This window comes from Dreissena polymorpha, chromosome 3 (assembly GCF_020536995.1).
Source record: "Dreissena polymorpha isolate Duluth1 chromosome 3, UMN_Dpol_1.0, whole genome shotgun sequence".
In the NCBI taxonomy this organism is placed as follows: domain Eukaryota; kingdom Metazoa; phylum Mollusca; class Bivalvia; order Myida; family Dreissenidae; genus Dreissena; species Dreissena polymorpha.
This window is the reverse complement of record NC_068357.1, coordinates 62,627,221-62,692,220: the sequence shown is the minus strand read 5'-3', so window position 1 is coordinate 62,692,220 and position 65,000 is coordinate 62,627,221. Positions and strand designations below refer to the sequence as shown.

The following is a 65,000-nucleotide window of genomic DNA, read 5'->3' as shown; positions in this document are numbered from 1 at the left end:
AAAATAAAAATTCAAAATACACACTTTTGATATGTTTTGAACACAACAAAAGTTCATGTCATGAGGTTAAAATCTTTCTTTTTACAAGATAATAACAGATCTTCAGGTTTATATGTAATTTTGGAGTGGTTCACAAGATTATTGGCAGAAAACATACTGCAGAAATTTAGCTAAATTCATTATAGGTTGCTGTCCTTTATGGATGGTTGATATGATAATGTATTCACATTATCATATAAATATTCATGTGAAAGGCCAGCTTATACATATTAAGACATTGGGTGGTTACACTGTCATTTAATAATGATATTGCACGGACAACTGTTCTAACCCAGTGCTGGCTTTCTCTACACATAACATTACAAACTATTACATGCATGGAAGCACTAAGCAACCAGTCTTGTTGCAACATGCTAGATTTTCATTTCAGATTTTTACCAGATTAAGTCTGACAAACCAACTTTGAAAACTTGTTGATCAATCAGTTCACCATTGCATGTGTTTCAAGTAATGTTTCTGTGCAGGTTTTGTTTAACCACCAGTAAAGCATATTGTCACCTGTTTTGTATCCATTTTGAATTCCTTTACAATTCAATTCTGCTTATTCATGTATTGTATAATTATGCAGCATGAACTGCAATTCCATTGCTCTGCTTACTTAAATTGTATATGGAGCAAGAACTGCTATTTAATTTGTCTTCATTTTTAAATTTTAAATGCAACATGAACTGCAATTCAATTTGTCTGCTCTCTTAAATTGTATATTCTGCAAGAACTGCAATTTAATTTGTCTGCTCACTTAAATTGTATATTCTGCAAGAACTGCAATTCAATTTGTCTGCTCACTTAAATTGTATTTTCTGCAAGAACTGCAATTTAATTTGTCTGCTCACTTAAATTGTATTTTCTGCAAGAACTGCAATTTAATTTGTGTGCTCACTTAAATTGTATATTCTGCAAGAACTGCAATTTAATTTGTCTGCTCACTTAAATTATATACATGTACTGTATATGCAGCAAGAACTGCAATTTAATTAATCTGCTTTATACTTTAATTGTTTATGCAGCAAGAACTTCAATTCAATTTGTCTGCTTATTTAAATTGTGTATGCATCATGAATGATTTCAATGGGATAAAGTGAAATGTCAAACTAAAAGCACAATTGTTTGACAGTGAGGAAATTAGCATTGGTGGTCTTGTATGAAAGTTATTTAAGCCAATACTTTGAATGAGCCAATGCGCCAATTTCTGTATTTGATATTAAAGGTGAGCCAGTTATTCAAAAGCATATGATTTCTCAAGTATTAAACGAGAGAATACATAAATAACATTAGTGTAGAAATCAGGAACAGCTGAGTTTTTCAGCCATGATCATGCTTTGTGTTTGTTTGAAATGCTGGGCACATTTGCATATGGCAAATGACCTGGAAGAACACATTGTTATTTTCAAAAAGTATATAACTGTTTCCTTAAAGCTTTCAAATTATACTTATTTTTTCATTTGTTTATATAGTGAGTGGATTGTATATTAATATATTACAAACAAATGGGGATATATAAAAATAACACATACATAATTTTTGTTTTCTTTATATATAACAAACCCGAGGTTTACTTCTATTTCTGAAAGTTACCAACAGTAAAATAAAAATTTCAAACACATATAATCTAAGATCACAAGGTATTAATGCATAAACAGTTCTTCATAAATGTATTAACAAAACTCTTGTTTAATTTTTTTTCTTCAATGATTTTCACCAAATGTTAGTAACAAACTCTGATATTAGCATTAATATTTCAGATACAGTAACTGCAAAACATGTTTATATATTAAAATCGCACCATCAGTTAGTTAGTTAGTAAGTTTGCTAGGTTAGTCAGTCAGTCCATCCGGATTAGTTTCTGTCAATAAGTCAAGCAATTGTCATTCGATCTTTACCAAACTTGGTCAGAAGTTGCATCTAGACATTATCTAGGTCAAGTTCGAATATGGGTCATGCCGGGTCAAAAGCTAGGTCACGGGGTCATTTAGTGCATTTCAATAACTTCTATCAAAGCGCTTATAGGGGGCATTTGTCATCCTATGATGACAGCACTTGTTTTTTTTATCTTTCCGTTTTTTTTTTTAATTTTGGAAAGATCATCTAATAAATGACACCACCCCACATTATACCCCCCTCTCAACCCAACCCTACCCCCCCCCACCAATTTTTTATTTTTTTTTATATTTATTTTTATTTTTGAAAGATCGTCTAATAAATGACCACACGACACATTATACCCCCCTCTCAGCCCCCCTAAAAAAAAAACATTTTTTGTTTCATTTTTTTATTTTTGAAAGATTGTCTTATAAATTTTTGAATATGAACAATTTACCCATGATGGCTTACGTTATACTGTCAAGCACTCGAATAGTCGAGCGCGTTGTCCTCTGACAGCTCTTGTTTAAGAGTTAAGTTCCCTTTTTATACTTAGAAAATTGAAAATTTGGTTAAGTTTTTTGTTTAGGTTCACTTTATTCCTAAAGTAGCAAAGCTATTGCTTTCATACTTGCAACACTTACTATCATAAGTATTATGTAACTCTAACTGGCATTTTGAAAGAATTATGGCCCCTTTTTATACTTAAGTATGATAATCGAACATTTGGTTAAGTTTTGTGTTTTGGTCCATTTTACTCCTAAAGCTATTGCTTTCAGACTTGGAAAACTCGCTAACTATAGTCAGGGTCTGTACAAGGCAAGTTGCATAATTATGGTTTGCTTTTTAACGGAATTATGGCCCTTTTTAACTTTGAATAACATGCCTTTGAATGACTCTCAAGGTCAAATTGCTTTAATTGCCAAAACTTCAGATTTATTCATACTTTGACAAAACAACACTTGCCTGACATACCACAATGGACTCCACACAAACCATTATATACGTGTATATACAAACATCACAGTGTGCAACTCATGGGGATTAACTGTTAAATTAATGAGATATAAATGTTAAAGATAAATAAATGTTTCCAACAACACTCTACAGAAGCCTCATTAGCTCAGTTGGTAGAGCACCGGTCTGTAGAAGCTCCACTGCTCAGTTGGTAGAGCACACTCATTCACTTACAAGCACTGTCACACAGGCACTGTCACACAGGCATGGTCAAACAACCACGGTCATACAGGCATGGTCACACAGGCATGGTCAAACAGGCACAGTCACACAGGCATGGTCAAACAACCACGGTGACACGGGCATGATCAAACAACCATGATCTCAAAGACACAGTCACACAGGTACAGAAACACAACCACAGTCACACATGCACTGTCAGACAACCACGGTCACACAGCAACGGTAACACAGACACGGTTGCACAGACACAGAATCACAACCACGGTCACACAGGCACGTTTACAGAGCCTCCGTGTCACCACCACGGTCACACAGGCAGGTTTACACAGCCACAGCATCACAACCATCGGTCACACACGCACTGTTACACAGACACAGCATCACGACCACGGTTACACAGGCAGGGTCACACAGCCACGCTTACACAGTCACAGCATCACAACCACGGTCACACAGGCACGGTTACACAGACACAGCATCACAACCACGGTTACTCAGGCAGGGTCACACAGTTACAGCATCACAACCACGGTCACAACCATGGGTCACACAGGCACTGTTACACAGAGACAGCATCACAACCACAGTCACACAGGCATGGTAACACAGACACAGCATCACAACCACGTTCACACAGGCAGGGTCACACAGGCAAGGTTACACAGACACAGCATCACAACCATGGTCACACAAGCATGGTTACACAGACATCACAATCACAGTCACAACACCATGGTCACACACGCACACACACACAACCACGGTTACACAGTCACAGTCACACAACCACGGTTCCACAGGCATTCTCACACAACCATGAAGGCACACAGACACAGTCACACAGGCACCGAACAGAGTCACACAATCACCATTACACAGGCAGAGTCACACAACCACCGTCACACAGGCACTGCCACACAGGCAGTCAAACAACCACTGTCACACAACCACACACAGGCATACTCACACAACCATGAAGGCACAGTCGCACAGACACAGAGGCAGTCTCACAGGCACAGTCACACAACCACTGTCACACAGTCACACAACCACTGTCACACAGGCACTGTCACACAGGCACAGTCACACAACCATGGACACACAGGCACCGTCACACAATCATGGTCACACAGTCACACAGGCACTTTCACACAACCACACACAGGCATACTCACACAACCATGAAGGCACAGTCACAGAGGCAGTCACACAGGCACAGTCACACAACCACTGTCACACAGGCACTGTCGCACAGTCACACTACCATGGACACACAGGCACTGTCACACAATCATGGTCACACAGTCACACAACCACAGTTGCACACAGGGTGCTGTGATGTTTGTTGTTAAGAATAAAATGGAACACAAAATATATTTTTGGGGGCATGGGGGATGGTTTAACAGCTACATTTCTTTTTTATATAACAAATACAACAGAATCATCAAAAACATATTAAAATTCTAATCATTAAACATTTCTCATATTTAATCTATAATTGGCGAAAATTAGCTTAAAATGGTGAGAACTTACTTTGCTGTGAGAAGTAACTTTATAAAAACATTTATATCTGATGTGTTAAGTTTCTTACTAATTACATTACAGGTACAATTATTTGCATACACAACATTTTTTCTGATGTTTACATGAATATATTTTATACAAGTGATATTTTGATATGCAAATAGTAAAATTACTGTATAGCTAATGTGCCATACAAGTAATTAGTCAAAATGATCTTTTAATAACATAGCAAGCATTTATATAAAAAGAGTTACATTAATGAACAGTAATAGTGTAACATATTCAATTATTACTTTAAATTTAACTTTCAAATTAATTTACATAACTCTTAAATTGCCAAATAGAAAAGTAATCATTTAACCTCAAAAGAATAGTAAAAATGTGATTATATCTCAAACAAAAATACGATTAAATAAAATGTCTTACCTGAAGAGGAAACGAACACAGCAGTTGTCACAATTTATTTTAACAGCTACATTTCTTTTGCTGCTAAGTGACCTTGCATGTGCTTAAATACCAAATTTCCTCCATGTGTCTAGACCACAATGAAGGGCTTTACATTTATTTAGCAATCAAGAACAATCAAGAATATCAATTTAAGAATATAAAAGTGACAATTTAGATTTAGGATGTTTGGGTATTATCATTATATTATGTAACATAAGCTGTTTGTTGTTTGCTTAAAGCTAATGGCCTAAAGTTAAGATGACTGGGTATGATTTAACAATATTATGTAAAATTTGGCTTCATTTATCTTTACTAACACACAACAAATTATAACTTTATTACTTTTAAATTAAAACTAAATAACATTTTAAATTTATATAAAAAAATATTACTAAATAATATTTCAACTTTCATAAAATTATTAAAAAATCATAATTAATATGGGATGCATAACAATAATATTAAGTTCTATAATATTGCAAATTTAAGTTACTTGTGCACAATCTTGTTCAAAAATGGGCTTTTTATGTCCCCCACTATAGTAGTTGGGGACATATTGTTTTTGCCCTGTCTGTTGGTCTGTTGGTTGGTCTGTTGGTTGGTTTGCGCCAACTTTAACATTTGCAATAACTTTTGCAATATTGAAGATAGCAACTTGATATTTGGCATGCATATGTATCTCATGGAGCTGCACATTTTGAGTGGTGAAAGGTCAAGGTCATCCTTCAAGGTCAAAGGTCAAATATATGGGTCAAAATCGCTCATTTAATGTACACTTTTGAATATATTTCAATATTCAAGATAGCAACTTGATATTTGGCATGCTCATGGAGCTGCACATTTTGAGTGGTGAAAGGTCAAGGTCAAGGTCATCCTTCCAGGTCAAAGGTCAAATATATGGGTCAAAATCGCTCATTTAATGTACACTTTTGCAATATTTCAATATTCAAGATAGCAACTTGATATTTGGCATGCATGTGTATCTCATGGAGCTGCACATTTTGAGTGGTGAAAGGTAAAGGTCAAGATCATCCTTCAAGGTCAGAGGTCAAATATATGTGGCCAAAATCGCTCATTTGATGAGTACTTTTGCAATATTCAAGATAGCAACTTTATATTTGGCATGCATGTGTACCTCATGGAGCTGCACATTTTGAGTGGTGAAAGGTCAAGGTCATCCTTCAAGGTCAAATATATGGGTCAAAATTGCTCATGTAATGTCACTTCTGCAATATTGAAGCTAGCAATTTAAGATTTGACATGCATGTGTATCTCATGGAGCTGCACATTTTGAGTGGTGAAGGGTCAAGGTCAAGGTCATCCTCCAAGGTAAAACGTCATAAACGGGGACATAGTGTTTCACAAACACATCTTGTTTCACATGCTATGGATTTAAAAAATTATTTTCTTTAATTTTTTTGATACAACAATGAATGCTATGACTAACATTATTTTATAGGGATAATACACGTTTTCGAGGGCATGATCATCTGCGGGCGCTCGAAAAATCCGTTCCTGCCCGAGTGCGCAGGATTTTGAGAGCGCCCGCAGATGATCATGTCCGAGAAATTGTGTATTTTCGCTATTATTGCATAAACAAATCACACATACCAAAATAAATTAAAATAACATTGAAAAAACACGTTAATTCAAACCTAAACAAACAAGATTGCGGATACAGGCGAATTTAGCGGAGAGAAGGTAAGAACAAATGCAAATACATCAGTTACAGACGGAAACTGAGTTTCAAGGCTACGTTTTCTCTAAATCTAAGTATCTATCTTCCATATGCTAATAATGTTTAGCGAAAGCTAAATATAGATATAATTTGCATAACTGCGACGCTGCAATGATTTACACCTATTGCAGGTATTTATGATCATTTATATATTTCAAAACTGAATTTTACCAGGTTTTCTATGTCAACCTCCATAAAAAATATATTTCAATGAATTTACGTAAAGTTTATTTCTCGCTATACGATTTATATCCAAAACCACAGGTGGAAGTAACGTACCTTGGACAGTATTTTTTTTTAGGAGCCCAATATATTCAAATAAATATATAAAATCATGTTTAATGAGAAAAAAATTGACAAAGAGCCATGAAAAAAACACACACCCTCTGATATTGGAATCATAACAAGGTCATTAACTAGACTTTATTATAGACCTGTCTTCGCGGGCCGCAAAAATGTCAAAAATAGCTTCAATCCAAAGCATCCCTTGATCCTCCTATGGGCAATTGGACAACCTTTCCAAAAAAGTTATGATTCCAATATCAGAGGGTGGGTATTTTTTCATGGCTCTTTGTCAATTTTTTTCTCATTAAACATGATTTAATATCTTTATTTGAATATATTGGGCTCCTAAAAAAAATACTATCCAAGGTACGTTACTTCCACCTGTGTCCAAAACAAGGATCTATTCTGCTAACTGGGACTTTAAGACTAATTAATTTTTTACAAGACAAACAACTCAACAATGAACGAATATGTATTTGTTTATTAAACAACAAAAGTTGAATATTAAGAATCAAAAAACACCATAAATGAGTGAAATCGCTCGCTATCGATATCACATACTTAGTCGCATGGCCGATACAGTAATAGTTCAATCAATCAATATTATCAAATCTCGGGCACCTGTTTATTTTGCGCTTTTAAACCGCATATCATGAGGTTGCTCATCCCTTTGTTTGTATAGGTCTTTGTTCAAGTTATGTTATTTTTAGCTCACCTGAGCGCAATGTGCTCATGGTGAGCTTTTGTTTTGCCTTTAGTCCGTCATGTGTCGTGCCTTGTGCAGCGTCAACATTTGCCTTGTTAACACTCTAGAGGTCTTTTCAATAGATAATTTGAGGGTACAAGAAGACAGCACACTTAGAATAGACATCCATTTTAGTTTTTTTATCAATTGAATATACAAAGAAGAAATAATTTTGTTTAAATATAATGAATACAAACGACTGTATTTTGTGCAGGGTGTGGTTTTTCAAATAGATATGACATAATACTCTGTACATGTAAGTATAATTGTGTACTAGAATTTGTCCGACAAATTGAATTCCTTCTCAAAATAAAATGCACTTTTAACAAAATACGCGTGTATTTTTTCTTCCTTTTTATTGAAAAGTGTATTTTTTCTGCACTTTTTTTCATATTTAAGTGCACTAAAGTGCATTTTTTCTGTATTTTCATTATCTTTAAGTGTATTTTACTGTACTTTTAGTGTATCTTCTGTATACAAAGTGCATCTTTTTATGCAATAAGTGCATTTTTTAATGAAGTGCATTTTTTGTGCATATTTAAATTTTTAGGTATAATTGAGCAACATTAAAGAGGCCTTTTCACAGATTTTGGCATATTTTGAAGTTTGTCATTAAATGCTTTATATTGATAAATGTAAACATTGGATCTTAAAAGCTCCAGTAAAAAAATCAAGAATAAAATTAAAACAAGGAAAAAAAAAGAAGCCGGTAGCAGGGCTCGAACCAGTGACCCCGGAGTCCTGGAGTTAGTCTGAAGTTAAAACGCATTAGCCCTCTCGGCTATTCCGCCGAGTACACGCAGCACTAGTATTTTATACCTAATATAAGCAATCTTCGTAGTTTCGTAAATTTAAACAACAACAGAACTCTCCAAATTATTCAATTGTTTCGCGTTGCAACGCTTTATTATTTTTAAGTTTCTGAAATCGTCAAAATATACATATAATGGCTATATTGGACTATGGTAAATGTTCAGTAATACTGTTTCCTCACAAATATCATAACTAAATCGAAAATTTGGGAATCTGAAACAACTTTTTTCAATTTTGTCATTTTACCAAACCGTGAAAAGATCCCTTTAATGCGCTTTAAAAAATTTACTTTGACCATGAAGTGTATTATTTGTATGTCTTAAAATACACTCACGCGTATAATTGTGCTTAAAAATAAATGAAAGCGCACTTATTATCATAATAAACACACGTGTAATATTTCATGGAATAAAATACACTTATATGTATAAACACACTAGTAAAAAGTTTTTTTTTACAGAATAAAATGCACTTGTTAAGCAAAAAATACGGCGCCAATAACATGCGCATTTAATGCGCATTAAATGTGCATTTAATGCGCATTAAATGTGCATTAAATGCGCATTTAGTGCACTTTTTCGAGAAGATATGTGACAAATGTTTGCAAGATATCAAGGGAATATAACTGTTTGCTGCTCATCACTATATTTAGAATTTTTTTATCTTTGCTGCCCCTTATAAAGCATAATACACTTACATTTGATGCTCCTATTTGTTACCAAAAACATAATTTCCTTGAAAATACACCTTTTTCAGGTTTAACATTACATTTAAGGGAACAAACTCTTAAAGTTTTCAGTCGTTTTATAATCCATCATTTACCTCCCTGGTACACACAACACATGCTCTCATTAATATTAATTTTTATGCCCCCAATGGAGGGCATATATAGTGATCGCACTGTCTATCTGTCCGTCACATTTTGCTTTAAGTTTCGAAAAATGCTCATAACTTGTATGTCGCTTCAGATGTAACATTCACATTTGGTATCCATGTGTATATGGACAAGGCCTTTCCATATGCACACAAATTTTGACCCCCTTGACCTTAGGGTCCGCGTTTAGGTTTCGAAAAATGCGTTTAAGTTTCGAAAAATGCTCATAATTTCTATCGAAGCGCTTATTGGGGGCATATGTCATCCTATGGAGACAGCTATTGTTTACTTCAGTTTGGATAAGGCAATCTTGAACTGCATTATGCACTAGTTATATAAATTTGTAAAATACAGAAATGGTAGAATTTTAAATAGTTAATGTCATGTGTTTATAATTTTACATTTAGTATTTATTATAGTTAAATTATTAAATGATATTTTTTTCATGTTCAAGGGATTTGCTTTTTATTCAAGTTGCTGAAATATTCACACATACATGTTCCTTTCAACCAAAATGTCAGATAGGTCATCAGTGCTGACATTTATTAATATTTTAAGGTATATGCTTAAATGACGTCTGCGAAACCACTAAACCAATGCTCTTGAAACTTACAGTAATTTTTTTGAGGTCAACTGCCAGATATTCTCAGTGCCTGTGGTTACAGTCAATAACAATGTTGTTACCAGTCGAGTGATAGAGGCCACCATGGGCATCTTGGTTCCCAGTGGATTTTAATTAAGTGGAATGTGTGATCAATTCTTACTGATGTACAATTAAGAACAACACAATAATGCTATCATCACTGTCACAGTGTGGCAGAGTTGTCTTTACTTACATGATAATCAAAACATAATATCGACCCCTGGATGCAAACAGGTACCATGTGACATTGAAATTAGAAGGCACATGGTTGCTCTTTGCACAAACGGGGCAATATTATATTGCAATAGAATCATCTCTTTTTGCCGTGCAGGGACTAACCGTGTAAGTAAAAATTATTAGTTACAAGCTTCATAGGATCTGTGTTTGAATTGGAGGCTAAATTTCAAAATAGGCACTTTTTATAATTTATGTTTTGAACACAACAAAAGTCCATGTCATAAGGAGGTTAAAACCTTCTTTATAACAAGATAATAACATATTGCCTTGACAGTTCTTCATGTTTATATGAAAGTTGGAGTGGTTCACAAGATTCTGGGCAGAAAACATACTCAAGAAATTTAGCTTAATTTCTTCTAGGTTGCTGTCGTTAATGGATGGTTAATATGATATTTACATAATCAAATAAATATTCCTGTGAAAGGCTCAGCTAATACATATTAGGACATTGGCTTGTTACACTGTCATTTAATTATGATATTGCACGGACAAAAGTTCTAGGCCAGTGCTGGTTTTCTCTGCAGAACAAATTAAAAACTATTACATGCATGAAAGCACTTAGCAACCAGTCTTGTTGCAACATGCTAAATTTTTGTTTCAGTTTTTGCCAGATTAAGTATGACAAACCAACTTTGAAAACTTGTTGATCAATCAGTTCACCATTGCATGGGTTTCAAGTAATGTTTCTGTGCAGGTTTTGTTAAACCTCAAGTAAACCATATTGTCACCTTTGCATCCTTTGAATTCCTTTAAAATTCAATTCGTCTGCTTATTCATATTGTATATGCAGCATGAACTGCAATTAAATTTGTCTGCTTACTTTAACTGTATATGCAGCAAGAACTGCAATTTACTTTGTCTGCCTGCTTAAATTTTAAATGCAGCTAGAACTGCTATTCAATTTGTCTGCGCACTTAAATTGTATATTCTGCAAGAACAACCATCTGCTAACTTTAACTGTATATGCAGAAAGAACTGCAATTCAATTTGTCTGCTTACTTTAACTGTATATGCAGCAAGAACTGCAATTTACTTTGTCTGCCTGCTTAAATTTTAAATGCAGCAAGAACTGCTATTCAATTTGTCTGCGCGCTTAAATTGTATATTCTGCAAGAACTGCACTTCAATTTATCTGCTAACTTTAACTGTATATGCAGAAAGAACTGCAATTCAATTTGTCTGCTAACTTTAACTGTATATGCAGAAAGAACTGCAATTCAATTTGTCTGCTCTCTTAAATTGAATATACAGCAAAAACTCCAATTCAATTCGTCTGCCCACTTAAATTCTATATGCATCGAGAACTGCAATTTAATTAATCTGCTTACTTTAATTGTTTATGCAGCAAGAACTGCAATTCAATTTGTCTTCTTATTTTAATTGTATATGCATCAAGACTTATTTCAATTGGATAAAGTGAAGTGTCAAACTAAAAGCACAATTGTTTAGCAGTGAGAAAATAAGCATTGGTGAGCTCGTTACATTTTCATGCGTATTATTGTATGAAAGTTATCTTCGCGACTACTTTGAATGAGCCAATGCGCCAGTTACTGTATTTGATATTAAAGGTGAGCCAGTTATTCAAGAGCATATGGTTTTTCAAGTATTAAATGAGAGATTAAATAAACAAGGGCTGTTTGTAAAACATGCATGCCCCCCATATAGGCTGTCCATTGTAGTGGCAGCCATTGTCTAAATACGATTTTTGTCACTGTGACCTTGACCTTTGACCTAGTGACCTGAAAATCAATAGGGGTCATCTGCGGGTCACGATCAATGTACCTATGAAGTTTCATGTTCCTAGGCAAAAGCGTTCTTGAGTAATCATCCGAAAATCATTTTACTATTTCGGGTCACCGTGACCTTTGACCTTGTGACCTCAAAATCAAAAGGGGTCATCTGCAAGTCATGATCAATCTACCTATGAAGTTTCATGATCCTAGGCGTATGCGTTCTTGAGTTATCATCCGAAAACCATTTTACTATTTCGGGTCACCGTGACCTTGACCTTGTGACCTTAAAATCAATAGGGGTCATCTGCGAGTCATGATCAATCTACCCATGAAGTTTCATGATCCTAGGCGTATGCGTTATTGACTTACCATCCGGAAACCATTTTACTATTTCGGGGCACCGTGACCTTGACCTTTGACCTAGTGACCTCAAAATCAATAGGGGTCATCTGCAAGTCATGATCAATCTACCCATGAAGTTTCATGATCCTAGGCGTATGTGTTCTTGATTTATCATTCAAAAACCATTTTACTATTTCTGGTCACCGTGACCTTGACCTTTGACCTCAAAATCAATAGGGGTCATCTGCGAGTCATGATCAATGTACCTTTGAAGTTTCATGATCCTAGGCCCAAGCGTACTTGAGTTATCGTCTGACAACCACCTGGTGGACGGACCGACAGACTGACAGACATGAGCAAAGCAATTTACCCCCTCTTCTTCGAAGGGGGGCATAACATTAGTGTAGAAATCAGGAGCAGTTCGAGTGTTTGAGCCATGATCATGCTTTGTGTTTGTTTGAAATGCTGGGCACATTTGCATACGGCCAATGACCTGAAAGAGGACATTTTTTTCATTTTCCATAAGTATATAACCGTTTCCTTAAAGCTGTCAAATTATTAGGGATGGCAAAATTATTCGAATAATCGAATATTCGATTGAATGGTCAGCATTCGAATAATAAAAATGATATTCGCATATTCGCATTTTTTTCCAAACGTAATTTCACCAATATTTAATGAACTGTGAACCGCTTACTAAAAAGCAACCGAAATCACTTGGGAGTAACATGTTTAATGTGACGTTCTTCGTGTCAAACTGATAACGCGGCCCGTATCAGTGTTGATTGCGCAATGCAATATACACACTCTAAGAAAGGCCCCGACTATTGTTTGCCAATGGGGTGCCAATTCACGGTTTCAATTGACTGGCGAATAATAATTAAGTTTTGTGATCACAGTATGTACAGCCATTAAAATGTGTGAATTACTCAAATCGCGCAATGCAATATACTTACTGTAAGAAAGGGCCCGAACTGTTGTTTGTCAATAAGGTACCAATTAAGGGCTTCAATTTACTTGCGAATAATAATTTAGTTTTTGTGATCACAGTTTGAACAGACATTAAAATATGTGAATTACTCAAAAGTAACACATGATATAAATTAAACAATCATCAAGGAATCATAATTCAAATCTGAAAATGCCACCAGCCCCTTCTGCAGTATGGAATACTTTACACGGTCTGTGGATAAGAAGACCGCAACGTGTAATGTGTGTTAACTTAGTTTAGCATATGCGCGGTCTGCTACAAATCTGTGGAATCATTAAAAAATAAAATTCTATGACACGATGTTTTTCATTCTATTTGTGCCCGATCACAGTATCGGTCATAGTATTAGTCGACAGCGTTACAATTATTCGAAAGCAACGTTAATAAACAGCCTCGTATTTAGCAAACGGATATAACTTACAAACCAATGGAAATTACTACATAACAAGGTAAAATCAATCCAGCCGTTTTATGCGAATATTCGAATATTCGATTGAATGAATTTGCGAACATTCGAATATCGATATTGGTATTTGATGCCATCCCTACAAATTATACTTATTCTTTAGTTTGTTTATATAGTTAGTGGATGGTATATAAATCTATTACAAACAAATAGGGATATATAAAAATAACACATACATAATTTTTGTTTTCTTTATATATATAACAAACCCGAGGTATACTTCTATTTCTGAAAGTTACCAACAGTAAAATAAACATTTCAAACACATATAATCTAAGATCACAAGTTATTAACGCATAAACAGTTCTTCACTAATGTATTAACAAAACTCTTTTTTAATTTTTTTTCTTCAATGATTTTCACCAAATGTTAGTAACAAACTCGGATATTAGCATCATTAATATTTCAGATACAGTAACTGCAAAACATGTTTATTTCCTTTGTATTTCGGAACGTTTGGAACAATAGGAGCAACTAGTAACTATCAAACATAACAATGTTAATAATTAAATCAGTAACAAACTGCATCAAAATTTGTTCACAGTAATCGTTGACAATATCAACTGACTAACTGACTGCCAGTCTAGTACAACAACAAATTAAGTAGAATTACTTGTGACCAATACTACCATAGCTATTATGAGTGCTTTGTTGTTTACAAGTTTCTAAAACAGTTAAACAAATGGTTACATATTTTATTCAACAGTTATCTTGCCCTATGAAATCCCACACATCTAAGTACTGTTTGAAAACATGCAAAAACAGTATGACAAACAGCGAGTTAAGATCCTGCAGTAACTCAATTAGATGGCAGAACAGCTTTGGCGTCCAAAAAGTCAACATTATTAACAATATCGTAAAATATGAATTGATTGATTCCAGGGGCAGTCTGCATAACAAATTACTTCAAGCTAAAAAATGACAAAATTTCATACAAATTTAATTCAACAAAGTGGCAAGATAATCTGTTTGAATAAATAACATGCTGCCCACACATTTATAAAGGGGTTTGAAGTCCCAAGTTTCTGTTTTTGTTCTGAATGTAATCAAGTATTTGAATTATAATTCTTCAATCGTATTCATTAAATCGCTTTTTTTATACATAAAACGTAATACAAGCAATGTACACTTTACACTTTATGATTAAGTTCAAATAAGCACACACCCCAACAATGGATACATTTTGGAGGTTGCTATAGTCTAACATCGCTCATTTATAACAAATTGAACAAAATTATGCTCTGTTGTACAGAAATACAAATTACTGCTGTAAATGAAAATCAAGCTAGCATGGCAAGTCTGTATAACCAAGAAGTAACTCAAGCGTAACAACAAAATAAATAGTTATACCTCGTATGTTTGATTTATATTAAGTCTCATAATAATTTAAGACAGTTTTTGAAAGAGGAAAACAACATGTAATGTTCTCCTCACAAGGTCCGTCTCAAATTGCTATGGGTTGGATGCTAGCAATTGTTACCCTGATCAATTAGCATTTCTTATGCATTCATTTATGATCTCTTTACAATACATCGTGAAGGGAACATGTCAATTAACAACAAGAGAGCAAAAGGTCCTTAGTCGCTCATCTGAGAACCAAAGGAACTAAACTGTTCTAAGCAGCTTTTGAGATGTTTGTATAATAAATGTGGGTTCTGTTGTTGCTTTTCTATTCCAACAATTCCTCAATTTCTGAACCTTCTACTTAGATACATATTTTGACAAGTTTGTAGTCTCTTAGAAAGTAAGATTTAAGACCTTTCTTACTAGATTCAAGTTTTAAAGGCTTCATTTCCAACCCCAAGATGAGCAGCAAACAGCATAAAACCTGAACAGACAGCCATTTTCACTTTGTCTCCAAGTGGGAAAGGGCTAACCGTGTTTTTAAGAACCATTTTCAAGGTCAGCTGAGATATAATTACATGCTTTGGAAATTTCATGAAGGTTGGACAAAATATTAGGCTTTTAGAGTTTTCACTAGGATTCACTTTAGTCACATCAGGAAAACTGCCCCACCCCTTGCAGCCATGTTTTCCAACGGACCAGAACCATTCTGGAACTCATCTGAGGAATCAATAGAACTTAAGTTCGGAAAAAGAAAACTTTCCGCCATCAGAATATTTTACAACTGCCCAGAAGCCAAGATATTATTAAAACAAAGAGTCAAGATATCAGCGGCCTCTTGAATGGTCACAGGGTAAATGTTGATACAAGACGATGGACAAAAGATGATCAGGACGGCTAACTTTGAGCACATTACGTAAAGTTGGACTTAATAGTCCATTAATGACATGTATTACCATTCCCCTTGTATTTTAATAAGAAACCATATGCATGATAAGAAAGTGATCTCCAAAAGTAAGGAACATTTATTTGTTAATTGGTACAATATTACTCCTTCATAATGAATTAATTAACCAATTGAACAATGCTAGAGCATCCGATCTCTAGCTAAAACTTTGCCGTTCTAACTCCAAGCACAATCTCTGATGGAATTACATAAGCTTAAAAAAACTCTACATGATGGTACACAATACTTTTCTTTGTAAGCAAACCCTACAGCAAATAAAGGCAAAAATAACAAAAATACACCAACAAAATAAATTCATCAGACATAAATAAAACATTTTCTCTTGCTTGTTATATTCTTGATTAATTTATTGATTTTGGATGTATAACACTCCAACAACAAACGTTTGGAGTAAATATTCGAGTCATTGATTAAAATAAACAACAAGCAATACCACACAAATAAACAGACCTGTTCACTATGTTTCAAGTTATAATGTCAAGTTCACACAGACGGACAGACAAACATACACAACTTCACATCTCTGACATGCTTTCGAGCAGGGATACAAACTGGTCAAGCAATAATTACATTTATGGCTATCACAAATTCTCTGTTCTTGACATGAATGGGTGGATGACTGGGGGAGATCTGGAATGCAGGGTAAAATGGGACAGGAATGGCTGTAATGTAAATATATTTACGCAACCACGGAATCCATGAATAACCATATCTAAAAAAAAACACAAAATATTTTAATTTATGTACCTTACTTTGCTTGTTAATATGCACATGAAATAATATCCAATGAAAGTGTTGACTTGACTGACAATTATAATGTGTAATTAAATATGACAAAATTACCGCTTTTTTCTTAGAACATTTCAAAGGAGTTGTAAGTTATGATGAATGGGTGTTAATTGAACATAATGTGTTGTTTATTTTGGTTTTTATGTCAAAGAAAAGTATGCATGCAAAATTTGATGGTGTGCTAACCTGATTTATTGACAAACAGTCCAACAATAGTTGCTCTTGATCACTGCTTTTTTTTTAAACATCGAACCTATGTTCAAATATGCAACATGATAATAAAACGCAATAAGTTCATAAACATGATATCTGAGAAATAATCTGAAGACCAAAGTTAAAAATGAGTCCTTAATCCTTCTTCATTTATACACATTCTGACAATATGAATACCGCAAAACTAACTTCATAAAGGAACACAAAAATCAAGAAGGTAAATTAAGTTTAGTTATAATCCTATTAATTTAGCTCAATTGAAATTCTTTCGAGTCCGTTTCCTGGGACTAAGAACCAGTACTTGATGTCTTTGGGGAAGATTAAAAGAATGCTCCCATGATGGGGATCGAACCGGTGACATCCCAGTCCCTAGGCAGACACCATATCCACTATACCACTGAGACTTTTGTAAATGAAGTAGTCACATTGTTTAGAAATAAAGAGAATAACAGATTGCTGCCTTGTACTTATAAAACATATCCAATGATTCTTAGAATAAAATAACATTTAGAGCTTGCAGAGCCAATTTTTATTTCGGCTGAGCTTTATATATTACAAAACTATATACCGGACAACTTTGAATCAGAACAATATCAGTGAAAAGGTATGATACGTAATATATTACTGAACACAAACATCTCAGGTCTGATATTTATCGGCATAAACAACATGATTGGAATATCAAGTTAGAAAAGCTTTCCCAAACTTGTGTCCTAGGTAAAAGACATAATGTTTACTTCAAATGAAAAAAGCCACTTATGATACTCAAACACAAAAATTATCAAGCAAACAGTATTTTTGGTCTGGTTTCAATTACAATTTATGTATACAATTTATCAAAAACATTTCTTATTCACAAAAATATAAATTAAATTTTTTGTCATCAAGCATGCATCCCCAAGAAAAAATACAACACTTCATATAAATATATTTTCATTTATATAGGTCAATTACTGTACAGATAAAGCATGTATTTCAGATATCAAAATTGGCCCCAAAGGATATTTTCGTGAATCATTGAGTATTTCTTTTTCACCATTAAAATATAGCATCAAGAAAACCTTTATTCTACTACCTTTGAAAACTTGTTAATTTTTCATAACAACAACAAGGTGAGAGCAACATACTGTTACTGTTTTTCATTTTTTGCTCGCTAAGTATTAGCTATCAATGATTTATATATTTCTCTTTTTCCGAGGCCATTCCTCTGCCTCATGTTCAAAAGTCGTGTGTAATCAATCCATAAAGGTATCTTACCATGACTGTTTCAAATGAATAAAAACTGTTAGGGTAAATAGAAGCTTTTGGACTGAAATCATGACTGTAATAAATTGGGGACAATTTGTCACTGAATTTCTAAGAAAATATGTAGGTAATTAAGCTGATAAAACTTATCTGAAAAGATATATATTAGACCAATATATATTTCTCACACAAAAAGACACATTTATCACAAAATATATATCATGTGTAATAATTTGATAACAATTTTCTGGACAAAAACAAAAATTTTAACACAAAAAATAATAAATGCTTTTAAAAACAGACTTAACACAAAATCTTAAACTATGATATATAACAAGTGCTTATTTCTTCTGAGCAAAAATTAGTAAAATATGGATAAGTAGCACATTTAAATCGTATGAAAAATTGGAGACAAGTGGAATAAAATTATTGCCTCCCTTAAGATGTAAAGGTGTGAACAGAAACAACACTTTCCTTTTCCACTTATTATTGTTTTTGTGGGTGGCTTAATCTTAACTTTATTTGTTCATTCGAAACGACCAAACATTTTACCAATGGTCTGCTGTTGATATGTTGGAATATACCATTTGTAGAATATACCACTTCTACTGAACATTTATTGTTATACACCAAAACAATAAATATAGAAATAAACATTAACCATGATTACACAATATTTTGCTGAGTCAAACCCATTTTGCTGCTGTGCTCTTTCAGTGTGTACAATTTCACTTTTTCTGTGCACTTTCTGTATAACCTATTTGAACTTTTTGCACTAGTTTTGGAAAAGACTAGGTTAAATGATAACTGAACAACAAGGCTGTGTTTCAAAAAGGGTCACTCCTGTCCCCTATAACTAAATCTGTCAAACAAGCAGATTGTAAGAAACTATTGGAAAATAAGGAAACACCTTTCATGCCACTTACAGGGAAAACGGTAACTATAATAATAAAAAGCACTTGAAATTCATCACATGGCTAAGTACTGCATACATTTGATGGTAATAATATATATATGTGTAGAATGGGATTCTTGCAAGAAACACAATGAACAGTATCATAAAATAAACAAAATTGATCGTTTTGGTGCAGTAAACATGATCCATTTACATGTGTAATGCTTTACATGTATTTACGTAAAACATGTTTTGTTTTAATATCGGGTAATAAAGTAAATTCTGTTAGTTAAAAGATACATTCTAAAAAAAATGATTGCTGATCTTCTCTGTGAAACAAACCGCTGATCTTTTAAACTATAAATTGGAACATTTTATCAACATATGTCTTCAATCTCATTTGGTACAATATGTAATTGTGAAGTACGAACATGAATTGTGTTCCATACAGGTAATGACAATTTTCAATGATAAAAAAGGCTAACAAAATTAAACATTTTGGCCAATGATAAAACAAGATATGTGTTTGTCAGAAACTCTATGCCCCCTTTTGCGCCGCTTTGAAGCTATATATTTGACCTTTGACCTTGAAGGATGACCTTGACCTTTCACCACTCAAAATGTGCAGCTCCATGAGATACACATGCATGCCATATATCAAGTTGCTTTTGCAATATTGAAGTTGGAGCAAACAAACACACAAACAAACCAACAGACAGGGCAAAAACAATATGTCCCCCACTATAGTGGTGGGGGACATACAAATTCATAATGAAGGCAAATTATTGTAACAGTGATTACTTATCATACCCTATAAATTGGGAAAACTGTTGAGAACTGACCATGAACAGTTCTGTGTTCATTTATAACAGGTTTATAAAACGTTCGAAATCAATTGCAAACTTTAACAGAAATTAATTCTGAACTCTAAACATCAACACAGGGGTGTGATCTAAACATGTCAGAAACTGACCTATGCATGCATCATGCTCATAAAACAATTTGCCTATCTAAATTCAACAAAAGTTAACGTTTCTTAAATGGACACTATGTACTGTGATAATTCCAAACTCGTATATACATCTAAACCATAACTACAGTATTTAAATACAATAACTTGCTTGAACATGTAGGAGAAATGGAACATATGTACAGTGCCAATAAATTATAGCTGATCTTGAACTATGTAAACAATCTGATACTAGTATATACAATGACTCTACAACACACAGGTGTTTTAACACCCATTAACTAGGCAATATTTTATAACCCTATTGATTATCAAGTACTTTTTACAATATAAATACCTTTTTTAAAATATCTCTTTGAAGTTGTTTAACTAATTCATGTAATTTCTCTAAAAATTGAAATGTAGAATATTAATATTTAGATACTGATATTATTTGACCTGAATAACTTTTTGATATTTTTTGTCTTTTACATTTTTTGTTTCAAATACTGGTGCTCCTGAGGCTAGATAAATTTTATATTTAAATACTTTTCTAGGTAATTGTGTGATATATCAAGGCAAGAGACCTAAGGAATAGCATAGTGCATGCAAGACAAATGCTTTCACTAGGGTCTGAGAAGTTTCCGATGTCATGGAACACATTATTTCTAAGACAGGAATGAATAACGGAAGTGATCTATTTATGTTTAACAGTGTTAACACATACTAAATCCTAATGACTAAATTCTTTACATGTACAATACAGAAAACATCAAGGACAAGACCACTTCCAATGCAAACTTTAAGTAAAATTGACATCCCCAAATTGATGAAATTCACAATATGAAAATCACATTGGTCAATGGCTATTTTATAGAAAGTAACATTAAAAGTTATAAGGATGTACAAGCATGCGTTTTTGTACAATGATGATGGGCAATACAAATCACAAAACAAAGACATATATATCACACAATTTTCTTGGATAAGGGAATGAACTTTATTAACAAGATACAAATGACTATGCCTGCCTTTTGTCCTTTTTTGTATTTTTTACATTTTTTTCTCACAATTATTTACGATAACAAATTTGTAGCAAATATAAATAATATTTTTGTTTGCATTTTTTAAATCTTTTTTTTTTTTTTTTTTTTTTTTTTTTTTTTTTTTTTTTTCTTCTTTTTTTTTAAGATTTTTTTTTTTTTTTGTATTTTATGTTATGTTATTATTTTTTTGGTATTTTTGTATTTTCTTTCTTTATTTTTTTAAATATTTTTTTCTATTTTGTATATATTTTTTTGTTGGCTGCCATTAACTGTGAATACGGCATACACTATAAATTCAGATATATTGTTCTCATAATCAGCTAAGAGAAAATAAAATGGTTTAGTTTTATGTATTAAAAGAGTAAACTATGAAAAAGGTACATTTACTAGTAAAATAATTCCAAATACAGTATTCACACTTATTGGAACCTTTTACATTTTTTTTATTTTTTTTTTTCTTGTGGCACAAAATGTCATTATTTTTTTTTTTTTTTTTTTATTAACATTAAATTAACACTTTGTTCCACTCGTAAGTACGGTACATATATATATTATGTACAGGTTTTAATTTTGATACCAGCATGCGTTCGTCTCCCACTTGCCAATAAACCCTAAATATATACATTCATGCATTAATGAGACATTTACAATTTCAGGTAATTTTTTTGTGTGGACAAGGCATAACAATACATATAACACGTTCATAAAGGTAATCAGTTTCCCATACAATTGTATACAGACTACAGTAGAGGAATAGAAGTATTCATGAACATCCCCTTCATAAAAGACACCCTGAGAGCAGGCGCCAGGGTTAACTGCCGATACATGTCAAATACTTGTATGAAGAGCACAATTGTTTTGATAATTCGATACGGATATATTGGAATCAAAAGCTGAGCACACTTGTATTTATTTAACAACACACACCAGAATTGTTTGCTAACATTTGGTCTAGGATTAACTTCGTTACAATTCAATTACTACCATATGCATATATCACATCTTTTTAAGTTTTTCTTCATTTGTTTTTGCTTCAAGGAAATTGAAATTATTAAAAATAATCACAATTATTCTAGGAAAATAACAAATCATAAATGCAGTGACCATTGATACAAATTTCGAAGGTGTACACAAAGCTATAAACACACAAAAGACGACTGAGAAATGGACGAGAACACATGATATGGCTGTGTAATGACAATGTCAAATATCACACTAGGCTAATCAACAGGTCACAAAGACTATATATGAGAATATCACACTATTCTAATCGTATTAACTACATTTCCTTACTACATATGTAATACAAATGGATGATAAATATAGAAACGCATGTCCACGAGGCTAGCTGTTCAATGGATACACGCTATCAAACCTATTTTATACAAAACAGTAGCTATGATGACGATATCTCACCCGGACCCTCTAGTCCAGTCACACGCACTTGTTCATAAGTGTCCGCCATGATCTGATCTGAGCGCCGCGGCGACATGAGGTGATGTGATGTGCTGAGATCCTTGGAAGAAATGCGTGATCTCCATGAAAACGGGGCTTGCCTGTCCTGCGAAGACGGTATACAAGCCCCAGCGTCTGTGATGACTTAGTGATGAATATTGAGCAACTCCTGTGACGAAACGGGGCCCAACCGCTCCTGGTTCTTTCTTTGTCTATATCGCGAGGCTAAAATCTTTGGCGCTGAAGAACAGTTACTGTCATGAAAAATCACTTGTTCCTATTTATAAACCTTTGGGTCAAAGCTATTTTATAATTGTAGTCTATTGCTTTACAAATATTGATACCCCCCATTCTGCAATATTGACAGTTGTATATAAACGGCAGTAATATTTAAAAGGTTTCTGTTATGATCGTCAGAACCTTATTCCCACTGTAAAGAGAAATAAATTTATAATTTCTTAAGATTATGTATTCATAAATATATAGAAAACCATTCAGTAGCCCTTAACTCTACTGTCCAGCAACCTGGCAGCACCAGTAATGCCATTGAGACAAACAGGTGGACACCATTGTTTCACAGCAGTACTCCTTGTTGCCTTGATTAGCTCCTAATGAATGAAATATTCCTGCTAAATGTGAAGCCATTATCAGCTGTCGGCCTCCAACATTTCAAGAAACAGTTTGTGCATCATGATCTTGCCGCTCTTTTTCACGTCGAACCAGTACTGCTTGGCCAGCAGCTTTAAGTGGGTCATCGCGGGCAGCAACAGGTAGAGCTGGCCGACGCGTTTCAACCCCCCATTGCTGCGGGACTTCACGTACTCTGTCAGGGACTCATGAAGCTTCTCCTGGATAGACTTGCCAGCATCACTGCGCTCTGTTACCACATCTGAAGTTTATTGTGATAAAATAAGCCTCATTCTGAAAATACTGGGCTAAGTGTATGTGGGTAGTGTTGTTCAAGATTAGCCCGTGAATTCCACACAGGCTTATCAGGAATGACAATGTCCACCTAGACTGTATTTTCCTTAAGAAGATTTTCTTTTAACTAAAAAATCCATAAAAGCAGAGTGTCCTCCTTGATTAGCCTGTGTTGACTGCACAGGCTAATCTTAGACAACACTTCACTGCCCGTTTTGCCCACAGACACACATATTTCCAACTAGCAAGCATTGTAGATTATTAGAATGGCGATTGAAAAGCTAAACAGCAGTTACAGTGGTTTTTCTGACTAATTTTAAACAGTTACAAGGTATTTTTTAAAGAATAAAACATCTATATTAAATTTCTCAATTTCAATTTTACACGGATGAAAGGATGTGGTAACTTTCTTTCATTATTATCACTTTTTATGAAATAGATATTTCAAACATTTTTTGCACTGTGAAGTGTAAAAGTACAATTGGTGAAGCGAGAAAGTACAATTATTACAAACATTTAAATTAGCTCAACGTGAAATGGAAATAGCATTTTATATCAGGCATATATTTCTACTTGAATGCTCATCAATAAGTAAATCAAAGTCAATGATGCCTTAACTCATAGATTGCAAGTTGGATTCCCACCCTACCCTAATCTACTAACTCATCTTTTGAATGAGATGTTGAACCAAGCTGGAGAGAACAAGGTGCTTCAGAACGAATACTTAAAGACCCCCCCACTCTTTCTCAGGTTTTCTGGCATTTTCACCTGTAACCTAAGTAACAAGTTTGTGTTCTAAGGGCATTTGCTAAATTGAAATCCCAATTAACTCGATAAAAATGAATTACACACACACTTACCGATGTTGAAGAGGAGGTACTCTTCTGTTACATGCACACTTACCAATGTTGAAGAGTATGAAGCTCTTCAAGAAGAGGTACTCTTCTCTAACATGCATACTTACCAATGTTGAAGAGGAGGTACTCTTCTCTTACATGCATAATTACCAATGTTGAAGAGAATGATGCTCTTCAAGAGGAGGTACTCTTCTCTAACATGCACACTTACCAATGTTGAAGAGGAGGTACTCTTCTCTTACATGCACACTTACCAATGTTGAAGAGGAGGTACTCTTCTCTTACATGCACACTTACCAATGTTGAAGGGTATGATGCTCTTCAAGAGGAGGTACTCTTCTGTTACATGCACACTTACCAATGTTGAAGAGGAGGTACTCTTCTCTTACATGCACACTTACCAATGTTGTAGAGGAGGTACTCTTCTCTTACATGCACAGTTACCAATGTTGAAGGGTATGATGCTCTTAAAGAGGAGGTACTCTTCTGTTACATGCACACTTACCAATGTTGAAGAGGAGGTACTCTTCTCTTACATGCACACTTACCAATGTTGAAGAGTATGATGCTCTTCAAGAGGAGGTACTCTTCTCTTACATGCACACTTACCAATGTTGAAGGGTATGATGCTCTTCAAGAGGAGGTACTCTTCTCTTACATGCACACTTACCAATGTTGAAGAGGAGGAAATCTTCTGTTACATGCACACTTACCAATGTTGAAGAGGAGGTACTCTTCTCTTACATGCACACTTACCAATGTTGAAGGGTATGATGCTCTTCAAGAGGAGGTACTCTTCTGTTACATGCACACTTACCAATGTTGAAGAGGAGGTACTCTTCTCCTACATGCACACTTACCAATGTTGAAGGGTATGATGCTCTTCAAGAGGAGGTACTCTTCTGTTACATGCACACTTACCAATGTTGAAGAGGAGGTACTCTTCTCTTACATGCACACTTACCAATGTTGAAGAGTATGATGCTCTTCAAGAGGAGGTACTCTTCTCTTACATGTACACTTACCAATGTTGAAGGGTATGATGCTCTTCAAGAGGAGGTACTCTTCTCTTACATGCACACTTACCAATGTTGAAGAGTATGATGCTCTTCAAGAGGAGGTACTCTTCTCTCGTAATGTTGAGGCTTGTGAATTTCTTGCACATTTTTCTGGTCAATGTGTCAAGCTCTTTCGAGCAGCCAAATTTTTCCGCCTGCTCGGCTGTAAGTTTGTAGTCTTCTGCAATCTGAAACAAATGTCAAAACTGAAGAAATAAAAGATTTTATACTATTGTTCAATATTAAAAGCCACTTTTAATTTCTTAAATAAACAACAAACTAGCTATTTTGTCTATGTTGGTTTTAAATGATAATATCTGAACAATAACAATAAGCAAGTAAATCAAAGGAAAAATACAGTGTATAAGCTTTACAAGCGTTGTAGCTCAACAAAGTAATATATTTTTTTTATTTAATACCACAAAAGAACAACACAAACTGTTTCTAGTCTGTTTATACACACAGTTTTGTTTTTAAAATGTTACAATTCTTCTACAACAAAATAAAACGTACCTATGCGCTCATTGTTGCCAAAATAGTAAGCTTAATAAATTTTTGAGAAAATAAAATGCATATAAATATTAGATAAAAAATTATACGTAAATGTTGAAATACTGGGGACAAGAATTATTTAATTATCCATGGTTTTAACTCTTTATCTTATTCCAAGGATTCAGTGCAAGAGTTGTTTCTCTTGTCCTGTTGCCCAGTGCATCCAACTTGACATTTACATTTAGAACAGGTTTTACGTAACACAGAAAATTAGCAACCAGATTAACACCATTAAAGACAGGCATGCATTACATCAGAACTGCATTCTATGCATACATTGGTAAAAAAAACAAAACAATTTAGGACATTCGTTTGGGAGGGAAACCCCCTTGCATTTATTTCCTGATGTTTTTGTAAAATAGGCAAAGCAATCATCAAAACATATTATTGTGGTATGTTTTGTGGTATGTATGAAAAACTCTCTTTACCACTCTCTACAATCTGCATTATAGATGATTGTTTACAGAATATATTAATCAACTGCAGTGTAATTTTATAATAATTTATAATGCCAACAAAATTGCGAAATATGTCACATATATATAGCTAGAGCTCAAAAAGCATACACACATTTCTATGATAAAAAAATTTCTCTATGAAGATTTCTGAGTTAAGGAATGGCTTTGCATTTTAGAACTTGATAATGCTCAGTTAAGTGTTAACAGATTTGTATGTGAAAGTTCAAAAATAGAAATACTGAAAAATCTTGATTGTAGGTTTTCTAAAATACAAGCTTCATTCAGTTTACCATAGTTCATGTAGGAATAAAACTTCAAAATACAAAAATCCTGAAATCATATATAATTACAACTATGCTAACTTCATTTCCCTATATTCACTAAATGTGTCCAGAAGTAGCCAAACAGTCAGAAAAGACAATTTAAAGAAATCTTATTAGTATTCAAACTCTTCTCACTGGGTATCTGCTTCAAATCCCTGGAAGAGTGGCCACATCCCCTTAATCTGTCACCCCACCCTCTGACAGTCTTGTCCCATGAAATCTAGCCCAAACCCCTGTCAGTCTAACCCCACCAACTGGCATTCTTGTCAACCTTTGTGCAGTGCAATCCCACCCCCTTAAAGTCTAGCTCAATTTCCTGTCAGTCTAGAATCACCAACGGTCATTCTTGCCCCTACCCCTGGCAGTCTAGCTCCAGGCAATTGGTGGCCCTACTTCCTACTTACCCTGAGCACTCCGTGGTACGGGGAAGACCGGTAGACCAGGTTAAGGAGGTTGATTTCAAGCCATGAGTGCTGGAGAAGATTCATTTGATCAGACAGGCTCAGACCAGCAAACCCTGAATTCAAAGAGAAAACTTCATTTAAGATGGTTGTAGCCAAGAGCCATTTTGGAATTTTGGAATGGCCAAGTATGCAATAAAAATATGGGCCTTGGTCATTGTAAGTGGCTGAATTGAAAACAACAGCAACCACTGCACACATGACACTCCAAACAGCCAAAATCTTGACATATTTGGGGCCTGTAAGGCCCAGGTGACTTTATTAAACACAGCAATTGAAAAATCCCAGAACTATGTACTGGTTCTTGCAAGGAAATTAACTCTAGTGTCTCAATAAGCCTAAGGCTTGTGATGCGTTCAAGCTATAGTAACAGATTTAACACTTTTCCGCACAAAGCAAAGTGAAAATGGCTATATGCGAACAGCAAAAAAACAGAACAACCTGTCAGTAACTCAGATTCTGTTCAGGTTTTATGCAGTTTGCTGCTCATCATTACCTTTGCGTTGGAAATGATGCCGTTAAAACTCGAGTCTTTTAATAATATAAGATGGTGGTGTAATGGATATGGTGTCCGCCTAGCGACCGGGAGTTCACGGGTTCGATCCCCACCGTGGGAGCATTCTTTAGATCTCCCCAAAGACACCAAGTACTGGTTCTAGGCCCAGGAAACGGACTCGAGAGCGTTTATATAAGCCTTAGGCTTCCGATGCAATCGAGCTAAAATAAATAGGTTTAAACTAATATAAGATAAGGGGCTACAAATGGGTCAAAATGCATATGCTGCGTTAAGTGTCCCAGATTAGCCTGTGCAGTGGAAACAGGCTTATCAGGGATGCAACTTTCCCCCATAGCTGGATTTTTGCTCCAGTTTAATAACTCAATGTACCTGGGACCTGTTTAGCCCAGCTGATGGTGATCACCAGTTCCCGGTCGGCCAGGTCTGAGAGCACTGAGAGGAACTTGCACTCATCGTCCTTCACGGTGGGGTCAGCATGCGCGTACAGTTTATCCAGCTGGTGCTCGATGCTGATCAGCTGCTGCAGAGTCTTGTTATCCGAGACTGAAACGTAACGTTTCGCTGTAACATAATGAAAAACATGCCCGTGTTGGATGATAATGGATGAGTGAGAAGCAAGCAAAACAAAGCACAAGAAAATGGTGGTTAACCCTTTGCATGCTGGGAAATTTGTTGTCTGCTAAAATGCTGTCGGCTTTTGAATTTTTTTCAAAGAATATGTGGGAAAACATGTTTACGACTTTAACCCTTTGCATGCTGGGAAATTTGTCGTCTGCTTAAATGTCGTCTGCTGAATTTCTAAAATTAGCGTTTTCTTCGATTTTTCTTCGAATAGCAAACAGTTTGGATCCTGATGAGACGCCAAGTTCTGTGGTGTCTTATCTGGATCCAAACTGTTTGCAAAGGCCTTCAAAATTTGGTTCAAGCACTGAAAGAGTTAAGTGGTGGTTGTTGGCTTATCCAGACCCTGCCGGCTGAGGTAGATCTTCACACAGCAAAATAAAATGAACCCTTTCCTCCATAAGAAGCAATGTGAAAATGGCTTTTGCAACCAGCATAAAAACAAGAACAGCCTTTAAATAACTCAGTCTGTTCAGGTATTATGTTGTTTGCTGCTCATTAGTAACTCGGGGTTGGAAATGTAGTCTTTAAAATTTAAAGTTAATTTTACACAGCCTTATATCGCACAATTGGTGCAAAAGGTACTATGTGCCTTCTAATTTCAATGTCACATGGTACCTGTTTGCACCAATGGGGCCATATCTTGCTCAGTTTAATTAAAATCTCATGTTATGCAATAATTAAAACCAGTCATCAATGATTAATTTAAATGCTTTTGTTCACTCATTAGTCAGATGACTCTTAGCAAGTCAATGCACTGCTTTGGTCTGAAAGCAAAGTGGGTTAAATTTCTCATTTTCTGTCACACAGTAAGCACAAGTCACATTTCCAATCCAGCAATTTAGGCTTATATGTATGCAGTGAGTGTAATGAGATTTCAGCAAGCATGCAACCTTTTCAATAATATCTTGAGTGCATGTAATATGATTAGAATAAATTAAAGCTGAGAAAAATACGCAGTTTTAATTACTATACTGGCTTTAAGCAGTTACAACATTTCATTTGAATCACAAGTGTACACAAATTTTAATTATACATATATTTTTGTCAATATTTTCTTTGATGCAACAAAGCAAAAACTGATATAATTTGCATTATTGGAAATTTAAATCTAAATTAGCAGACCAATTGTCTGAGCTGTAATCTCCATGAAATATGAAATTTAAAATGTAAGAAATTAAGAGGTTTAGTTTATTAAGTTCAACAGTGAGATTACTGGACAGGCCATAAATTTAATACCAAGCCGTCAGCAATGTATATTCATATTTGAATTAGTTCTCATTTAAGTACCAACAAATCTGTAGAAATCAATCAATTAATGACTTATTTAAACTATGGAAGCAAGTTTAAAAATTGTAACGTTTATGATCAAATATACGTGTCCAAAATCTATGTCATACAAGCTTATACAACCAATAATATTATCAGCTATTTTGTACACCACCCGAAGTTACCTACAGGTAAAAGGGGAACTTGAACTTTTTCTAGTAAAATACTGCAAGGAACGAAAATAGGCTACATACCACTATATGAATGATTGTTGATAGAGGTATCGAGACATTGTTTCTTGACAATGGGAAATATTTGCTGCACATATGGATAAGAATCTGAGGACCGCTTGTACTTCTGTCGACCCCCTCGTACTCTGTCCAGTCGAACACCTGTAACACATTAAAACAAATGAAAATTACGAGCATTTACATGGTAAGGTGCAAAGTAATGTGTGCAAGTAAAGCAATAAGTTCTGGTTCTACATTGAGTTTCATTCTGGTAATATTATCGGTTTTTCTGCAGCCAAACTGCGAAAGTCATTAACATTTATTTGTTGGCTCTAAGTCAAGGTATTTTACTGGAAAAAATACCACCAATTACTTGGTACGCGCGCACCTGAGACAGGCATTAAGAGCAATAAGTTCACTGACATTTGCATACTACCAGAGCTCAAGGCTTCTGGAAAAACGTTTTATGCAGAGATACCGATTTTCCATCATAAACTCATATACACAATGCAACACTAAATTACGAAACAGACCCATTCATACAACAAAACATTGGAAGAAGTTTAGTCTCTTATCTATTCTCCCGCAAAAGAATAGATGATCAAAAGCATTGCCATGTGATCGACGCTAACAAAGACCAAAAGCCGAGTCTTCCAGAAATAAAAGGCTGGAGCACCAGATGTCATAAAACACACTATATATGCTGCTGCCGAACATTGGCCAGAGATTACCTTCGTTGCCTTGCACTGTCAAATAAGTAGCATTCACTGATAACATAATCATAACAATCGCTTACGTATAAGAAAAATTATTCATCTGGTAACCATGAGGCAGCTTACGGCATTTTTCTTGTATTTTCAGGAATTTCAGAGATTTCTAGGCAGTTGTCGGTTGTCAAGTAATTAACTATTGTGAAACCAATGAATTGCTCAGCTGTTCAGAAAAAATGCCAAATGGGTAATGGACAAATGCATTAGACATACAGGAAACATTGTACAGGAAACATTTGCATAGTTCCGGAAGCTAAGTGTAAATGGTAATACTGCCTTCACACAGAGAATACATTTGTTGTGATAGTCAGATGACGTCAAGTCAAGGAGGAAATGTGAATAACTTATAGAATATAATCAATTCTGACACAAAAATAACAACTTTAGAGCAATTATGACGTAACTTAATACGTTCACAACAGAATGTTACAAAACACCCATAAACACTATCATAAAATGTCATGTCAAAAGGTTTCAGTAAGAGTGAGTCTTTGGCTTAATGTGTTCCATCTGCACACTAATACATATACAAGTGGCAAACTATACATGCATCACAAGTTTCCACTCCACAATCAACAACAGCTGCCATTATAAAACCTATCTTTAGATAAATACAATATGTCTCAGGAATTGCGTCAAAGTCTCTTGTTTTTTAAGAGCCCAATTTACTGCACACAAATTGCCCCCATTGGGAGAAAGCTAGAGCAAAGGGAGGTTACCCAAGAAGCCAAATTAAATCGTTCTCATGTTTCTGACTTCTGTTGGGCTTTGGGCAAAATATTATGACTGTTCTGCTTGCTGATGCAGTGTGAACAACTAGGCTCTTTAAATCATTTTACGAAACTATACTACTCAAAATTTGCTAAGGATCACTTGTTATAGTATGTGTAATTTGAAGATCACCTCTAGCTAGATTGAGCCAGCGTCACCAATCAATGATAAATCTATACATAAAAATACAAGAGGGCCAAGATGGCCCTAGTTCGCTCACCTGAGAGGAGTCGGTTCATAAAACATTAACCAAATGTCAAACTTGACCTAGATATTGTCCAGACAAACATCCTGGTCAAGTTTCATCATTATTTCATCTGCGAGTCATGATCAATGTACCTATGAAGTTTCATGATCCTAGGCGTAAGCATTTTTGAGTTATCATCCGGAAACCATTTTTCTAAGTTGAGTCACCGTGACCTTGACAGCCATTGTGTGAATAAGTTTTTTGGCACTGTGACCTTGACCTTTGACCTAGTGACCTTATAATCAATAGGGGTCATCTATGAGTCATGATCATTGTACCTATGAAGTTTCATGATTCTAGGCATAAGCTTTCTTGAGTTATCATCCAGAAACCATTTTACTATTTCAGGTCACTGTGACATTGACCTTTGACCTAGTGACCTGAAAATCAATAGGGGTCATCTACGAGTCATATTTAGTTTCATGATCCTAGGCCTAAGCGTTCTTGAGTTATCATTCGAAAACCATTTTACTATTTCAGGTCACTGTAACCTTGACCATTGATCTAGGTCATCTGCAAGTCATCATCAATGTTTCTATGAAGTTTCATGATCCTAGGCATAAGCGTTCTTGATTTATCATCCGGAAACCATTTTACTGCTTTGAGTCACCGTGACCTTGACCTTTGACCTAGAGACCTGAAAATCAATAGGGGTCATCTGGGAGTCACGATCAATGTACCTATGAAGTTTCATGATCCTAGGCCTAAGCGTTTTTGAGTTATCATCCGGAAACCATTTTACTATTTCGGGTCACTGTAACCTTGACCTTTGACCTAGTGACCTGAAAATCAATAGGTCATCTGCGAGTCATGATCAATGTACCTATGAAGTTTCATGATCCTTGGCATAAGCGCTCTTGAGTTATCATCCGGAAACCATCTGGTGGACTGACGGACCGACATGAGCAAAACCATATACCCCCTCTTCTTCGAAAGGGGGGGGCATAATGAGAAAACTGCCCCCCTCCCAGCAGCCATGTTATTTAACTGATCGGAACCATTTTTGAACTCAACTCTCGTATCAAGGAAACAAATGTTCTGACCAAATTTCATGAAAATGGGGCCAAAATGTGACTTCTACTGTGTTAACATGTTTTCACTATATACATAGAGAAAAATCCCCGCCAACTGGCGGCCATGTTTTTTCACCGATCCCGACCATTTTCAAACTTGTCCGAAATATCAATAAAACCAATGTTTTGACCAACTTTCATGATGATTGGGCAAAAATTGTGACTTCTAGAGTGTTTACAAGGTTTCTCTTTAGCCACATAGGGAAAACTGCCACTTATACATATAGAGAAAAATGCCCGCCCACTGGCGGCCATGTTTTTTCACTGATCTCAACCATTTTCGATCTCGTCCGAGACATAAATTGAACCAATGTTTTGACCAACTTTCATGATGATTGGGCAAAAATTGTGACTCCTAGAGTGTTTACAAGGTTTCTCTACAGCCAAATAAGGAAAACTGCCCCGCCCACTGGCGACCATGTTTTTCAACGGATCGGAACCATTTTTGAACTCAACCGAGAAATCATTAAGACAAAGTTACATGAAGATTGGGCATGAAATGTGACTTCTACAGTGTTTACAAGGTTTTTCTTTTTTTGACCTTGTGACCTAGTTTGGGACAAAGCCTCTGACCAAGTTTCATGAAGATGGGAAAGAAATATGGCCTCTAGAGCGTTTACGAGCAAATGTTAATTAACGGACGGATGGACATACGACGGACAAAAACCGGTCACAAAAGCTCACCTGAGCAATCAGGTGAGCTAAAAATCAAAAACACACATTCCAATATAAAAACCTATAAAATAACAATTTTAAATGAACGTTATCCAAAATTAAAGATAATGAAAATAAAAAGTGATCCTTAACAAATTTTGAGTAGTATATTTTTTGGGCAGTTGTCTTGTCTTCAATACATGTGGATATGTGTGCTTATTTGGTAATTATTACATCCATTGGTGCAATTGGCCAATTAAGACACCAGACATGTTTGCATAACATCAGCTTTTAAACACTTTGTTTAAGTTATTTCTCAATAAACAAGAGATCTTTCATTCAAACATCATTTACAGGTTGTGTTTAAATTTGTTTACCTGTTCAGTGCATATCAAAAACAGGTGACTCTTATCACTTCAAAAAGCACTTGTAATTTATCAAATTTAAACGCTATAGTCTATTTCTTTAAGGTATCACACATGTTTGCCACTGAGCATGTCACACTTAAATGTTTCTCCTCCTACTTGACTTTCAGTCAAGTGATCTATTGAATACACTTTTCAACATCTATTGATGCAATCAATATCTACTATCAAATTTGCTCTTTATACCATGTCAAACAATTTTATTTCTCCCAGTTCTTTTTCTTATTGAAGCCCTGCCAAAATTAAAGCAGAAATTATCACTTAGACTGATGAACATATGAAAGCAATGAATAATACTTCTATTTTAGAGCCTGTTAAGGCAGTAGACTATACACCTTATGCCGTGTTTACAGAATTTGGGCTTTAAGCAAGAAAATACTCTAAACCTCTGGCATATGCCATTAAGACTTAATTATGTGACAGACATGATTGTGCATATCTTATCAAATATAGCACTAATTGACAGACTTTGTACATTTTAGACAATGCATTGTACACAACTCACTTGGGCTTGTTAAGTGATATAGGAAGGACTACACTGTACTCCAATTGCATATCAGTTTGGATATTTGTTAACCATATATATATATATCAAAACTACTACATTTATTGCATTAATAGTCTCCTAGATCTTATTTTTAGTGACAAGCACAGAGAAGAAATGCAGAATAACTGGAATGGCTAATAAGGTAAATGTCAAAAGAGGTTCCCATAAAAGAATCGTAAATATATGGATGACTTACAAGCAATGCCTGTAACGTTATTTATTTATTAACCACAACCCATGGAATGCATGCAACCAGCCTTTGCTTCATGGTTGGCACACATTTCAATGTCTGAGACATGACAGTTCCAGAATGCCTTCTAACACTTGTGGAAGCATCTGCCACAACAAAGTGTCATTTTACAGAACAGGGCACTAAAGTTTTATCTATGCGATATTTTTCCAACAGTTATAATAGTTTGGCATGCAAAAATAGCAATACCAATGATGAAAATCCTTTTTTATTATCGTTCCTTGCATCATGAAGCTCATAAAATACCACCTATAAACAAACCAAAAGATTTCAGTCTACTGGCTAAATCCCACCTTGTTATTTACATTGGCAGGCTACATCCGACCTGATCTCATTAACATTCGCATAAACGTGACAAATGCAGCCAGTCTAGCCAGTTTTGGTCAGTATAAGTGACATAACAGTTACTGACATGAAAGGACCATGTCTTTGTTAAAAATGATTTTAATTAACTGATGTATCTGGTCTTCTTGTGTAGCCATTATAAGGCACACACAAAATTAACAAGCAAATTCGTTGAATTGGTATCCCCTGCCAATATGCTTCTGGACACAAAAGTTTTCTGGATGGATGGCCAACGCCCTTTGACCAGAGCTCCAGATAATTTTTTCAGCCGAGGGGTATTTCACTCATGAAATGTTTAATTGATGAGTAAAAATCAAAATCCGATAATTTGAAGGAGAATTTATGTTCAAAGGATCAGAATTAATAATAAATTGTACATGTTATGTTAACTCGCTATATATATATAACAAGCAGTTTGTACACAATAAAGCAATCACTTTTGTTTTAATTAACAGTTTTTTCTGAGTTTTTTTGCCCTTGGCTTATCAGCAGCCATTAATCTCTTTTCCAGCCTAGATTTGGCAAGCCACTGTTTAGCACACACTGTACAGCCACGATCAAAATCTTCTAAGCTTGGCCCTCAAAACTTGTTTATTATATGTGTATTTTGGCGCCATTTAAAAAGGTGCTTGAAGGTAAAAGTTTTTTCCATAGTGCCACACAAGAGATCAATTGATAGCAAAAATTATATGCTTGAAGTTGGGCGATTCGGGTTTTATCGAATGTGATGTCAAATGTTTTCACCATAAGCGTATATCGATGCTTAACAATGCAGCTGGGAGCCCGTTGTATCAACATGAAATGATACCGTTTTGACTGAGGAGTAAATTAGGTTGGGAAACACATTCTATACATAGATGGTGATGTCACTACGTTTTTTTCCGGTGTGCACACAATGCCGGAAAACAGTCATGTCTACATGATTTTATATGCATGAATAAACGGTTATTACGCATTCCTATTGCACACGATGCGTAATCCGAATTAAGTCAGGAGTTTTGTTACTCAACAAAATTTTAAGCCATGCATATTTTCTTTTTGTCATGTGTATTTTACGCAAATACCCATCTTATCTGGCCTTCTGCCTTTGACCTCAATGTGTGACGTTGACCTTAGTCCCTAGGGTTATGGGTGTTGAATGTGAAGCAACCCCAGATGATTGAGAACAACTATGGCAAGTTTCATGGCTCTGGCTCATGTGTTAATGGAGATAATATTAAAAAGCATTTTTTCAAGATACTAAGGGCCATAACTCCGTTATGAACAGATTGTGTACAATGCCATTTGGCGTGCATCATCCTCTTGTCCATATATATACTCATACCAAGTTCCAATGAAATCCGCCAAAGCAGTTCCAAGATATGGCTCCTGACGGACGGAGAGACGGACAGATGGAAGGACGGACAGACAACGCCAAAATAATATCCCTCCGCCTATGGCGCGGGATAACAAAGTACAATATCATTAAAAAAGAACTCTATAATTTTTCATTTTAACCAGATGATAATGTTCTATTTAAATTAAAGAATTGGTAATGTGCACTTAATATTGCTCAAAATAACTATTGTTATATCTTGAGATGTATACAAATTAACATGAAAGTTGAACTGATTCATTGACACAATAAAGCAACACTTAAGTGAAGTTATTAGTAACTAACATTCGCTAAAAAAACGTTACACACATTGACATGGAGCATCAAAAAAAGCACTTGAGATTTGACCAGACAGAGGGACAAAGTTTTTGCACCTTCAACTATGTCACATTCAGGCAATTCTGACATTGCCAATATTAATCACTGGTAAATTGGTATAAATATTGTCCCTAACAAAGACTTCATTATTAACAAACTATTGGCACATTAATGGAGCAAGTTTTTGCTTTAATGGGAAGGTGTTGGTGTTAGACATCTTTGTGTGTGAATTAAGCGATAAAACAACAGATGAAAGAGAACCCTTTTTAATTCTTTGAGCTTTACTAAACAATATGTGTGTTTGATGATCACAGGTTAATACCTATTAACATTTCTATATATCTGGATGTTTAATAGCAAACATTGTCATTAATGAGGCAAATCAAATTTAAATGTTTATATTTATGTTCACTGCAATTAATTCAGCAAATTAAATTCAAGTGTTCTGACTTAACAAGAACCAACAAAGAACCATTACTGCTTGAATGGCGTAAAAACAATTAATTTATGTCCTGCTACTATTATAACATTTTAAGTACAAAAATAAAGTTAACACATGAATAAAAAAAAATGAAAAAAGGCCATTTTACTTTCTCATTAAGTATCTTAATTTGCAATTACCTTGTCAGACTTAGTAATTTTTTTTAAACCAGCTTGATAGAGGGAAATATTTCTGGAAACAGGCAATAAATGAATTAGATTAACAACCCCTGTTACACTTTTGAGCACTTTTCCTCACACATTGTGTAATGTACACCGAGACTAATTTAAGTAAAGCAATTACCAAATACAATGATGTTCACTTTATTTCGCCAACACATGTTGCATGTTTCTTACATTCAAACAGTCTTACACCAGAATCACATGCCCACCCAATATCAGGGAACTTTCCTTTTTTTCTTACAAATCCTCAAAAAGAAACTTAATTGGGGCACCACACCTTGTAGGAAAGGTTTAATATGCTTTCAACCTAAAGTCGGAAAGTTGTGGCATCAAAACTTTATGATCTGGAGACATGCAACACTCCACATGCAGAACTGTATAATTGATTACTCAATGGTGCTTTTAAATTCACTTTTGTCCTACATTCTAATTCGTGTCATGACGTCTCTGCCCATTAATCTGTCACAAAAGATGACAGGTATGAGTTCAGCCAGATTTTGTATCCATTTTTTTTTTCCTTCTTCGTGACCCGCCGAGCTGGTAAATTTTCCCCTAGATTTCATTTCCCCCCCCCCCCCAAAAAAAAAAATAATTATTTTATTTTGTTTAAACCTTTAAATATATAAGTTGACCTGATCCAGTGTAGAAATAAAAAAAATTGCATAATTAAATTATCTGCTGCCTTGAATTTGTTTTAAAAACAGTAAAGTATGTTAAATTGATTATTTAAGACTTTCTTTATTTTCCCCAAACTCCAGCGTTTTGCGCAATTTTTTCCTCCTCAAAAAGGTCCCTTTCCCTAAAATCAGATTTAAAAAAACCTGGTATCATTCTGAATGAGCATGATAACAATTTTATGAATTTGTGTACTTAAAGTTTCAAGTTTACTAAAATATATATCAAACAGTCATCCTGCAACCTTTGTGTTGATTATTTCGCACAAGACAGTCTTTTTAATAACAAAAATGAACCAAAAAACAAGTTGAATCCACAACAGTTAAAAAAGCAGCTTCAACAATCACTTAACTGCAGGGCTTTTAAATTGTCTTTTGTTAAAGTTAAATGCTTTAAGTTTTTTCTAAATCAAGCTTTTAGAGAAATCTATAATTCTTCAGAGAGATTTGAAAATTGTGTCATGTTATACATGTATGTGAATGATGAGGGACACATTTTAGTTTCCACCAATCTTTAACCCTTTGCATGCTGGGTAATTTGTCTTCTGCTAAAATGTCGTCTGCTGAATTTCTAAAATTAGCATTTTCTTCGATTTTTTTCAAAAAATTCTATCAGAATAGCAAACAGTTTGGATCCTGATGAGAGGCCACGTTCTGTGGCGTCTCATCTGGATCCAAACTGTTTGCAAAGGCCTTTAAAATTCGGTTCCCGCACTGAAAGGGTTAAGAACTCAAAGATTCCACATAGGCCTTGCCATCTTACAGACAATATCAAGAATGTATTTTTCTTTACTGGAAATCACTCAGAACTGACAGAGGAACTATCAATGGACTTACAGAGTTAAAGCACGGTACAGATACATCAAATTTCTTGTCAAGAAATGATAATGCTTTTGAACAAACTACACAATGGATGGCATTTTGGATAAGGAAACTAGTGCCACATGAGACCAGGGCAATTTCAATTTGAATATCAAGAGTGCCAAGTACTGCAGAGCTATTTGTGATATAAAGGAACATTACTAACATTCTTAAAACCAACATGTCCCAAATTGAAGATAAACCAGAAGATTAAATGAGTAGCAATCAACATTACTAAAATAAAAGACGGATCAATGATAATCTTTTAAAACGCAATAAGTGTCCTGATGTATGAACTCCATGCTCAAACAGCATCAAGATTGTATAGAATGATAATCTTAATAATATTTTAATCTTAATACTTTGGAATCAATCATATCTTAATCTTTGAAATACACACAATAAGCTTGGCTCCGCATTACAGTGTATCCAATAAAACCATGAGGGAAGAATTAACAAGATTTGTGTTTGAATTCAATGGTCATGAACAAAAGCCTACATTAACTGATAGAAATTGTACACCAGGGATCTAACAAAAGGGATCATTCAAATGGGGACAATTAAATGCAAAAACCAACAATTACTACCAATCAATACATTTGTCTTAAACCAAAATGTATCGTGACATGATAATATATATCATTCAACTTTGCAAGGCCACCAAGCAGAAAGGTATGATGATTATTGGTGATATTCCAGTTGCATTCAAGAAAAGGAAACGGATCAGAGAGGTAACTGTGCCAATTAAACACCCATGTACTGCTGTCATGTCAACCAAACTGGATACATCCAAAACTGTAATCCATTTACACCAAGGAAGAATACATCTTTTGTCTTTAACCAACACTTTGCATAGTGGATATATGCATGACAGATTTATGTTAAAACCTATGAAATATGAATGTCAAAATTTATAGTACAAATTGAAATGGAACAATGGCATGAATTGTCAACTACCGTCTCATTTAACATTATAATATCATAAAAGGAAGTCTCGTGGCTTAATTCTCACTCATTCATAAAATTTATTTAAATATGTCATGTTACTTTCCCTTAATGTAACCAGGCCAGTTGTTTCAAATGAAAGCCACATAATCAGCAACTTATTCATGCAGCTGAAATGTAGGCTTTGTACAAAGTGTACCTCCATGTATAGTTATAATGAATACAAAATAACAATTATTTTCAAGCACATTATTATGAATACACATGTATAGAATTTACAGTGTGTTTGCATTCTTTAGGTAATGTAAACAATAACTTGTATTTACTTTAATAATTGAATAGAAGGAAAAATGGAAATTGACTCAATGCTTATCAATGGTATAACTTATTTACAGCTTATAAAAATATTTCATTTAATATACCAGAATTTTAAATTATGTAATTGGATTGCTATTAATTATTCTTAAAAAAATGGTTGATATGGAGAAACATGCAATGCAATCCTTAATAGTAATTAGTTCATGTTAAAATATTATCATTTTTGTCTGGGCAGGACCACACATAAATTGGCCCGGAAAGGGGGTTGCACCAAGACTTCAGCCTACACTTCCGTTATGCCCACAGTAACCCTTTCAGGCCGGGAAATAATATATAACATTCTAAGTGAAGACTGCTTTAAAGGGATCTTTTCACGCTTTGGTAAAGTGACAAAATTGAAAAAAGTTGTTTCAGATTCGCAAATTTTCGTTTTAGTTATGATATTTGTGAGGAAACAGTAATACTGAACATTTACCATGGTCTAATATAGCCATTATATGCATCTTTTAACGATTTTAAAACCTAAAAATTATAAAGCGTTGCAACGCGAAACGATTGAATAATTTGGAGAGTTCTGTTTTTGTCGTTAAATTTTGTGAAACTACGAAGATTGCTTATATAAGGTATAAAATACGTCAAGTAAGTGTACTCAGCGGAATAGCTCAGTAGGCTAAAGCGTTTTTACTTCAGGACTCTGGCAGGACTCCAGGGGTCACTGGTTCGAAACCTGGTCTTGGCAATGTTCTTTTCCTTTTTTTAATTTTATTCTTGATTTTTTACTGGAGCTTTTACCATCCAATGTTTACATTTATCGATATAAAGCATTTAATGAATAAGTTAAAAAATGCCAAAATCTGTGAAAAGGCACCTTTAATGAGTGACATACCTATAAATAACATTCAGTAATAGATAATGCTTTAGTCAGATTATTTGCATGTAGATAACCAACTTAGTCGTATGCACTTGGCTTGGATAAATTTGTTAAACAATGTCACCACATGTCTTTATATCTGTAAGGTCATAAAATATGATGGTAGCATGATCAGTAATATCAAACTGTACAAAACTGATCAGGTACAGAATGATGAAATAATATTAACCCATTTATGACTAGTTGACTCTCCCATCCTTCTAAATTGGATCAATTTATTTCCAAAATTAGGGATGTCAAGTATATTTATTTCTATAATAAGAATATTTCATAAAGAAATTCCTTTTAAGCAAACAGCGCAGACCCAGATGAGACGCCGCATTATGCGGCGACTGTCATCTGGGTCTACGCTGTTTGCAATGTCCTTTTTTCAGGACGCTAGGCATGAATGGGTTAACCTTGACAGATCCTGTTACATTAACTGGACCACATATGCACATAAATGTATTTAGTTTGTGACAAGGTAAATAATGTATTAAATTTGAAGAGAAAAAGATATGTCTATATACTATGTAGGAAATGTTCGCATCATTATGGAGATCAGCTTTTTTTTTACTCATAGAACATTTCACAGTTTTATTGAAGTTCTGACTCTTTAAATACCAAATGTAACAGACAGTCAGACATCAATCTTTTTTTTCAACCCACAGTACATTAGAATCTGCCACAGATATAAATGTCACACCAAACTTTCAGTTTTCGATTTTCAGCATTTTACATTTAGCCCTCTTCAAGTAAAAATAAGTATTCAGCCATTTAAATGTAAATAGACTCAGGTTAACCATGATCATATTAAATAGAACAAGGGACAAAATTGTCACAAAACCAGGTTTTCATTGTGAAAAAAAAATCTGATAAAGGGAGAAAACTCAAACTGAACTTTTGAAATGAACAAACAAAATTAACCCCTTTTGTAAGTTTGTTTTTAAAAAAAATCTATTTTTAGTCGTGGCGACCTTGACATTGGAGATATTGACGTGATTCTTTCGTGCGACACACCGTCCCATGATGGTGAACAAATGTGCCAAATGATTTTAAAATCTCACAATGAATGACATAGTTATGGCCAGGACAAGCTCATTTATGGCCATTTTTGACCTTTGAACTCAAAGTGTGACCTTGACCTTGGAGATATCGACGTAATTATTTCGCGCGACACACCGTCCAATGATGGTGAACAAATGTGCCAAATGATTTTAAAATCTGACAATAAACGACATAGTTATGGCCCGGACAAGCTTGTTCCGCCCGCTCGCCAGCCCGCCCGCATTCGCCAATCTAATAACCATTTTTTTCCTTCGGAAAACCTGGTTAAAAAGTGATGTCCACTACAGTTCTTAGAACACTTAGAGGTTTTGAAAGAGGAAATTCGATGTGTTCAGTATCAAATATCACCACCTACAAACTCCCATCAATTGGGGAACAAACCATAAGCAAGTTTTTGCAAATACAGCCCTATAGCTGGACAGCCTAAATTTTATCAATCCATCATATTTCCAAATTAGTATGAAATATTCTCTTATAAAAAGCTGTCTCCACATTATATCATCATGTTCAACAGCCACTGGCCTTGAACTACCATAATTATCCACTAATTCTAGCTAAACTATGAGCTATTATAACCACAATGGGATCATATTGGGGGGTCCTGTATAATAAGGTTGTATTATAGTGGCAACCACAGGACAGGCTTACAAATCATGTCCACTGATTAGAAAGATACTCTATCATGGCCCTACAGTCCCAGTTGGACTTCCATAATAGGATGGATTACCAGCAGCCAGCGATAACATAAAATGACCATCACTGTGCACAAGTTTTTAGTGACTCAAGAAAAGTAGTTCAATTTTAAACCAGAGATGGCCTTTTTTTATTACCAGGGGGAAATGCCCCAGTGATATTTATGATAACGGGCACACTTCATATAATAAACAACTACAATTCATAACATGTATGCTTTATGAGATTATTTTAAGCCTGAGGAAAAGGTTTTGAAGAAAAAAGCACAAGCATTTTGTATAGCAGAAAATCTAACCATTTTGCACAGTATTTTAGGATTTGTAGACTGAGGCACAGTTTTAAGTAACAAAAATTACCAATTGGGTCTGGATGCCCATTCACATATTTAATGTAATAGACCAAACATACCTTCAAAGGTATGTTCTCAAGGTGGCCGAGGTGTAATGTATATGGTGTCTGCCTTGGAGCGACCGGGAGGTCATGAGTTCGATCCCCACCATGGGAGCGTTCTTTAGCTCTCAACCAAAGACACCTAGTACTAGTTATAGGCCCAGGAAACGGACTCGAGAGCGTTTATATCAGCCTTAAGCCTTTGATGCAATCGAGCTAAAATAAATAGGTTTAAACTAAACATACCTTCTCTGAGCATGCCAACGAAGAGGCATTTCTGAAATCTGCAAGCTTGACATGCCTTCCTTCTGCGCTTTGTTATTTCACAGTCTCCATTGGCCGGACATGAGTAATCAATGTTCCCTGAAAATAGAATAGTATACTTAAGATAAGCTTGATAGAAATTGATTAATATGATTTGAGAATTTAGTTTTACATTTTGATGTCTTGAAACTTAAGTTAAGGAAAATGTTTCTAATTGAAGCTTCAATTTTTCGCAAAAACTCAATGTAACATGTGTTATACACATTGTAACCAATGGACTATTAAATTGTCAGTGAATAAGTATTCAATTCTAATCTGTATTCAACATGTGATCACTTGTCTTAGTACTATTTTATTGGTATCTTCATGTGCCAGTATTTTAATATTTTAAAAATTGTCTTCATCCAGCCATGCATGTACAAGTAAGACCATTTCACAACAAGAGTCAGCATATTCAGATTTAAAAACCACACAGTATTAGGGCTTGACAGAAAGAAGATTTTCCTAAAAGAGAAATGAGGACAAAGAAATATATATCGGCTTGAGACAACAATTAATTAAAGTCTTTCCGCTGTCTGAACATCACTTTCACACTTCTGTCTACTGCATAATGATGTTCTGTGTCTACAACTCTCAGATGAACATTCCCCTAATGAAAACGCCCACTTCAACAATTACATCAGTGTAACATCTGTTAGCTGCAGCAATTTGTAATCATTATTATTATAAAATAAGTATAAAATAAGTATAAAGTTGTTATAAATATGAATCCTGGCAAAACTTTTAAGAATTGAATGAATTATCAAATTTTGTACAGCGAGACTTCGCTTATTTGCATATTTTGATGGAAATATATCACTGTATTCAAAGCTATGAGACATTTTTATGTTCAGCGGATAATAAATCATTTATAACGTTGTCTGGAGCAGTATTTCATGATCTTATTGCAAAATTGGGCCTTGCTCTGTGAAAAGGGGCTGTAATGCATGTGCGTGAAGTGGCGTCCCAGATTAGGCTGTGCAATCCGCAAAGGCTAATAGGGGACGACACTTTCCAATTTTATGACATTTTCCGTATAAAGGAAGTCTCTTCATAGCAAAAATCCAGTTTGGGAAGTGTCATCCCTGATCAGCCTATGTGGACTGCACAGGCTAATCTGGGACAACACTTAAAGCAATGCATTAAACCCCTTTTCATAGAGCACAGCCCAATTATTATTCCACAGAGTGTCCTAACTCTCCTGAGTGTGATACAGCAGTGTAACAGGGACAGCTTTCCTGGTTTCTATTGTCTGTTAATGGCACTGCTCCAAATAGTGTGACACTTGTATAACCAAAGAAAACACATAAGCCAATTCAATCACCACCACACTGTGTTTATTTTCATCCTTTTAGAAAATGCAAAAAAAATGTTGAAATGGTGGTGAAAAAAAGAAATGCTGCGGAAGCCCAGAAAATACTATGAAATAAAATTGCCTAACTTCCAGACTTTACTTAAATTTGGCAGTATGCTTGCATAACTATTTAGATGTTTTCAAAAGAACTGCCTTGATCCATTTTCTTTAATTCTTCTGCAGAATCTTTTCAGCCAATGGAAAATGTCAGAAGTTCACTTCTGTTTGTGTAGATTTCCCCCTCCGCACTTACTTTTCTCAGAATTGATTTTCCCAGACAGAACATTGGCTGCATCAAAAAATCTGGATCAATTGATAAGAAAACATTGAAATCAAATGTTGGTAAGCATAATGCACCCAGTAGCCTCACTGGGGGCTGACGAGGTATAAGCGTAGTCCGTTTCGCTACGAAGTCGGGTATTTGTTTTACTACGAAAACATTGTGTACATACACATGACATCGAAGAACGGATTAGTGGAAATTTGTGTTTAAAACAGGTAAGATTATGCTTTTGTAATAACAAAACTCTGAATTTAAGCACAATGACATTTCATAGGTCTGTTACATCAAATTATGATTCAACTAGTGTCTGGTTTATGCGTTAAACATTAAATTTACCGCTGCTTTATCAAACCGAAGTCAAGTTTTATTTTACAAAAATGCAATTAAGGTTTACATCTATGTTTAATTGACACAATTTTACAATTTCCATATTGATGTATGTATTGTTAAGCCACTGGTGTGTTCAGAAATGTATAGGGTGACCCAGTTGTCAGAAATAAAGGCTAAATAGTATTATAATGTATGATCATGTCTCTGACAGTATACGTATATGCCTCGCTACGACAACGCTTTAGCGTGTATGCGTTCCTCACAGAGGACGTATTGGTTATCTCTCAAAGGCGAAATAAAGAACATGTTTTTTTTTAAATACAGAGTCATGGAGTGGCTGGATGTTTCCTTTGGGGAAGAGATAGTAACAACGACACAACATGATCCGAAGCGCACAGTCGACATGGTAATGCACATTATTATGATATAATTAAATTCACGACTAGGCCAAAGGAAACGATCAAAATCGAAAATCCATATATAAGACGACAGTTGAGAGTCGAGAACCTATTGTCGTCGGTCTCAATATAAATTACGCATCTTCACCTTGTGACAATCCCTTATACGTTCTTTTTGATAGAGACCGACGATAGGTTTTTAGCATACGGTATTCTTTAACAAATACTAGTAACAGTCGATGCTCGTTATATTATCTCGAAACTCTGCTTATGTCAAAGTAAATCCCATGTCCCAACTTCGATCCTTTATCTCATACGGATTTTGATTTTTACATTTTATCTGTCAAAGCGATTTTCTTGAAATACTGGTTTCTATAAAATATATTGTTACAAAATGTTGAATTTTCAGTGAATTGTTACTGCCGACTAATGCACTTGTTTAATACACAAAATCGTAAGGATTGTTTGTGCAAGATGTCATGTGAATATTATTGCAACAAAACTACAAAAAGTGTTAGTTGTGTGTTTTTTAGCAGGAATGTGTAGGCATTTTTGACTGTAACGAATTTAATAAATAAGCATAAAGAGATCATAAGCATTTTTAAACAAATAGACACTAGGATCAATGACATTTTTTTCTGGAAAATCATGTATTTGTATGTAAATCCTATTGAGCTATCTGATATATCACACATGCTATTTTTTTAAGTTTAACAGTTTATATCAGTTGTATTTTGTTCTTTTCAGGGAGATTAAAGTATTTTTGGAAGCACCTTCAAGAGACGTACTGATATCTTGATCAATGAAAAGTTGTCATATACAAACATGTATAGTAAATGTTCCAAAGTTTAAATGACTGTTTGATTTATTACCAGATGGTGCAAGTATTGCAGGGAAAGAAAACAATCAAAGTAAACATTACATAAAAATTTGACATTTCAACAAATTGAACAACATTATATGATTTAATGTTAATTACTTGGTGCAGTGGTAACAAGATCTTGCAGCGCCCTTTCATGACCGGGGCGAATGGGTATTTTCATTAAACATCTCAAACTATTGTCAGTTATTCAGCTTTCATTTGAATTTGAGTAAATTAAGTATTGATGCAATTCAATATGTTTGTTGGCATAATGACCCCCACAAGTCAAGACGTTTTGGCGATGATCATTTGTTATGACTTAATTGAAGCATTCATATGTTTGAATAGCAAGATTTGCAAATTCATAAATTGACTGATTACAATTTCTTTGTGAATACTAATGTACTTCTTTATGTATTTGGCGCTTTAATTTCTATTGTTACATGTGCATGCTAGTTATAAAGTAATGGTATTATTAATGACGTGTTTATTTTGATATACTGAAGATATTCATGGAGATTATATTGGAATAGACCACAAACAAGCATTATTGGATTCGAAGATGTTCAAATGGAGATGATATTGGAATAGACCACAAACACGCATCATTGGATTTAAATTATTTGTTATGAAACACCTGTTTTATTAACACACATTATCAGATTTTATATTCATCTAATCAATTTTAGTAATAACATAGATACAAAACCGATAAATATACACACATATCAATACACACACTTTGTTTTGCTTATGCAAAAATACATGTTAAATGGTATGTTTGCGTAGTTAGTTGAAATAGCTTTCCATAAACATCACAGAATGAAGCGGGGTCCCTGTCTCTGTCACCGTGGTTTTGATTTTTAACTTGCCACATATCACCTTCCGTGTGGTTTGATGGTGTTCATGTAGTTCTTACACAGCTTCGAACCTTAAAAGCGTTACAGATCTTTCGACTAATCCTTTTCAAGTCTGAAAAACAAAAGAAGTAAAACCCATTTTAAAGCATGTGCTCTTATTTATTTTCTTTGTCATTCATTAAAAAATGGACCAAATTCAATAATCAGGCAGAAATATCAATCATTATATTTATTTAAAGACAATAAATAAAACAAAGAAATATTATATTTCAACATAACATGTATGCTTTAATAAGAATTAAGTTCAGTTAAACATAAATTGGTTAATCATTACACGATTACTTCAGTATTCAATAATGTAACATTTGGTTAATTTGATATATTTTCAGGACAGACTAAAGTTTATGTTCTAGATTCTTACAAAACTGTGTTCAGATTAAATGCAGAATTCTTGTATACCACACATAGCATTTAAAAAATGTATCCAACACATAGCAGTATAACATTTATATACACACACTCCGAATAAGATGTATTTGCGCAAACATACAATGTAAGTAGCTTCTCTATGAAGAATTACAATGTCCGCCCTATTTTTAAACCCTCGACAATATTATTATCAATGTTTTTGTTGATTGAACAAAAAATATACCACACATAGCATTTCACATCATGTGTTTTCAAACACGCGGTTGCACTTTTTGGAAAAAAATACTTAATTAATTTTGCGCAAACTTAACAAAGTTGTGCCTTTTTACAATGACCGGGCACTCGTCTTTGTTTTGTTTTTTAAATGGTTTTGAAATAATGAAGAAATTATCAAAAAGGTTACCTGAAGCGACGTTTTGTTTACATCCGATTGTCCCACACATAGCCGAAAAAGTCACGTGGTTCAGGTACCGTGATATCTATTCTCTTCTATTGCAAAAAATACAAGAATTTAGCTTACTTGTTATGCCTCACAAAATGGCATGATTCAAACAAATATTGCTACCTTTGACAATATCTCATAGTGAGGGAGATAGTGCTCTTATTGACATCTGGGCTAACCTTTCTGGTAAAGAACATTCTAAATTAATTATTTGATAATTACTACAAATACTAATAGTGCAATGTTTATAGATACTATAAAATGTGATTGATTCAAGCAATCAAAAGATGTGATCAAATGTGATTAACCATATTTAAAACATAAATTCAAATAAAATATAAATAACTTTGAGGTGGGTGACATGACAGTCGCTACCTTTAGTACAGTGGCTGACTTGACATTCTATACCTTGAGTACGGTGGGTGACGTGATAGTCGCTACCTTGAGTACGGTGGGTGACGTGACAGTCGCTAACTAAAATGACGTTTAAACAGTAGTTAGGAATATACAAATTAATTTAATCCTAGTATTTTGGTACTTAAAAAATATATACTTACAAGTGTAAAATTATCAAAGTGTTATATCAATGGTATTAAATAATATGTTTTGGTGGGTGACATAATTATCGCTGACCTACCTTGCATTTATTCCTCAATTATGGTAATTTGAAATTACTTTGACTTTAAATGCTCACAAAGGAAAATAAAACAAAAATGCTGCCTGGCCCTTGTGAAATCTAAGTACAGTATGCAACATGGAGAAATCATTGCTGATGCCAGTGAAAATTATAATTGAGAAGGTAGCAGCAGTTGGCTGTTCTAAATTTTTACATTGTAGGTTCTAGTTGATTGTTTAGTGTTTTAAGGAGGAAATGCCAAGGACATACATAATAGATTATTATATAGCTCCTTGGTATATACCAATCTTTGTTTGCTGCACAATTTGTTTATCACGGTTTTTCAATAAATAGGAACACCAGGGGTGTACAATTGATTTTTTTAAAATATTTACGCATGCGTTTTTGATATGTTTATTGAGGAGCCATATCCATCACACACGTACATGCGAAGTTTTACATGCATATCTATTATACTTTTTTATATATGATGGTTTGTTTGTGCCCGTGTATATTATTCAACAGAGCCTACTCTAAATGTCTGTTACTTTGTTTTATTGTCAAATATGCAGAATATAAACGACTGTATAATGTACAGAGGATTTTACAATAAAAGTACCTCATTCTGAAGATGCCTATCTGTTTGTAGAGACCGTCAGTGAAGTGTTTCTTTTTTATCTCACGAAAATTTCAATGATCAAATGAAGAAAGAAAAATTGTGTTGTCTCATTTTTTTAAATATGTACTGAACACAAGTTTTGTATTTTGTATAAAACGTGTTGTGTTGATTTCGATATAATGTTAATTACAAAATAATCATATTTATGACTGAGGTGAACCACTAATTACATATGTTTATTCGTTCTGTTTCCTATATAAGTGCACTTCAATAAATTTAAACGACACTATAGAGTAACGGAAATTTAATAAACATTGAAAAATGTATTGTGTGAAGCAAACATTAAACAATAGCCGATACAGAGCTTTCGCGCTAAACATGCAGAAATGGATGATAATGGCATTATCTATACAAAATATTTCTTAAGTGTGACATATATTACTTGTGAAAAATAGTGTTAACTGAGCATTTAGACCACACAAACTGTTCCTTTGCAGATTTACAATATTAACATAATATAATTTAGGCACACACATAAGTGCTAGCATTCTTTATAAACCATTGCAATGAAATAAACACAATGGAAGTATAAATCCCAATCTCCCAACATGCCTGAAACGTTATATATGTTACAAGTCACGGATATTTTATCGTCACGGACATTTCTGCGATCGCATATACCAGAAGGGGTAATCACGTGATAGTCAAGATGACGACGTCCATACCGAGACAATTATTTTTCGCCGTTTTATACCCTTTATTACCTCTGTTTATTTTTTAAATGACGCTCACTTTCCAGCCATATCAGTAAAAGGTGATTAGCGTATATTTCGTATTTAAATTCGCTAAATATCTCGACTTGACTCCCCGCAAATTTTCTTAATGGAGCCCTAATTAGGTCATTCCGCTAAGAAATTTCGCACCGAGTAAAGTCGAAATGTAGAGCGAATATTACTATGAAATAGTAGCCAGTAACTTTCTTCCTAATATGGCTGGAAAATGAGCGGCATAAAAAAATACAAGTAATAAAGGGTATAAAACGACGAAAAATACCTGCCTCGGCATGGACGTCGCCATCTTGTTTGTCACGTGATTACCCCCTCTGATATACTATTCAACTTCTTTGACTTTAGCCCATTATTGTGTGGGTATATTCATTTATACCAGTAAACCGAAAGTTTAATTTATTATAAGCACTATTGCTAAATCTAATACTGTTCATAAAGGTTCTGAATATTCACGCGAGTGTTGTTTTCCAATTGAAACATTCTGTTTGACTTCCCCGTAGCAATTGGTGCTGCAATAGTTTACATTTACATATTTACATATTTGTTTTCGAAGAAAATGCATTGTTTAAAACCAACAGTATCACAGAGGTTACTTATATGTGGATGGTATAATGTAATTAATATGAGAAGGCGACAGTAACGGACATTTAAATTAGATGTTTTGTTAAATCACTTTTGCTAACTATTTGATCTGAAATGCCAAACTACGATTAATTTTTATTTTATATGAATGGGTTTATAATGTATAACAAGGATAGCCCGTGTTTTATATCGTCAATGTGTCGTTATTACCTGGCGACAGGCATTGTTCCTATTTATTGAAAAACCGTGTATAGTTTCATGTGTTACGCAATATTCACCTTCGATATATCTTCTCTTCAGGTATACATAATTATCGAAGTATAGGTCACTTTATGGTTTAGATAATTACTTATTAAAATATTAGAGTTATTTAGTTACAAGGACTGTTCTGTTGCTCTTATCCGCAGTTGGTATTCAAACCATATATATTTTACCAGATTTGTGCAAAATAAGGTGATTTTATCTCAACTATACACAGTCGGCAAATTAATTAGCATCATTTTTACAAACAGAAGCTTTTGTGGGCTTTTCAAACATTAACTCATTTGAGCTTTTGAACTGACAATATACTGTTCTAAATCATAACAAAATATAAATTAAATGTAATTCTTTGTAAAATTTTCTTAAGCAAGGTATCATGCTATTATACAACATTGCAGTTTACCTACATATTTTTTAAAAGGTCAGATAGCTTAATTGGAAGAGGAACCCAGGCCAATATCATATGATCAATATCATCAGATGGCTCATGGATGGATTCGGGTTCGAATGCCGATTTACGAAATCGTAATCCTGTCGTAGCGAATTATTTTTTTCCTATCGAAGTTAACACTTATGAATGACAAACACACAATCCGAAATAGATCTACGTTTATGATTCGTTCGATGCTTTAAAATATTTAAAAAAACAGGGTTAAAACCACCGCGTCAAAATTGTTGTCCCTAAAATACTGAGAGAAACTAGATCTATCTATCTAGATAGTATGTTTTATCTGAGAAATGACGTCACACTAGATACGTCATACATTGCGTAATCAAGTAAATGAAAATTATAAATACGGAAAGCTGGTTCGGTAATATATTTTAAAGAAGACAAAAAGGATGATATATAATATAACGATAACATTCATGATGCGTCCCAATAAATTTCAAAGGTCAAATATTAGAACATGTTAATCGGCGCGTAGGAATACATACTTACGGTTAGATCACGGTCACGTGATGTACTGCAGGATATCAACTAGTTTATCCGACCCTGCTTTATTTGGTCAATGTTTGCAACAGAGGCAGGAAAAATACATATTCTGGGTTATAAACTAACATTCATAACCAATTGGCACAACTTTGTCCCTTCTATCTTTCGTATAGTAGATATAGGAGTTTCGCTGAACATCTTTGAGCCCGGTACAAATTTTAGGGACCATGTCTACTTGGCTTGTGCTAATATATTTTATTTAGAACTTGCGCTCTGTTGGTTTTTCCGCTTTCTGAGCGCCTGCGGGACGTGTAAAAACATTGTAATGTAGACATTAATATTACCGGGATCTGATTAACGTTCACATTAATTTTCAGACATTAAGTATTTCAAAACACACCTTTAAGTTAGGTCAAAGACAAGGGTTGTACACTATGCAGGGAAGTTGAAGACGGTAGTCAGTTGCTCTGGTGAACTACTTTTTGTCACTTAACAATTTTCAAAAGACGTGTATCTGTTTATACATGTTCCTTATTTTGTTTTGTTTTTGGTAGATTTTTTTATTATTGCTTGTTGTAAATTTTGAATGTTCAGATGTGTTACCTACTTTTTAACCAAGTTTTGAACTACTATTTTTTATGTAACCACTGTTAATATTTTATGCACTTATATGTATATGTAGTTGTATCGTTTTGGATGTTACAGTTTTGATTTGAATAAAACCCTCAAAACAGACAAAAAAATAAAATAAAACATTTTCAAAAGGATTGGACAGAACTTATTATTTTTCCATGATCCTGTCACTGGTATTTATTATGAAATGGAGTCTTACAATACAAATAATGAGGAGGAAATCACAGACCAACCGACAATAAACAAGAAGGCCAAAATGGACATATGTCGCTCACCTGTTGAACATCGCTCTTTTTGGCATCTATATTCAGATTCGACTTCCATTGTGTCTAGGTCAGCGCAAAAGTGTATGTACTTGTATCAAAATGAGCGATTTTGGCTTATTTTCTTTATTAAGTGTCACCAAGAACAGTCACGTGAAGTTTTAAAGAAAATAAATGGCATAGTGTAAGAAGTCGTTTAAAGGCATTTCTATTTTTAGCTCTGATGGCCATCTTGTTCAGTGGTGCAGAACGATTTTAGCCATTTGTTTAAAGGTCATCCAAGAATCATTCCTGTGCAGTTTGGTCAAGATCCAATAATTGGTTAAGAATGAGATGTCATTAAAGTGAAATATCTTTTTTTAGCTCTTGTTGCTTAATTAAGCATTGGAGCGGAACTGCTATTTTAATGAGAAAAGAGGATCATCAACTGATCATTCCTGTAAAGTTTAATCCAAATCCAGTCATTGGTTTAGGATGGAATGTCGATTAAGTGCTCCTGTGACCTACTAGTATAATGCATGTTAACGGAACTAGTTATGTAACTTGGTAGAGTACCATCCGCGGATCATTCCTGTGAAGTTTGGTCAAGAGCCATGCATTGGTTAAATAGGAGATGTCGATTAAGTGGAAAATCATTTGTTTAGCTTATGTGACCTACTTAATCAGCGGAGCGGAACGATTTATATAACTTTTGTAGATGATTATCCACTGATCATTCCTGAAAATTTAATCAAAATCCAGTCAGCAGCTTCAGAGGACATGCTGTTTAAAGCAAATGTTGACGACGGACGGACGACGGACATCAGACCATCCTAAAAGCTCACCTTGAGCACTTCGTGCTCAGGAGAATAAAAAGCATGATTATTCTCTTAACAAAGCGCTGACCGCAGTTTTACTCCAATTTTTTGCATTGCAGCTTTCTGTTTTCATGTAATTTGTCGCTTCTCTCACAAAGACTAGCTAAAATGTAGTACGCATTGCTTGTCTGAAAACATTTCCAGGGAGGCATAATATTTGTTTACACGTGTGAATCCTCTGGTCTGGTCCAAGTTTAAGGTACAGCATGCCAACGGATTTAACCGATTTAAACCACCAATGCTTTCTGTAATATTAATTATGTTATTTTTAACATTAAATTTTTTATTAAGCGTTTAGGATAGACATGTAATGTTTTAGACTTATTTCTGAACATGTATGTTAACAATATTAAAAATATTGCGATATCTTACGTTTTTTGTTACCGTTTTCGTAAATGTATAACTATGAATGATGATGGATTTTTTCATAGAATAAAATTATTTGTCCAACGAAAAGAAGCCTTTAATATAGATGTGCGCTTCAAACAGCATTAAGTGAAGTATCTGAAAGCGTTCATTATTGTCGTCGGCATAATCTAAGTTAAATTCATATAAAGAAATAAATCTATAACGAAAACATTTTGGCAACATAATGTTCAGACCTGAAATAGCACATCACTATTTAAATAGTTGTACAATTAAAATCCAATATGCTTAGTTGAAATAGTTCATTGATTTTTATATTGCGTCATATTAATACTGAACTAGCTTTGCATAAACATATATCCTTTTTCTTTGACATATGTTTTCTCTTAAAACACATGTGTAAACACAGATGATGGCATTGTCAACAATCTAGTTCATGATTATTCATACTTAGTCTGATAGCTTTATTATTATTTATTTTATATAAATTTCCAAAATTAGGTTGCATTTTCCCACGTGTGAAATTTTTGTTTAGTGTGATTCATTCGGATTTAATGCAGGAAAAAGGATCATAATTTGTGTTTTCATTTTATTATATTAAGGGCTTGTATGTGTGTTTTTCAGCATTACGGGAAATTTTAAACAAAGCGCTTAAAAAACATATTCCTGGGATTGCATAACTTTTGTTTACATGTGTATACCCTGTTATCCATTCAGGACCATGTTTTATATTCAGCACGACTATAACGTTTTCTCAATATGTGTTCGTTACATAAGAGTAAAGCTCTATTTGCTTCAGCGTTTATTTATGATATAAATAAAATGTTTTAAAGTACCCATATTTACTGACCATGTACGTTAGCACAATTCCGAAAATTGTGAATTATTTTATATATTTTATTACCGTTTTCGTGAATGTATAATTATGTACCATGATGGGTTGAAATATTTTATTTATTTTTATGTTTCGTTATATTAATACTGATATAACTTTGCATAAAAATAAGTCCTTTTCTTAAAAAATTGCTTTCTCTTATAATCACATGTGTAAACACAGATGTTGGGAAAATAGCATTGGCAGCAATCTAGTTGATAAAACATTGTATAATTATATCTGATTACCCATTCTTAGACGGATAGCTTTATTATCATGTATTTTTATATACATTTTCAGAATTAGGTTACATTTGCTACAGTCTGAAACGTATGGTTGGTTTAATTCACTCAGACTTGCTGGAAGAAAAAAGTACCAATAAGAAAGTTTTGAGTTGTCATGTTATTATATTAAGGGTTTGTTGCAGCAATGTGATCAAAATTTTAGATCGTGATAATTTCTTACATGCATTTATATTGTTTTCTACTAAAACAGTATTATGTCGAAGTATATGAACGCATTCTGTTGATGGGGTCAACTTAAATATCTTCATATACAATTAACAATACATAGTTAATGTAGATTTTATGTTGTACTTTTTATATAGAAAAAACGTCAACGCTTATTTTAAATTGACCTGATTCATCACCTATATTTTCTGGATAAATGTTAACTTTATAACATTGACACTCTCATTTGTACGAAAAACTGATTTTAATATCGCCATATAATTATGTAATATGCATACAGTGTACGCCTGAATACGCATCTATGGTAGTCAAATAAAACGCATGTAGAAAAATATACATTAAACCATAATAGTTTAATTATTTCGCTTGCATGGACAAACTTATTCTTTCTGTATGTGTATGTCTAGAATTAGGTGGAATTTTGATCAAAGCGCTTTTTAAAACATATTCCTGGGGTTGCATAATTTGTTTTTGCTCGCGTATACCCTGTAATCCTTTCAGGACCATGTTTAATGTTCATGCCTTTAACGTGTTTTAAATATGCGATCATTATATAAGAGTAAAACTCTATATGCTCCAGCCTTTATTTAGGATAGAAATATTATGTTTTAAAGTACATGTAGTTTCTGATCATGGGCGTTAACACAATTCAACTGTTGTGATATCTTTTACCGGTATATATTTTATAAGCGTTTTTGTAAATGTATATTTACGTACCATACTGGGTTTCAGCATAGCATACAAGTTACTTGTCCAACGAAAAGGAGCCTGTACTATGGATTTGCCCTTAAATCAGCATTTAGTCGAAGTACCTGAACGCTTTCATTTTTGTCGTCGGATAATTTAAGTTCAATTTATATAAAGAAGTAGTCTAAAACAATGATTTTGGCAACAAAATCGTTCACGCCGAGGGGCTATGTCACTTTTGAAGGGCCCAAATGGGCAAAGTCTTCAAAAAAACATGAAATTAAGAATATAATTTGAACATATAATACTGGTATAAACTGGAAATATCTCACGGGAAATGTATTTATGTATTTTGAAATAAAAATCATTTTAGAAATTTGTGTACATATTGATGTCATAACTTTGAGGTTCAATGCCACTGTAATGAAGGTAAACAAGGTGAAACTTCAGCTGCCATAGCGGCACAGCATTCCCATCATCAACCGCGCCTGGTGCTTTATTTACGGCCTATGACCAATTGCCGATCAGCACAGCATAGAACATAACAAAACAACACACATAACAAAGGCCGTTGAATAAAGCTGGTGTCACCGCATTGGAACGGTCAATGCTAAGCATTTGGGGGTTTGAACCGGTTTTAGAGCGCTCAACCTCACATTTGGCCCAGCGATATTCAAAACACACATACGTGTAAATAAACATTTACCTGATAGGATTGTAACACAAATTAAAAGGCAATAAAAGAGAACTACAAATGTTCAATTTAATTACAAATTAATTACTCTATGGTAAGAAGAAACCAGAACAACAGCGCTACAATTTTCTGAGGCACGATGCAATGAACGAACAAGTATCAATTACATCCCATCTTTTGAAAAAAAAAAGCTTTCAAGAAATAACCTCATATAGTTAATTATTCAGAGCATCGTCGCACATGGTCAGGAAGAAGATGCAATTATGGGTGTAAAGAGCCAAATTGTACACCTTGGTTGTGTATATTAATAGAACCGAAATATAAAGTAAGGAAAATAAGTATAACTTATATGATATTTACCACCTAAAAAAAATTCCTTTACAAGCAGTAAAATATGTACTGAAAAGAGAGGGGATTGTTGATAATTGTTGAGCTTTAGCTCACAACTAATGTAGAGAGGCAGTTTTGCAATTCAGTCTGCTTTAGCTAGGCTATGAACGATAACTGCAAGTAAGTCTGCTGTAAGCTATGCTATGAACGATAACCACTTCCTGCCTGCACTACCTGCATTGACATTATGCAGAAGACGAATGTTAGGAGCGTCTGCGCTACTACTGCAGTGTGTGTATTTAATCAATAGTGTTTAACAGCTTGTAAGACGACATTGGCAAGTCTAGTGTTTATCATTGAAATCTGTATATATTGGCTGCTTTCAGAGAAAACGGGCCTTAATGCATGTCAAATATGATTAGCCTGTACACATTGAGCCTGTGTAATTCGCACAAGCTAATCAAGGACGACACTTTCTGATTGTATGGTGTTTTTCGTTTAAAGACAGTATCTGGTACTGGGATGACAATTAATGCATATGCAAAAAGCCCTGTTTTCCCAAAATGAAGCTTAAATCATCTTTTTTATTTATGTTATAAAAACCCATCTCAACCTGTGCTTTAAGACACACTCTTTATAAATTGAATGGGGTGTATTCATTTCAAACTTGCGATATAAAATGCTATAACATAATTTTGAAAACTGAGTTGCGTCTAAGATTATACAACAGCGAACAACTTCAGTGCCCCTAGCGCTTTGATATTCACACGGACTTGCTGGAAGAAAAGAACGTATCAATAAAAAGTTTTGTGTTGCCATGTTATTATATTAAGGGCGTGTTGCAGCCATGTGATAAAAGTTTTAGCTTCTGTTATTTTCTTTCATACATTTAGTTTGTTTTCTACCAAAACAGTATTATGTCGAAGTATATAAACGCATTCTCTTGATGGTGTCAAATTAAATATCTATATCTATATAAAATTTAATGATATACAAAATGAAGATGTTATGATGTATTTTAATACCAAAAAAAACGTTAACATATTAACGTATATTGTAAATTGACTTGACTCACTACTTATTTGTTCTGGTTAATATTAAACTTATATCATTGAAACTCTCATTTGTACGAAATAATATGATATCGCCTTATTGTTATGTAAGAATTATATGCAAACAGTGTACGCCTGAATAAACATATATGGTAGACAAATAAAAACGCATAAAGGAATATATACATTTTACCATAATAGTTGAATTATTTTGCATGCATGGACAAGCTGATAATTTCTATGCGTGTGTATTTCCATCATTACGGGGAATTTTTAAACAAAGCGTTTAAAACATATTCATGGGGTTGCATAACGTTTGTTTACACGTGTTACCACTGGAATCCATTCAGGACCATGTTTATGTTCAGCATGTCTATAACGTTTTCTAAATATATATTCGATATATAAGAGTATAACTCTAGTTGCCCGAGCGTTTATTTAGGATATAAATGTTATGTTTAAAGCACCTGTAATTACTGATCATGTGCCTTAACACAATGACGAAAATTGTAATATCTTTTATATATTTTATTACCGTTGATAATTATATACCATGATATATTTCAGCATAGCATACAGGTATTTGTCCAACGAAAAGAAGACTACAATGGGTTTGCCCTTAAATGATCATTAAGTCGAAGTACCTGAACGCTTTCATTTTTGTCGTCGGATAATTTAAGTTCATGGACAAACTGATACTTTCTATGTGTGTGAATTTTCAGCATAATGGGGAATTCCAAACTAAGCGCTTTTCTAAACATATTTCGAGAATTATATGATTGTTGTTTACACGCATATAAACTGTAATTCATTCGGGACCATGTTTTGTGTACAGCATGCCTACATAACTTTTACTACCTATGTGTTCATTGTTACGGTTAAATCTGAAGTTGCTCCTGCGTTTTATAGGATAGAAATGTTGATCTTACGTTTAAAATTGTTAAATTGTTAATACTAAATTTACGTTTTAAATTCTGAGCATGTATGTCAACAAAATTTCAGAAGTTGTGATATTTTTATACATATTTTAACCGTTTTCTTAAATGTTTAATTATGTGCCGTGTTGGATTTTAGCATAGTATACGAGTATTTGTCCAATGAAAAGGAGCCTGACTGTACTATAGGTATGCCCATATGTAAGTTTTTAGTCAAAGACCCTAAAAGCTTCCATTTATTTGACGTCTCGATAATGCAGGGTTCATTTAAATATAGAAATAAATATATAACAGCCATTTTGGCAATACAACTGAACACATATTACACGTATACACACATATGTTGCGAGAATAGCATTGTCAAAATCAAAATAAGATCTGAATTAGCCAAAAGGAGGTTCTCATAACGAAGATTAAAATATTTATAAACTTCGCTCATTCAGACATTTTTGTTCTTAATTTTCAAACGGGTTATTGACGAGAAGCATTTTTGAAGAACAGATAAAGACATGTTTTAAATTTCGCTGAAAAAATGGTAATACAAAAAAAACGAGTATGCTCTAACTTTTGTATATTTTTAAACAACTATTGACAATTATAAGACCAATTTTCGTTTTAAATGGTAAAAATAAACTTTTTAGCACAATCAATCTGTAATATGACCAACAACACAACTAAAACGACCCAAGAATTAGTTTGACTCATACTATAATTGTTGTTATATAATGTTGACGCTGTAATACAATTTTAATATTCGAATTTGAATTCAATGACTATATACCGTTAAAATTGGTAAGCACAGCAAGATCAAAATCAGCGTTAAGGTGCTGAGCTTCTTAAGTCTGTAATTGCTACCATTAACTGCGTAGCAGTTTCCGGTTTAGAAAAGAAAACTAAGTGTTTTTGGACAAGTCGAACTTTTGAAATGTATTTCTTATATATTAAACAACAAAACAACGAAATGTAAAATGTACAGACATCTGCAGCGTTCGAAACTTGTTCTTTACAGGGTCCAACCGAAAACATATATTATTGGTTTAGAAGAATAAAATCCACATATTTTAAAATGCGCCCTAAGGCTGGATTTCATAACCACATACATACTTTTTTTAAAGAAAAATCATGAAAAATGCATGTTCTATTGTAAAACGTCTTCAAATGTATCAATATACTTGCTATATCATGCTCTACAAGCATACTAATTTTTAAAGCGGAATAGTTAACAGGTAATTAATAATTAATTAAGAGAATTAAGTCACCTTCGCCATAATGGTCGAGGTCGACTTAACTCTGCAAAATTGAATTTCGGCTTCGCCCAACGGTCGCGATAGTATTTATATATATATATATATATATATATATATATATATATATATATGCATCTTTTCCCGCAGCATCAATTGGTCTTGATTTAAATGGGGAAAAAGTGTCCGAAAATTTATATCCGTAATCATTACAAATTACGTTAAAATATATACAATTGATTTAGCCATAATAAATGTACAAGTTTAAATTCCCTTAGGCATTTTTTTTAAACGGAACATACGAGTTTTCTCAATTGGTTTATCATTTGCTATTTCATTGTTTTTTCGTGTGCTGTTTTATTTGAATTTTTTCATCGTTGTCAATATTATTAATCTGTGTAAGTCAATACCGATGTTTTATATCGTTGTCGACTCGATAATAGCTCACAAACATGCACTGAACCAAACACATGTCTGTGCGTAGGTTGGCTACTGACAATAACAAAACCAAATAGTTAAGAAATAATTCGTGTACGTTAGGCCTATATTTTGTTGTCGAATAACTCACGGCCGATAGTTAAGATGCGTAAGGATTAAATCACGAGTGCGAAGCATGAGTTATTTGAAACCACGCATCTTAACTTCCGGTCGTGGGTTATTCAACAATAAACAATAAAGTACATGAATTATTTCGATTTTAACACGATTGTTACTAAAGATTTATACAGTGTTTATTATTTTTCTTGTGTACTATTTTATGTGAAGTTTAGCCCATAAAAATATCTTTCGGCTAATCCGTCGATCAGATCCGCGACTTTCATTCAAAAATCGACGCCATCTTCTATCTTCTGTAGGCTAAAAGGTTTTATAAAAAACGCACATCAATCTTAGTTTTTATACCATATTGCATGTTTCCTTACTGATTTTCTAAATTATTATGCATACTTATGTAAGCTGCCCAACTTGTTCACATGAACTTAGACCAGAAATGGCGGCCATCTTGTAACTGGACGCCATCTTGAATTTTTTACTTACTATCAAAAGTGTGTATCAAACTTAGTGTTTATACCAAATGACATGCTAAATTGAAGATTTGCACAATTTTTACGCACAGTTGCTTAAGATATACCCAACATGGCTGTATAGATGGAATCGGAAATGGCGGCCATCTTGAAAATGGCCGCCATTTAGAATTTTTGTGTGGCGAACGATTTCTATCAATAGTGCATATCAAACTGAGAGTTCATGCAAAATTTCATGCTTGCTTACAGATTTGCAAGATTTGTATGCTATATCTCCTAGCTACTAGAGATATTTATTATAATCATGTGCATGCACATCTCCCTGTGTTTATTTAACTAAATAAAATGATCACATTATTTGCCTTCCTGCTTATTTTGTTAAAAACAAAGTTGGTCTTCTAGCTTTGCTATATATTTGAACTTAAATGAGCGAACAAAACACGATGTTTTAATAATATTTCCATGCTTATTATTTTATAACTATGATTTGACAATTTGAACTTTTTTAATTACTGCATTGTAGAGTTAAATTGTATATGAAGATTGAACGATTGCTGCTAAATAAAAATACTTAATCGTAATATTGACGTTTATTCATAGTACACCATTATACATTATTTCTGATATACCACTTTGCATGATAATTCCTGGCATTCTTTGACGTAAGATACTTAATTACGCAATAACAAAAATCGTCTTATAATACAATATGAATTATTTTAAGTGCATTCATATATATTTATATATATATCAGGAAGTTTGTCCAGGTACTTACACTGGAATTTTTCAGCTTCATGCTGTTATTTTTAAGGCATATAACTTCTTATACTCTAGAAGCGATATAATAAAATGTTGATATTAGAATGTTGTTTCGGGTTCTTGAAATAAAACTAGGAATATTCACTAATAAAACAAACATAACATGTGTCTATATTCAAAGATCCGTATTCCAAAACGTAAACATCAATATTATCTAGATATTGTCAAATAATAGGGAGTTTGCTATATGCAGTTTAAAGCACATACAATTTAAGGAACATGTAGGGTTTGCATAAATGCTGGCTGCTGATAAAAATAGTTTTAAAATATAAAGCTGATAAATGGTAGCTATTTTGGTGGATTTTGTCACAGACACTATCCTTAAGATTGGAATGTTCGTCGTGTGCTTGGTTTAAACAGTATTTATAAATATAATGACAATTTGAGCATGACATGTGAAATACATTCATTCAATAATTGATTAAAAAACAAGTTACTGAAAACTTATATGAATTCTTCTCCATAGTGTGTGCTTAAAATTTGATAATCAGATTTGTAAAAAAAGAGCTTTAAAGAACACGGGTACGTACTTCCTATTCGACATTTTGCATACATATTTTGTATACATATCTTAGTGTAAACAGCTCGATATGAACAGTGACTCAAGAAAACATGGCGTTCTGGTTATGCTTAATCTCCTTTGAAGTGTTATCATATTATTTTTAAATAATTAAAGGGACTTATGTTCAGAAATATTAATAAATAATAATAATTTTGAGTACTAATTTGATTCTATGACAAAAAAGGAGGCTCAATGAAATATTTGTTGTCACTTGAGACCATGAAGAGCAATGTCGAACGCACTCAATTGCAGCCACACAGGCTGTCGAGTTTACCGTCATATTTTAAACGCTCTGTCATGTTCTTAAATTATCAATAAACAGCGCTCATACGCTGCAATTTTTTTTTTCTATTGCTATTGGTGATGATCCGTAAACGAAAGTTTATGTTTAACAATTTTTGTTATTATGCCAGTTGCTTTATTGATATTACAATAATTATTGTTTGAACATAAGAAATTATTTTCAAAATTGTCATTTCATCAATCTGTGTACAAGTCCCTGTAAATGTTGATATTTATAAAAGGTGTTCAATCAAATTTGCAATATCACGCACATGTTCCATTTTTTGTCGCATCCTAAACTACAGAAAAATGTCACAAAAGTATATGTGTTACTATTTCCTTCTATATAAACCCGTAACAGCGTATCGGAGTTCTTACTCTATTCAGATCGCCGCATGGTCGCTCTTGTGACGCTATGGACGCAGAATCAAGGCTGTGCAAACGCCAAGGTCGCAGAAGTATTGTATAAGACACGCCAAGATCATAGTGCAATCGCCCTGACGTCGCCGATGATAAATTTGGCAGACCTACCATATCATGCGCGGATCGAGAGATACCAAACCGCTTGTATAGCAATTGTAAAGAACTTAATTTCTCAATAAAGAACGCGATTTCCATATCATTGCATTGGAATCTTTTAAAGGGGCCTTTTCACAGATTTTGGCATGTTTTGAAGTTTGTCATTAAATGCTTTATATTGATAAATGTAAACATTGGATCTAAAAAGCTCCATTAAAAAATCAAGAATAAAATTAAAAAAGGGAAAAAAGGTAGACCGCATCAGGGCTCGAACCAGTGACCCCCGGAGTCCTGGAGTAAAAACTAATCAGACCGCTCGGCCATCCTGCAAAGTATTATGAAAGACGTATTTTATACTTTATTTAAGCAATCTTCGTAGTTTCACAAAATTAAACGACAACAATAGAACTCTCCAAATTATTCAATCGTTTCGCGTTGCAACGCTTTATAGGTTTCAAGTTTTTAAATCGTCAAAAGATGCATATAATGGCTAAATAAGACCATGGTAAATGTTCAGTATTACTGTTTCCTCACAAATATCATAATTAAAACGAAAATTTGCGAATCTGAAACAACTTTTTTTCAATTTTGTCAATTTACCGAAACGTGAAAAGATCCCTTTAATTAAAAAGTTGAATCTGTCGTATGAGCAACTCCATCATATTTTCTTTGGTCTATTTGTTAAGGTTGATCGTGACCTGCTTTCAATATTTTCGTGGTATTTGCTTTCTATTCATCGGGTACTATCAGTAAATGGCGAGTAAATTTAATTAAAATCAAATGAAGTATTCACCGCTTGCAGATTACACAATAATGAAAATGTTTGAGGAAAAAATGTTTATACACGCATCGCGAACTCTGTATTGTTGAAGTACAATCGAATTGCAAACGGCAAGGCTGAACTA

General features: G+C 34.0%; 2 protein-coding genes and 2 long non-coding RNA genes across 4 annotated transcripts; 2 read left to right on the top strand and 2 right to left on the bottom strand.

The window, feature by feature from the left end:
- The first annotated feature begins 3,255 nt into the window (after positions 1-3,255).
- Positions 3,256-4,305, top strand: LOC127872275 (histidine-rich glycoprotein-like). Its single transcript, XM_052415605.1, has one exon. The coding sequence runs from the start codon at positions 3,256-3,258 to the stop codon at positions 4,303-4,305; it is 1,050 nt and encodes a 349-aa protein (XP_052271565.1).
- A 17,568-nt stretch (positions 4,306-21,873) lies between these two features.
- LOC127872274 (steroid hormone receptor ERR2-like) lies at positions 21,874-44,570 on the bottom strand. The gene is made up of 7 exons (XM_052415604.1): positions 44,549-44,570; positions 43,672-43,818; positions 30,153-30,290; positions 28,378-28,551; positions 27,435-27,547; positions 25,726-25,885; positions 21,874-23,750 (listed from the first exon to the last, which is right to left on the bottom strand). The coding sequence occupies exons 1-7, from the start codon at positions 44,568-44,570 to the stop codon at positions 23,509-23,511; spliced, it is 996 nt and encodes a 331-aa protein (XP_052271564.1). The 3' UTR covers positions 21,874-23,508.
- An 870-nt stretch (positions 44,571-45,440) lies between these two features.
- LOC127874447 (uncharacterized) lies at positions 45,441-46,212 on the top strand. Its single transcript, XR_008046926.1, has 2 exons — positions 45,441-45,580; positions 46,020-46,212. It is a non-coding gene; the product is annotated as an uncharacterized LOC127874447 (long non-coding RNA).
- Positions 46,213-46,867: 655 nt separating this feature from the next.
- LOC127874442 (uncharacterized) lies at positions 46,868-50,662 on the bottom strand. Its single transcript, XR_008046920.1, has 3 exons — positions 49,095-50,662; positions 48,648-48,733; positions 46,868-47,927 (listed from the first exon to the last, which is right to left on the bottom strand). It is a non-coding gene; the product is annotated as an uncharacterized LOC127874442 (long non-coding RNA).
- Positions 50,663-65,000: the final 14,338 nt, after the last annotated feature.

Excerpts from the sequence above, each read along its gene's own strand:
- LOC127872275 (XM_052415605.1), top strand. The coding sequence starts at position 3,256 with ATGATCTCAAAGACACAGTCACACAGGTACAGAAACACAACCACAGTC.
- LOC127872274 (XM_052415604.1), bottom strand. The coding sequence starts at position 44,570 with ATGTCTCATAGCTTTGAATACA. Across the intron at positions 27,548-28,377 it reads CTGGGCTAAACAGGTCCCAG|GGTTTGCTGGTCTGAGCCTG; the intron begins GTACATTGAGTT and ends CTTTGAATTCAG. Across the intron at positions 25,886-27,434 it reads CGTACCACGGAGTGCTCAGG|ATTGCAGAAGACTACAAACT; the intron begins GTAAGTAGGAAG and ends CATTTGTTTCAG.